Source organism: Natator depressus, chromosome 17 (assembly GCF_965152275.1).
Source record: "Natator depressus isolate rNatDep1 chromosome 17, rNatDep2.hap1, whole genome shotgun sequence".
Taxonomy (NCBI): domain Eukaryota; kingdom Metazoa; phylum Chordata; order Testudines; family Cheloniidae; genus Natator; species Natator depressus.
In genome coordinates this window covers 9,382,114-9,454,202 of record NC_134250.1, presented here as the reverse complement: position 1 = coordinate 9,454,202, position 72,089 = coordinate 9,382,114, and the positions used below count along the sequence as shown (strand labels likewise).

General features: G+C 44.5%; 1 protein-coding gene across 1 annotated transcript; it reads right to left on the bottom strand.

Annotated features, from left to right (window-relative positions):
* Window positions 1–44,539: 44,539 nt before the first annotated feature.
* Window positions 44,540–57,413, bottom strand: WSB1 (WD repeat and SOCS box containing 1). The gene is made up of 9 exons (XM_074974421.1): window positions 57,244–57,413; window positions 54,419–54,587; window positions 53,036–53,304; window positions 51,845–51,976; window positions 51,261–51,361; window positions 48,857–49,029; window positions 47,368–47,481; window positions 46,274–46,381; window positions 44,540–45,609 (listed from the first exon to the last, which is right to left on the bottom strand). Exons 1-9 carry the CDS (start codon window positions 57,281–57,283, stop codon window positions 45,450–45,452), a joined length of 1,266 nt encoding a protein of 421 aa, XP_074830522.1. The 5' UTR covers window positions 57,284–57,413; the 3' UTR covers window positions 44,540–45,449.
* Between the last annotated feature and the right edge of the window lie 14,676 nt (window positions 57,414–72,089).

Sequence of the window (72,089 nt, the reverse complement as noted above, 5' to 3'; positions counted from 1 at the left end):
GCAAGTGGGGTTTGGAGGGCTGAACTGGAGAGAAGGTTAATGCAGTGTGGGACTGAAGGATAGCCATTCCAGAGGCAGGGCAATGCCTCCGCTGGGAGAGGAAGTGAGTCACTGACACAGTTGGTTGCAGGGCAGCATTGTGGGAGTGTGAATGCTCCCCAAACAGGAACTGCAGACAATTGCAGGAAATGAAAAAACTTAAACCTGTCAGGAGACAGTTATTTCATTAGTCATTTAACACGCTCCTGTTCCGGGTGAGCGAGGGCAGCCGCCTCCTTAAAGGAAAATTGATTGGGCGGGGGCATATTTATCTATTTATTGTGCTGCATGTCTTATTTTCTGGATTCCTTCTGCCCCGTGTGTGCATGAATATCATTCACTCTGATTAAAGGTGCAGCCTTTGAACCTTTTCCTGTGTTTCAGTTAACCCATGCATAAAGTGGAGACAAAGGGCCTGAACTCAGTTATGCATGTGTAAATCAGGAGTAACTCCCGTGACGTCACTGGAGTCACGCTGGTGTACGTGAGAGGCCTTTCGAAGGTGCTTGGAGCTAAGTGAAAGTGCTAAGTATTGTTTTTTCCTATACAGAAGGGTTACAGCATGGGCAGCAGCTCCGCAAGCTTCCCCCACATGCTGCGTTGGCCATACCCCTCCAACCCAGCATAAAGAGGCCAGCTTTAGCAATATGCTAATTCTCCACACTTCATGCAAGACAGAACCACCGTCAGACAGCACGAAATGTTGAGCACTACCAACCCTGGCATCGGGGGGAAAGTAACTTAAAGGACTTACCGGCACGCAGGGCCGGGGTCCTGAGCAGGGGGCGTGGCCTCAACCAGAACGGGGCAGGGCCTCAACCGGAAGAGGTGGGGCCTTTAAATCCCCAGGCCCTTTAAAAATCAAGATTTAAAGGGCCTGGAGCTCCAGCTGCGGCAGTGGCGGCTGGGAGCCCTGGGCCCTTTAAATCACTGACGGAGCCCCATGGTAGCGGTAGCTGCGGCAGCCCCAGGCCTCTGGCGGCGATTTAAAGAGCCAGGGGCTCCGGCTGCTGCCCAGGGCCCAGGGCCCTTTTAAATTGCCGGCCTGGGGAAGCAGCCCCCTGTCGGTATGGTCGGCTGTGTACCGGCTCTTGCCGGTACGCCGTACTGGACAATACCAGATTACTTTCACCTCTGCCTGAGGCCTGGTCTACACTAGAAAAGGAGGTCGGCTGAACTATGTTGTCAGGGGTGTGAAAAATCCACATCCCTGAACCATGAAGTTCAGCTGACCTAAGTCCCCGTGTTGGCAGCACGAGTTCAGGAAGGTGGAGTACCTATTCCCATAGGAGAACCCCTCCCCTCACCGTAGGTAGCATTTACACTGAAGCAATGACGCAGCTGTGCCACTGCAGTGTTTTAAGTGTAGACAAGCCCCCAGATGTGAGAGTCTCTGCCTCTGTCTACACTTAAAATGCTACAGCGGCTCTTCAGTGTAGATGTTCACTACAGTGACGGGAGGGGTTCTCGCGCTGCTGATGTTAATCCACCTCCCCGAGAGGTGGTAGCTTGGTCCATGGAAGAATTCTTCCATCGACCTTGTGCTGGCTACACTGGTGAGGTGGAATTAACTACCCCTGAGTGATGCAGTTGGGTCGATCTAACTTTTCAGTGTAGACCAGCTCTCGGATGGCCCTGTTACACCTGAGCCATCTAGTTCCCTTATTGTCTGTATTTTTGCCAAGCAGTTAATTTTATTGTGGTAGCACCTAGAAGTCTCAGTCACGGACTGGGACCCCATTATGCTAGGCGCTGTACAAACACAGAACAAAGGGACAGTCCCTGCCCCAAAGAGCTTACTGAGACAAGACTCCACAGGACACAAAAGATAGGGGGAGCACAATGGAAACAACACTGATCAGCATGTTAAGGAGGTCTCTGAGCACACTAGCTGCACATCTGTTGTCAGCATCTGTTTAGTCCTCAGCATCATTGGTGAGAAGGCAGATGTGGACTGTCCTAGTATGGCCTCCAGCCCCTACCTCAGTTTCCCCTTCCAAGGGACGTCTTGAATAACTCACAAACCCTGTTGTCCATTCATGGCCCTTCTGAGGCCCTGGTTTATTAAATTAACAAACATTCAAAATTAAAGCTCTCAAATCCCGCCGTTCACCCTCTTATATGGCCATGCCCAGGCCTTTCCTGCCTGTTGTCTTATGTCCAAGTCCCAGGTTTCTCTGCTGGAGCCTCTTCTATGCTTTACTCTGGTCTCCCTGAGCATCCCCCCCCGCCCCCACTCTCTGCAGCCTCCTGCTGCTCTTCACAGGGGAATCAACTGATCCTTGCTCAGGTGTGCCTTCTCAGTAACCAGGGCCAGCAGCCCCAGGCCTCTCTCCCTTAAGGGGCAAGCCAGCCTGCCCCATGGACATTAGAAACCAGGCTGTCCTACATAAAACCCTAACTCTTCATGCCAAAGCGAAAGGCTTCATAGCCCCTCACCTTTCCCAGAGCCATCCCATCCCCAGCAATAGCAGAGGTATTAAGGTAAACAGGTGTGGGGCAGTTCCTCTCTTCTTCCACACAATGCAATCACAATCCCTTGAGGTTAGTCATTTTCTCCTCCTGCTGAACTGTTTTTTCAGCTGGCCATTTCATTGGTTTTTGCTCTTATCTATGGACATCCCAGGCCGTAACACGTTCTGTTTTGAAGCCCTTACTTTCATATTTTTCCCTCTTTATTTCCTGTTGTGGAAGCAAACTGATTTTTTTGAAGCCGCTATTTTTAAATTGTTATTTTTTACCCTTCTGCTGCCCTGCATAGCGTGTTCTAAAGAGCAATAGTCCACTTTCCCCAAAGGCTCTGCTGCCAATAAAAACTGACCTTGACGTCCATTATGCATCCTTGCCTTCAGCTCTGGACACAGCTGTCTGCCAAGTCATTTCTGTGGCAGTACAGCCGTTGATGGGAACGGCTCCTTAAGGACAGACATTGTAGGGAGATCAGAGGAAGGGAATTTCTGCCCCGGGTCAGGGTTTTGAAGTCACAGATGGAGGCTTCCTCAATAGCCAGCGGTGAAATGAGTTAATCTCAGATCCATTCCGAGTGGGCAGATGCGTCACTCTACAATCACAGCTGGCACCATTCTCAGAGAGGGGGGCCAGGCTTCCTCTCATACCAGTTCTAGTGCTGTCATTCCACTGGCTTCCTGAGTTACCCTGGATACTCATCTGTGGATTCTTGGGCCCCAGCTGAACAGGGAGACTCTCCCTGACTGGTGGTGGCTGCCTGACAGAGGAAGCTTGTACTACCGCTGTGTCTCCAGGGGTGCAAGTCCGACACCCGCTCACCTACCCTAAATCCAAAGTGGTTACTCTAGGAATCTTTCCCAGTCCTCATGCTTCTGTTCAGGCTCTGTCCCACCTATTCAAATTATCAGTAGAGCCATAGGGACAGCGGAAATGGACAGGTCCTGCCGCCAAGGACAATGGTGAAGTAGGCTTAACTCAGCAAGAGAAAACAAAAAAGAGGGAGGCGTGATGGGAGGACAAATGGCTCCATGTCTAGTTGGCAGCCGGTATCAAGTGGAGTGCCCCAAGGGTCGGTCCTGGGGCCGGTTTTGTTCAATGTCTTCATAAATGATCTGGAGGATGGTGTGGATTGCACCCTCAGCAAGTTTGCAGATGACACTAAACTGGGAGGAGAGGTAGATACACTGGAGGGTAGGGATAGGATACAGAGGGCCCTAGACAAATTAGAGGATTGGGCCAAAAGAAATCTGATGAGGTTCAACAAGGACAAGTGCAGAGTCCTGCACTTAGGACGGAAGAACCCCATGCACAGCTACAGACTAGGGACCGAATGGCTTGGCAGCAGTTCTGCAGAAAAGGACCTGGGGATTACAGTGGACGAGAAGCTGGATATGAGTCAACAGTGTGCCATTGTTGCCAAGAAGGCCAATGGCATTTTGGGATGTATACGTAGGGGCACTGCCAGCAGATCGAGGGACGTGATCGTTCCCCTCTATTCAACATTGGTGAGGCTTCATCTGGAGTACTGTGTCCAGTTTTGGGCCCCACACTACAAGGAGGACGTGGAAAAATTGGAAAACTTCCAGCGAAGGGCAACAAAAATGATTAGGGGACTGGAACACATGACTTATGAGGAGAGGCTGAGGGAACTGGGGATGTTTAGTCTTCAGGAGAGAAGAAAGAGGGGGGATTTGATAGCTGCTTTCAACTACCTGAAAGAGGGCTCCAAAGAGGATGGCTCTAGACTGTTCTCAATGGTAGCTGATGACAGAACGAGGAGTAATGGTCTCAAGTTGCAGTGGGGGAGGTTTAGGTTGGATATTAGGAAAAACTTTTTCACTAGGAGGGTGGTGAAACACTGGAATGCGTTACCTAGGGAGGTGGTGGAATCTCCTTCCTTAGATATTTTTAAGGCCTGGCTTGACAAAGCCCTGGCTGGGATGATTTAGTTGGGGATTGGTCCTGCTTTGAGCAGGGGGTTGGAGTAGATGACCTCCTGAGGTCCATTCCAAACCTTAAAATATTATAAGATTCTATGAACCAGAGACCATGGGCTAAGCAGTTTGGTGATGTTACCGTAATGGGGGCCATACAATTACCAAAGACAGACAGACACATTACTGCAAAAATAAATAAGGGGGAGGCTATCAAAGGCACAAAGCGTACAACCGAGATCTTACTGGCTTTCAATGGGAGGTGGGCGCCTAGCCACCTTCTGTGCCTCTGCAAATCTCCCCTTCCCTATATACTGCATATTCCTGTCCCTTTACTAATTTTAGCCTCCCCGCTCCACTGAAAAGGTTAATGACTGCCCCCGGAATTTCATAGGACTGCAAAAGGCCAGCCAGTGCTCATGTTAGAGTCATTGCACTATTTTTTTCCACCTGAGGCCAGCAGGGCCATAGTTACTATCCACCGCTGGTTTATGCCCCCTTCCAACCTTGCTAAATGGGCTTTTGTTTAAATGTGGGTGGGACATCTGATGCTGTGACTGCTGTTCACGCTTCCCCTTATGCCTGGCATGCCCTTCCTGATCCTGGGCTCCAGGCGTTCATGTTTCTTCTCAAAACCCGCATCCTCAAGGAGGCTCTAGAAGATAAATGATAGGCCTGCTGGCATAAGCCAATGTGGCTCCATCCTCTGAGGATCTGGCCCTGGGTCCATTTATGGATATTGCAGTTAACAATTAAACAAATTGTAACACTTATGCCACCAGTCTCCCATGCGACTCCATCTCACACCCTCCTTCCCCAGCTGTCCTCTCCTGTTGTTCTTGCCTTACCAGGTCCTCATGGTAGCAATTTCATCTTCATCTGTTTTGCCAAGAGCTGTCGCCATGCCAGCTGCCACATAAGAAATAAATAATCATTCTAATAATCCCATAAGGTCCTTGCTGCTGGGTTTATAAGCCTTGCAGCAGTACCGCCTTGTGCTGGTTGCCTATGACATCTCACAAGCAAAGCTAGGCTGGCCTAGCACAGTACTGGAACTGGTGTTCCTTGGTGGCCTCCAAGGGTTGAGGAGATGTGGCACTGGAGATTCAGTAGGTGGTGGTGTTCTCTCTCCCATGGTGTTATGGGTGCCCTATGCTACGAGAGGTCATTAGCCAGATTCTGGTCCCAATTGACTTCACTCTGGATATACATCGGATCAGAATCCTGCCTGTCATCCTTCAGATCAGAGTGAAAAAAAGACCATTCACAGTTGTTGAAGATCTCATGGCATTTTTTGGTAGGAGCAGGGATCTTTACCCCATTGTCCTTGCCAAAGTCCAACCACCTTGTCACTGAGAAATTTTTCAAGTTGTGGTATAACACCCAAGTCCCAGTGTGCTTCACAAGAGTAGCAAAAATTCTATTCCTGGAACTGCGGCTATGAAGTTATTCTGATGGCAGAAATAGATCTGGTGCCGACAACACTAAATAAGTTATGAATCTACCTGTGTGGCCTCCATCATCACAGTATCTCCGCCCCTCAACAATGAATTGTTCCCAGCTCTTGCAGTTTTATTATCAGTCTTGTGATATTTGGTGTTTTACTTTAAAACCCAGCTCCTGGAGGCAGGTGATTGTGCAAGAATCCCAGCTTTCATTTAAAAAACAAAAGTACGTTTCCAGCTTTCATGATTGCAGGGGGAACAAAGCTTGAAATGTGACCAGAAGAGGCTAAAAAACAGACAGCAAATAAAAAGAAACCCATTTTTTTATTTTAAAAATCTTATTATTTTTAAGACAAACTTATGCCATGTTGGGGCTTGACTCATGATTTTTGAACGTGTGGAATTGGCATCGCTGGGTAAGGTAGTACAGCATTATTCCCAGTGCCACAAGTACTCCTTTTCTTTTTGTGAATACAGACTAACACGGCTGTTACTCTGAAACCAATAGAAACTGAGGCACTGAGAAATTAAATGGCTTGTCCAACATGGAAGCAGAGGTGGGAACTTAATCCAACTTTCCATCTGTAATGGATTAGACCCCCACCATCCGGGATGCCACCTGATGTGCTGGGGTCTCACTGAGCCTGTCCGTTCCACCAACCTGGGCTTCCTTACCCTGTCTTTCCTGTGCCAGGTCATCAAGCCTTCTCTAGCGCACACACACACCCACATAAGGCCGTACCCAGCTGCAGACAGACTGAAGTCAACTCTGAGATTCACCCACCACTCACGTGCACACCCCCTTTGGGGAATAAACCTAAAATAATATTGTCTTGCGCTGTATAGAAAAGTCTGCGCCGCGCAAGCTCATAAATGTTGCCCTCTCCCTCAATGTGGAGAGAGATATGCACAGCTTCTTGCCCACCCCACCCACCAGATATGAATTGCACAAACTGGGTTATGTTATAAACAAAAAATAAGTTTATTAAAAGGTAAATTTTAAGTGATAAGGGATAGCAAACAGAACAAAGCACATTACTAAGCAAATAAAACAAAACACGCATACTAAGCTTAAGATCGTAAAGAAACTGGTTCAAGTAGTCATTTCTCACCCTAAATGTTGATTATGAGCAGGTTGCAGGAATTCTTGAAGGTTAGCTACCCCGCTTGCAGCTTAAATCTTCAGGTATCTTATTCACAGACCAGATCCCTTTTCCAGCCTGGGTTCAGTACTCCTCCACTTTCCCTTTGACCTTATTCCTTAGGTGTTTCCAGCAGTCATCCTGGGTGGGGAGTCCATGAAGAGTGACCCAAGATCAACTTACTCCCCAGCCTTAAATAGAATTTACATAAGGTGGAAACCTTTTGTTTCCCAGTCTTGACCTCCCCCTCCTTTTAGTGGAAAATCACTAGAAGTCTGCGTTGGTGTTTAGTATCAGGTGAAATTATCACCTGACCTTGTAGTGTAAAAGCAGCATCCCAGTAAACTTCTCAGGAAGGAATGAGATTAGCATTTTCAAAGTTCTGTTGTTCTCCTTAATGGCTTATCCAGGCTCTTTGCCTACTGTCCGGTGGGCGTTACCCAGGTGAAAACACAGTTGTAACGGTTACATAGTTAATATTCCTAACTCCATATACAGAAATGATGCATGCATACAAATTGGATAATCACATTCAGCAAGTTATAACCTTTCCCATGATCTTTTACAAGACCTATCTTGCATAAAATATATCATAGTTATGCTATATTCATATCAAACATACACTCCATATTTTTTATGGAAATAATGTCCTCTCAGTCTTGTGTCCTAAATATAAGATCTATAGTATGATCTCGGGCAAATGCTCAGTGCAGGGAAAGATGTTATCTGAAAGGTTCAAAGCAGGGACAGTGAACAGCGGAGAACAACAAGATGAGCAGAAATTGCAACAATTCTCCCACTCCTACCCCCCTTCCAATTATTTAACAAAGGGTATGTTTACACTACCCGCTGGAGGCAGGCAGTGATCAATCCAGCGGGGGTCGATTTATCGCGTCTAGTCTAGATGCGATAAATCGATCCCCGAGCGCTCTCCGGTCGACTTCTGTACTCCACCGCCGTGAGAGGCGCAGGCAGAGTCGACAGGGGAGCGGCAGCAATCGACTCACCATAGTGAAGACACCGCGATGAGTAGATCTAAGTACGTCGACTTCAACTACGTTATTCACGTAGCTGAAGTTGCGTAACTTAGATTGATTCCACCCCCACCCCCCACAGTGTAGACCAGGGCAAAATGTTCTCGGTCTGTGAAAGTGGAACAAAATTGTTACAAAGTTGGAAGGTTGTAAATTGGACCTTGTGATGATTTCTGACATCTGGTGGGGGGGGCGCGTGTGTGTGTGTGAGTGTGTGAGAGAGAGAGAGAAAGTGAGCGCATGCATTCATCACCAAAACTTGATTTTAAAAAGTAATTTCTAAATGCCTGCTTGAAGGACAGAATTTCCCCTCTTAGGCCAGAGCCCAGATTGTTCTTTCCCAGAAGTGATTCAAACAAGCGGCTTTGATTGGGGCCCTTCTGTCACATTCCAGCAACAGGGATCTTCCAATAAAGCCATGCTAAACAACAGCGTGATTGTTTGCAGGCCCAGGAAAATATCACTGGCAGATGTCAATTTCTCAGCAACTTTAAGGGAAGACAGTCTGGAGAAATTCCAATGGCCAGAGACTCTCCGGTCACTCTCAGGCCAACATAGTGCTCCCATGACTCACCAGCTGGACAAAGAGCATGTCAGAGACAGAGAGCTGGGTATAATGCATATTTTCTCCTGCCTCCCTCAAATTCCCCTAAACAGCAGGCCACATGGGGCTTATTCAACCCTAGTCTGGGGGAAGGGAGCTCAGAGGGGGCCTATGGAGATGGGAGGGGGTATATCTGGGAAAGAGCTGCAGTCTTACAATAATGGTACACCCGCCAGTGTCTGGGCTGTGATCCCTCCACAGGCAGCAAAATCCCACACAGACTGATGTCAGTCGCTACAGCAAACAAATCATATCTGCAGTTGGACTCAGACGATTGCTGCAAGAATCCCACCTCCAGCCATGGTGACTGATTCAAGAGACAAGCGTAAACAAGCCCTGGAGGTTTTATCACCGCATCTGTCCTATGAGAATTGACAATATTTGCTCACCCTGGGGGTTATATTTTTGGCAGTCTCCCCAGCAACTCCCCCAGCTGTAGACCAAGTGGTGCTCTAGACTTTTTTCCCCCTCTGTCATCATGTGATTTGCTATGTTGGGAGAACTATCTGGGTGCGTAGGATAGAGTGACTGCCTCGGTTTCCATAGAAGAGGATCATTCTATTTTAACCATGTGAGCATGATGGCATATTGCCACCACTAGGGAGCACTGCTGACACAGGCAGGCTTCTGCCCTGCTAGAGGAAATATTTGTCGTGTCTTCACGTGGGGTTGGGTCCAGGATATTAGGGAGAGAAGGGGGGAGAGATAATATCTTTTATCGGACCAACTACACAGAATTTGTCTTCAGGTCTAGAGGAACGCTAGTCTTACAAACAGTTCAGAACAGATCTGCAACCAACCAACTTCTTTTAATTTTTTGCCAGAATACGCGGGGGGGTGGGAAATGCAAAAAACACATTCCCAGCCTCTTGGTGCAGTTAAATGAAGCATGGCAAAGGCAAGCAGTAAAAGCAGAAACCCACTGAAATTACACACGGCATTAGGAATAGTTTTCAGTATTGCCAACCTAAGTGTTCAAAAATCAGGAGTCAGGCCTGCCCCCCAAAAAATCCTAAGAGTGTAACAAGAATACATTTTGAGTCCTTTTAATTTGCTTTCTGGAATTGGAGCCTTTAGGAATCACGTTTTCAAGCTTTTCTTTACAACCATGAAGGCCAGAGACTTTTTTGGGGTAAGGAAAGCTACAAGTCTCCCCAGATCACTTGATTCCAGGATCTGGAGTTTAAAAAACAAAACAAAACACCAAATATGGCCAGATGTGATGAAAAAATAGGGAAGATTAAATCTACCTCAACATGACATCTGCAGCAGCTGGGTAAAAGATCCTGGGTTGTGCTCTCCAGGCAACGCTTTGCCTGGCACGGAGCCTACCACTTTTAGGCAGCCAGGTGCAGGTCCCTGAGTGCCCCATGGCATGCTGGCCATCGGCCAAGGCAAATGAACCCTGTGAGACCAACTGGCCAAGGTATCCCACGTGGGCACTCTGGTAAACCCTTCCCTACCACTGCTGCAGTGTGTACCAACCCTTGTGCCCACGCCAGTTTTGCAGCAAGCACTGAGCCTTCACCGCAGCCGTTTCTACAGCAGTAGACCATTGATTTTGAATAACACAGAGATACAGACACCCCGCCCTCCCAAGCATTGGCAATGTCAACAGGCCAAAGGTCTCTGCCTCTGTTGTGTATGTGACATTGCAGCCAACCAGTTGCAAATCGCTCTGTGTAAGCTCCAGAGCCGGTCTCTCTCACCAAGAGAAGCTGGTCCAATAAGATATTACCTCATCCACCTTGTCTCTCCAGTGAGAGTTTTACTCATGGGGATGATATCCTTACCCATTTCCCATTAGTCCCCTTACTTGCTTCATTTTGCACTCTGTGTAGCTGGATTTTTCATGCATACAATTTTCCTGGCAGGGTCTCACAAGAATATTCCCTAGACAGTAGATCAGATTAACTGTCTGCAACTACCAGTGATGTTAAGGAGGACAGCACAAGGTGTAAGTCAGCAGGAAATCTGGCCCAGGATTAGCAATTAAAAAAACACTAATGCAATAATTTAGTAGATTCCTCTTTGCCTTCAGGAACGCGCGGTCTTTCCTCAGTCCTACGCCTGTCACTTGGGCTTCTTGTACCCACCACCTGGGCTTCATTTTTGTTCACCCTCAGGGTCGATACTTTGCATCCCAAAGCGCCTTTCACCAAAGGATCTCAACGCACTTCACAGACATTAACTAATTTAAATCCATGTGAGAGGCAGTGGGGAGGATGAACAGTTACTCTGAAACCAGCCATTTCATGCTGCCCACCCCTGACATACACCTGCCTCCTCCTGTTTAGCAGGGTGGTCCTGAGGCAACTGGGAGCTCTGGGTGACAGTGCAACTTTAGATAAGAACCCTCTCACCCGTCCTAATTAGCTACCCATTAAGGAAGGGCACCTTAGAACTCTGCTGTGACTGCCAGGCTCCCTCCAGGAAGTCCTGCTTCCTTTGGAGCCCCGCTGCTGATGATTGTACAGTCTGGGGGTGATTTATCAGCTGGCCCTGCGCGGATCCTTCATTTGGAAGATGAAAAGTGCTACACTGGTAACAGAACAGCTGTGAGTGGCGGTGAGACGTTCGCAGGGTGCCTCGTTACCCCACTCCCCCGCCTCCAGCGAGAGGAAGATTTGCTTGTGCTTAACTGGATGTCAGCTCCCTGACACCACCAGCCACCCAAACATTCTCCTCAGGGCTTGGTCAGCCCTTACTTTGCCATGCAGGTTGAACCCCAGCTGCCAACCCCCCTCTGAAAGCAGTCCCCTGTAGTATCCAGCCATCACTGGACACTCAGAAGTGACCAGCTCAGCTGTCCCCAAAGGAACAGTGTACACACAGCTTGACTGGGATCAGGTCCTTTATAACAGAGCTATATGCACTGAGATACGTACAGTGAAACAACCATCAATTTAGTATCCGAGATTAAGATCTAGGAGACATTGAGGAAGGACAGAAAGCGGAAACAGAAATGGTTATATGTAAAACAAAAAGTATAACAGACTTCTTATAGACAACACTTAACTTTAACAGGCTAACCATTGGTCTAACAGCACGCATCTCACCCAAAGCTTTCTTGCAGCGTTTCCAACCAGGACAGGTTGGGATCCCATTTTCATGACTGTAATTGTGCTGCCCAATTACTTCCTCTAATGCAGGATACCAGGGTGCTGTCCCTGTCCCCCTCTTATAGGCCAGTAAACCTCAGAAATACACCCTCCACAAAATGCTTTTTCCCTTTCTGCTGCGGTTTTCTTCTTGTTAAGGCCTGGTCTCCACTAGGAGGTCGGTCAGTCTATGTTGCTCAAGGGTGTGAAAAATCCACACCCCTGCGCGAGGCAGTTAAATTGACCTAAGCCCCAGTACAGTCAATAGGAGAATTCTCCCCTTGACCTAGCTACCGCCTCTCAGGGAGGTGGAGTCCCTACACCAAACAGGAGAACCCCTCCCATTAGCGTAGGCAGTGTCTTCGCTGAAAGCACTACAGCAGTGCGGCATTTTAATGGTAGACAAGCCCTTAATCTCAGTCCTCCCTCTGCATTTGGCTCAGGCTGGTAATTGTGAATCAGACAATACTCAATTTACATTTCAGCGGATTGATAAGCAGCCCTGGCAGGAAACCAGTTTTTTCCCCTCTGCTGGGGAGTAACACCTTGATACAAACAATAAGGACATACTTTCAGTATACAGACATAACCTTTTAAAGATGATCAGTGCATTCATTTCACAACAATACTGATGACCAGCATGATCCTGGCTTTAATCTGAGATCTGACACGGCATGCTTTATAGATAAAATACCATGAAAGCAAGGTGTTAGATGTAATGAGTTGGTCAGGCCTGGTAGGGATTGCTGTTATAGAACCATGTACCTTTGGCAGTTAGCACTGAGGGGTTTGTAGGGGCTCAGCAGCTCACTGCATTGGGATGGCAGCGCCAGGATTTCATTTTTCTGCGTGGGTGGTTGTCTAGTTCTGGTGTTGCCACTGCACTTGTAAGTCCTAAAAGCCACGACCACTCTTCTCCATCTGAATGACAGCAACAAAAGGCACATGTGGGATACACACACACAGGAAGAAGATCCAGTGTTGAAGAGGGAAATGAAACCCTGGCAGCTGGCTTTCTGGACGGAGGGGAGAAAACGGACGTGCTTTCAGAACAAGATGGGGGCAGCACAAGCAGATGAGGAGTGGCTTTATCGTTAATGGAGAGAGTAAGAGTCCCCTTGCACTGCTCAATAGTTATACATTATTATTGGCTGTATACAGGAACATCGAGAGGCCTTAACTGAGATCAGGGCTTCATTTTGCTAAGCACTGTACAAACAACCTCTTTCCCAAAGAGCTAACGGTCTATATGGATGAAGGGTGACAGTGGAAAGAAAAGTAAAGTGACTTCACAAGGTCACATCAAGTCCGTAGCGGAGCTAGGAACAGAACCTAGCTTCCCCTGGCTCCCAGCCCAGTGTCCAGTCCACTTGCTCAGATTGCTTCTCAACATCACAGAAGTGTTAGAAAAACTCCGTCAGCTAATGTTTGTGAATGGGGGTAGATTGCTTTGAATTTATGACTGGGTAATTTTGTGACTCAAAGGGTAATGAAGCTACATAGTTTGCTTGTATATAAACACACACCCCCCACGCAGGTATTTTAGTCTTGTGACATGCCACATGAAGATCAAAGTTCTCACCAGACTAAACACTCTCCTGCTACTCTTATCTTTAGTAGACTTGGATTTGTTATTTTTCACTTCACAAAACTGTGATGAAGCAACATTTCCTTTGAGTTCATTAACCTAATTGCCTTCTATGACGAGATAACTGGCTCTGTGGATGAGGGGAAAGCAGTGGACGTCTTATTCCTTGACTTTAGCAAAGCTTTTGATATGGACTCCCACAGTATTTTTGCCAGCAGGTTAAAGAAGTATGGGCTGGATGAATGAACTATAAGGTGGATAGAAAGCTGGCTAGATCATTGGGCTTAACGGGTAGTGATTAGTGTCTCCATGTCTAGTTGGCAGCCAGTATCAAGCGGAGTGCCCCAAGTGTCGGTCCTGGGGCTGGTTTTGTTCAATGTCTTCATTAATGATCTGGAGCATGGCGTGGACTGCACCCTCAGCAAGTTTGCAGATGACACTAAACTGGAAGGAGTGGTAGATACGCTGGAGGTTAGGGATAAGATACAGAGGGACCTAGACAAATTAGAGGATTGAGACAAAAGAAATCTGATGAGGTTCAACAAGGACAAGTGCAGAGTCCTGCACTTAGGACGCAAGAATCCCATGCACCGCTACAGACTAGGGACTGAGTGGGTAGGCAGCAGTTCTGCAGAAAAGGACCTAGGGGTTACAGTGGACAAGAAGCTGGATATGAGTCAACAGTGTGCCGTTGTTGCCAAGAAGGCTAACAGCATTTTGGGCTGTATAAGTAGGAGCATTGCCAGCAGATCGAGGGTTGTGAATGACCATTCTCCTCTCTTCGACATTGGCGAGGCCTCATCTGGAGTACCGTGTCCAGTTTTGGGCCCCACACTACAAGAAGGATGTGAAAAAATTGGAGAGAGTCCAGCAGTGGGCAACAAAAATGATTAGGGGGCTGGAGCACATGACTTATGAGAAGAGACTGACGGAACTGCGATTATTTAGTCTGCAGAAGAGAAGAATGAGGGGGCATTTGATAGGTGCTTTCAACTACCTGAAAAGGGTTCCAGAGAGGATGGATCTAGACTGTTCTCAGCGGTAGCAGATGACAGAACAAGGAGTAATGGTCTCAAGTTGCAGTGGGGGAGGTTTAGGTTGAATATTAGGAAAAACTTTTTCACTAGGAGGGTGGTCAAGCACTGGAATGGGTTACCTAGGGAGGTGGTGGAATCACCTTCCTTAGAGGTTTTTAAGGTCAGGCTTGACGAAGTCCTGGCTGGGATGATTTAGTTGGGGATTGGTCCTGCTTTGAGCAGGGGGTTGGACTAGATGACCTCCTGAGATCCCTTCCAACCCTGATATTCTAGGATTCTATTCTGCCAAAGAGCTAGTGACATGCATCCTTTTAGTGGTACCATCAAAATATGCACGGCAGGCTTGTCTAGATGGGGAAGTTACATCAGTATCAGGCAAGGTGTGAATTTGTACCAATGTAGTTTTACCCGTATAACTTCTCCGACCCACGTGTGGAATTGCTATTCTAGCCTGAGAGTGCCCTCTTTGGGTTTGGCTTTGGAAGCAGTTAAGCTAAACTAAAAAAAAGCCACTCGTTCAGGAATAAGAGCGTCCAGATGGGAGGTAGTGGTTTAACTATATAACTAGGAGAATCTCCCATGTAGACAAGCCCTAAGGCCATGGTCCAGCAGAGCACATAGCTTCAATAGGACAAGTCACAGGTTCAAAGTTAGTCTGGACCAAGGCCTTACAGTCTGATCCAAAACTTATTAAAGTCAATGAAAGTCTTTCTATTAGGGTTGGATCAGGCCCTGATTGCTGCAACCTTTGTCCCGTTAGGCCAGGGGTATGAAGAGATGTGAACCCTGACAAACAGAGCTATGCTGGGAGAAGACCCTAGTGTAGACACAGCTATACCAGCAAAACTCTGGGGCCTCGAGGGGTTATCATATTGCAGATAACAATAACATTTATATAAAAAGCAGCAGAAAGAGACCCATACATCCAAACAGAGCAGTAGGGGACAGCATGTTTTGTTTTGCTTTGCAGTTCACCTTCAAAGGGATTTGTTTTCCTGCCTCGTCTGAGTCTGTCCTTGAGTCCTTTTTCCAGCATATTTGCTGAATTAACACTTGGTGGTTTATCTGTTCGGGTTCTGACACTTATGGACTAGATGAAAAGGAAGGGGAAACTTTTGTTTGGCCACTTGACCATTTCTCCAAGGAGAGGAGCCTCATCTGCGGTGAACTTTTGATCTGGATAATAAAACCACACTCTTAGTGAGTGAGTGCTTTTAAATAAAAGAATATCTATCCAAGCAGATTTTTCAACCCTTTGGTTTCCAGGAGATTGTTAGATGCAGAAATAACTCAAGGAAGATTCTACTTTGCATACCAACAACTCTGTTCAGCTGAGCATTGTGGGTTCAGCAGACAATCTGGGAAGGTTATGGATGGGTGGAAGATCAGAGACAGAATCGGGGCTCTGTCAAGGATGTTTTTCTTTAAATAATCTTTTGAGTATCTTTCCTTCACTGTTGTTTCTTATATGCCCTCCTTGAAAGCATGAGCTTGTATCGTTATCTAGAGAGTGCCTGACTCTTCTATAGGCCCTGATCCATCATTGCTCTGCACCTTGTGTCATTTTTCACACCAGTGCACAGCGAGCGGAAAGCACTATTCTTTATGATGAATCAAGCCCACCGTGTTTACGGGCATGAGTATGTGCATTCACTTCCGCAGGACTGAGGCTCTGTCTACACTACAGCGTATGTCAGCAAAAACTTACGTCGCTCAGGGGTGTGAATATTCTCCCGCCGACATAGCTTATGCTGCTTGCGGAGGTGTTTTTTTATTCCGACGGGAGAGACCCACTGTGTCTACCCTATGGTCTCTTTGTGGGTGCAGCTATACCATTACACTATACCATCCAAGTGCTCCTGGTGTGGATACAGCTTAGCTTGGCAGAACTGTGCTTTTATTGGCATTACTTATCCCCACCTCCATGTGAGATAAACGATACCAACAAAACCGCAGCTTTGCCAATAAAGCTGTGACTCATAAGGGACTTTCCCAGCACAGAGAGGTTGTTCAGGGATCACACCTCTTGACACCCCGATCAGCACAGCCATGCTGGCAGAGGTTCCTATCATAGACCTGACTTTAGCCCTGGTAACAGGTACTGCATGGAATTTTCAGAAGAGGGCTGAACCCACAAATGGAGGTGGATTTTCAACATGAGCACAGCAGTGCATTGGGTGCATGGTGCATTGCTGAGCTCCTTTGAAATTCTGGCCTGAATCATCACATGGTGGGGGCTGAGCTCCTCTGAAAATCCTTTCAGTTATTTTGGTGCACAAATGGGAGCTGAGCTTGTTAGGAAATCTGTCCTGAAAGTATTTTTGGGACCTGGCCCTTATTTCCCCTTCCATTTTAAGTGCACAGTGGTTTTTTCACTGAAGGACTGCTAGGCTACTGGGAATTACACGTTTGCTTTGCAACCTGCAGACCGCAGAAATGGAACTCTTAGAAAACAGCTCAAAGAGTGTCTGCTTAAAACTAACAGCGCATTCATAACTCACTCTCTTATTCTTTCTTGGCAGTTACAGAAGTTTCTAAGCACTGGCAATGCACTATGGAGGCCCTACAAATTCTCCTTGGCACCTCTTGACCCCATAAGTGCCTGGGTGATTTTTAGGAACCTAATTTGCTATCACTACGCAGTGGTTCTCAGCCTTTCCAGACTACAGTACTTCTTTCAGGAGTCTGATTTGTCTTGAGTACCCCCAAAGTTTCAGGTCACTTAAAATCTACTTGCTTACAAAATCAGGCATAAAAATACGAAGGTGTCACAGCACACCGCTACTGAAAAATTGCTGACTCTTGTTTTTACCATATACTGTAATTATAAACCAGATCAATTCGAATATAAATATTGTACCTACTTTCAGTGTATAGTACATAGAGCTGTATAAACAAGTCATTGTCTGTATGAAATTTTAGTTTCTACTGACTTTGCTAGTGCTTTTTCTGTAGCCTGTTGTAAAACTAGGCAAATACCTAGATGTGTTAACGTACCCCCTGGCAGAACTTTACATACTGTAGCACAGTGGTTCTCAACTGGGGGTACGCAAATTCAGCAGGCCGGCTCAATGCCACAGTGCAATTAAACACTGAACTTCCTTGATTGTCGGTTAAAACTGGAACCATACTGTAACTAACGGATACGTGGTTGTGAATTTCCTCTTTTGTTTTAGATAACGTTGGGTTTAAAAAAAAAAGCAAAAAAAAGCAGAGGAGAGACCTTTTCTGTGGAGCTAACTGTGACACTTAAATACACTGAGTGCCGTGGTCTTTGTAAACATAGACCCTGATCTTTCAAACACTTGCACATTTACGTTACTCACACAAAATCAGTGGAAGTACTAGCATAGACAATTAAGTATATGTCTAGGTGTTTGCAGGAGCAAGGCCATAGTAGTCACTCAAAAGATACATTGATTGTAGGCCCTTTTCAGAATGTGGGATCTTTGATCCAATGTACCTGTAACTGCTTTTTTCAAGCACTTACACTCCTGCAGCTCAGAGATTTTGCCACACAGAGATCGAATGTGTATTTCTCACAAGTCACTATTCAAAGGGAAAGCCCATGCAATTCCTTCTCAAAGGAAGTGTTGGCAATTATTTTTAGTGTTCTTAAAGCCCCAGTTTGTAGAGTCATGTGATTATATTAGACTCTTGGCTTTCATTCAGAGAGTTTCTAACCCTCGCAGTTGTAGAGAAAAAGCTTGAAAACATGAACTGTAAGGGTTGACAATAGGGAGTCATTGCACGTGCTGTCTTAGGGACAGATCCTCAACTTGTCATATTTGGAACTGTGACAATTTATACCATTTACACCAGCTGAGGGTCTGTCCCCAGCATCTTTCCAGTTTAGATCTTGAAAATACCCTTATTGCTCTTTCTCTGCAAACAGCCTGTTGATGGAGGGTTTTTAATAGCACAGCCAGTCTAGTGTTTGCAGAAACACAGGCTGATATGAGTAATCGGCTGGCTTTCATCCCCCCCTCCCATGGTCTTTTTATTAGTTTAGTAACAATAAAAACTCACATCCAAACCAGTGTTTTGGGGAATGTGTACAATCCCTCAATGGGCTCCCTTGCTGGAACCTTGCCTAGTAAATTTTAGGAACAAAATTCTCTCTCTGCAAAGGTCAGTTTTCATAAGGCCTTGATAATGGGAACCTTGACAGGCTGTTAATTGTAGCAGTGTTACTGGGCTGGGAGACAGAGCCAGAGGGCTAGAGCAGATCTCCTCTTTGCCTGCTCTAGGCTCTGTGCTTTGCTTGTAGCCTTAGGGCCAAACTAATTATTCCCTACATCCTCTTTCTGCTTACTCCACCAGCTGTAAAGCTGCTGCAACCAGCCTCCTCCCAGGGAATTCTGATGAAGTGAGCTGTAGCTCACGAAAGCTTATGCTCACATAAATTTGTTAGTCTCTAAGGTGCCACAAGTCCTCCTTTTCTTTTTGGGGATACAGACTGCTACTCTGAAACCAAAGTAGAGTGTTCCCCACGCTGGTGCAGAGCTGGTGTAGCCAGATGTATTCCATCCCATTGCAGGAGCCCCTAGGAAAGGGAGCATTTTAGGGAAATGGGAAGTGGTCAGAGATGCCTTGTGGTCCTGCATTCCTGACTGCCACAACAGTCCTTAGGGGCCATAGGCAGGTAGGTGCAATTTAGAGCAGCTTTCAGGCAAAACTCGTCCCTGTTGGCCCAGAATAGGGGAGGCTTAAAGGCTGCAAAAAAAAAAAAAAAAAACCCACAAACACCTTTCCCACCAATGTTGGAGCCCCAAAGCTGAGCCCTAGGGCAGGAATGAACTGGTAACGGAGGTTTTCGCAAACACTAAAGAATTGTTGGGCTTCACAACAGCCCTGTGGAATTGTCAGTCACCGGGCGATGCTCTGGAACTACTCCATACGAAGCCAGTCAGGACTCTGGGGGAGCCTCCTCTCTCTGAGCAGACTGTCTCCAGGGCAAGAAGTTTACGCAGCTTCGACCTTCCTGGGTCTGACCTCAGAGCATTCAGCATCCCCTTCCACATCATGCGCTTCCCACAGCGAGTCCGCACAGGCGGGGCTCCTGGGGAAGCCAGTGGGTCCTGCACCCCAATTCTGCAGTCAGACGTGACTCTCAGCCAGCCAGTAAAACAGAAGGTTTATTAGATGACAGGAACACGGTCTAAACAGAGCTTGTAGGTACAGAGAACAGGACCCCTCAGTCAGGTCTGTCTTGGGGGGCAGGGAGGCCAGAGCTCCATCTGGGCCTCCCTCCATTTCCCCAGCCAGCTCTAAGCTGAAACTCTCCCAGCCCTCCTCTCGCCTTTGTCTCTTTCCCAGGAGGGAAAGATCCTCCCTGGAGGTCACCTGATCTCTTTGTTCTCCAACCCCTTCAGTTGGCACCTTTGTAGAGGAGGGGCCCAGGCCACCAGTTGCCAGGAGACAGGGTGTCGTCCATTCTCTGTGCAGACACCATCACACTGGTCCTCTAGGGCTCTGCAACAATCACACACCCTTATCCCCCAACCTAGATACTTAAGAGCTGCATAGGGGAAACTGAGGCACCCACACAGCATTCAGAGGAAACATTAAGAACATTCCCACTTCGTCACAGGGGTAAAGAACTATTATTTCTTGAGTTTTTCAGCTGGGGAATCCAAGAGGTTAATTCTGTGGTAGAGCCAGAAATAGAATCCAGATCTCATAATTCCTAGTCCTGTGCTATAACCACAAGACCTTCCTTCTCTAGCTTTAGATGAGCTCCAGAAAATGCTTTAAAAAAACCACTACTCCAAGTTAGCTAACTCCTTCAGAATTGTGTCTGCAGTCATTTTTCATAAAATCCCATAACACAGAAAGGTCTTGATTTCATAGTTCACCCATACATTGGTAATTGTGTATTGTGTTTTTAAAGCATGTAGGAATTTAATCAGCACTCAAAACAAAGGCTGGGTGTTGATTCAATTGCAAAGTCCTGGGAAGGGCCGGGGAAGATTGCCTGATTTTCAAACACAGCCTCCATTTTTCCTTTGTGCAACTTTGCACACACATAAATTGCACCCATCAGTTTGTGTCTGCAAATCCTTCAGGTTTTTTATCCTGGCAGCTCACTGCCGGTGGAGAATTGCAGTATTGCTAACACCAAGCATTTAAACATTACACGTCAGGCTCTCCAAAAATCATGACTTTTTTAAAAGATAACTCTTTGTGATCTTTTTATTTGCCTTCTTTGCGCCTTTGGAGTGCACTGAGATCATATTTTCAAGCTTTTCTCCGCAACTATGAGGTCTACAAACGACAAGCTGAGATTCTCACCTAATCACCTGTCTCCAGGAGATGGGGCTTTAAGAAACTCACCAAATACTGCATTTTCCATCTCTCCCAGGAATAATTGCCAATGAGATGTCAAAAATAATAAAAATAAAACAAATAAAAAGCCCAAACAAAAAAATGATGATCCAAGAGAAAGGTAAATGTGAGCCATCTGGACCAGACCATGTCTGCAAGATACTTGCTTTCTGGGGGGTCTCCATTGGTGATAGGGCTAGGATGGAAGCCTTTCAATGTTGAGCACCCAAAGTTTAGCATCTAAAACCAATTAAGTTCTGAGCTCCTGGAGCACTCATGGATTTCAACTCTCTGCTTTTACTGCTCCCTGTTTTGTGCTGCTTAAAAAAAAGACAATTTATAATAGTTTTCAATATATCCCCATTACAAGGGAGAAAGGGGAAAGCCGGTGTCCCTTTTATCCAATCACATCAGCCACACGGAGGCAGGTGGTGTAAAAGAAGCCTCTAGGCTAGCTCATTGTCACCAGGGGAGCAGCAGTGGCTATGGGCCATGCCGAATAACCCCTGGCTTGACGTGGTTTCTATCACGTCCAGCGTTTACAGTTTGGTTCAATGACTCAGCACCTCCGCTATACAAATGGTTCCAGCACCCCTGCTGGCTAGAGAGAAGGAAGATTTGCCCCACCCAGTCTTCACAGCTCCTGGTTTTGGGCCTCAAAAGAACAATGGTCTGGGTGGTCCTAACCCTTCCCTCTCCCAGACACTGACTGCTCCCTGAGCTCATCTTCCTCTCCCCAAGTAGCTGTTTCAGTTGCTTCCCTTGACACATGAAACACTAGCTACTTCCTCTGGCCTTAAATGACTAGTACCCCATTACAAGTGCCCATTGGACAAGGAGTTCTTTTGAAAACCTGGCCATTAATTATACCCTGCTTCTTGTTACACCTGTGGGAAGATGTTAAACTCACTGGGCTTGCATATGTGTAACTCAGTAGGTTTTGTCATACACACATTGAGCAACTCCATGCTTTGTGACTGCATGGCTTTTCACTTAGATTAAGGGAAACGAAAAAAAGAAGAACGAACAAAAGTCAATTCCTCATGAGAGAGCACGGAGTGTAGGTGTCTGCATAACATGCTGCATCTGAACTGACCACAAACTGGCAGCTCTCTTGGCAGCTCTCTAGAAATATGAAAACACAACACACAGAAAATAAAGTCATAGCAATCTTATAGCCACATATGCCACACAACCACAGGCAGAATTGTCTTAAGTACTCTTTCCCCCCCCCCCATATAAGGAATGAGGAATTGATAGGCAGCAGGAATTATAACAGAAAGGGACTGAAGTACTGAGTGGTGTCAGTTACAGAAACTGGGCTTAAGAGAGAGGCTGCTAGCTTTCCAGACTTCCAACTGTGTGTGCACGGGCAGGAGAGGGGGGAGCTTCCTTGCAAGCCAGCTTTATTGCCATGTTAAAGATCAGTTTAACAATGCTCTAAAACCCCCCTCCTTTGAAGAATACAGAATGCAGTGGGTTGTCTTGATCAAAGCTTGATCTGGGGTTATTTTGGCATCAGCTGCTTTTCACTTCACACGGTCAGACTTGTGTGTAGAAAAGGTCTGGACTGGTGGCTGACAACAGGGGAAGCCCTGACCAGTTCATGCTGGCAAAGGACATGGAAGGGAGGATTTGAGTGCAAACTCTAGCATACAGCTGGTTTCAGAAAGGAAAGGAAAGGAGTACTTGTGGCACCTTAGAGACTAACCAATTTATTTGAGCATAAGCTTTCGTGAGCTACAGCTCACTTCATCGGATGCATACTGCGGAAAGTGTAGAAGATCTTATTATATACACAAAGCATGAAAAAATACCTCCTCCCACCCCACTCTCCTGCTGGTAATAGCTTATCTAAAGTGATCACTCTCCTTACATTGTGTATGATAATCAAGGTGGGCCATTTCCAGCACAAATCCAGGGTTTAACAAGAACGTCTGGGGGGGGGGGTAGGAAAAAACAAGGGGAAATAGGCTTAGTCATTATGCAAGGTAGCCTATCCTGAAGGATGACCCAACACTCTCACAAATCTTGGGAGACAGGCCAGTCCTTGCCTACAGACAGCCCCCCAACCTGAAGCAAATACTCACCAGCAACCACATACCACACAACAGAACCACTAACCCAGGAACCTATCCTTGAAACAAAGCCCGTTGCCAACTGTGCCCACATATCTATTCAGGGGACACCATCACAGGGCCTAATAACATCAGCCACACTATCAGAGGCTCATTCACCTGCACATCCACCAATGTGATATATGCCATCATGTGCCAGCAATGCCCCTCTGCCATGTACATTGGTCAAACTGGACAGTCTCTACGTAAAAGAGTAAATGGACATAAATCAGATGTCAAGAATTATAACATTCATAAACCAGTCGGAGAACACTTCAATCTCTCTGGTCACGCGATTACAGACATGAAAGTCGCTATTTTACAACAAGACTTCAAATCCAGACTCCAGCGAGAAACTGCTGAATTGGAATTCATTTGCAAATTGGATACAATTAACTTAGGCTTGAATAGAGACTGGGAGTGGCTTAGTCATTATGCAAGGTAGCCTATTTCCCCTTGTTTTTTCCTACCCCCCCTCCCCCAGACGTTCTTGTTAAACCCTGGATTTGTGCTGGAAATGGTCCACCTTGATTATCATACACGATGTAAGGAGAGTGGTCACTTTAGATAAGCTATTACCAGCAGGAGAGTGGGGTGGGAGGTGGTATTTTTTCATGCTTTATGTGTATATAATAAGATCTTCTACACTTTCCACAGTATGCATCCGATGAAGTGAGCTGTAGCTCACGAAAGCTTATGCTCAAATAAATTGGTTCGTCTCTAAGGTGCCACAAGTCCTCCTTTTCTTTTTGTGAATACAGACTAACACGGCTGTTACTCTGAAAGCTGGTTCCAGGGCACTGATATTTACACTTGCACTCTAAATACTAGAGCCAGACCTGAACCAGAATGTGCAGAGCCAGATCTGCCCTTCCCCAGAGCTGGTGGAAACCGGGCCCTGGGGTTCTGGTTCAGGTCCTGCTCTGCAATGGCTTTCTAGCACCTTTCATCGGTGTTTTATAAACACTAATTCAGACTCACAATAGCCCGAGGAGACTAGGGATATAAAAGGATGATTTAATACACTGCTAAAATTCAGCCACCTCAGATATGGAGCAAGTACACCGAAGCACTACACAACAGGGAGGGAAGAATACCATATCCAAGGGAAACTACAGGGCACCATGTGAGGTCAAAGTTAGGTGGGGGTTAGCTCACTGTGTTAGCTAGCCCCCACCCAACCTCTTTTCCTAGTGTAAGAGACTCTTAATGAGTACTCTCTCTTACACACACCTAGAACTCAGCCATCAGAAACAAAAGCTGATGCACCATCTTTCTCATTATCACCTTGCCACAGGTGAGGGCAATCTGGACCTTTGACCCCTCTCGCTGACTGTCCATGGCACTGTCCCTGCACCTTCCCCTCTCTGGGGTGGAAACCCGCTGGGTGTGATTCTCCCACGCTGTAGACTGGCACCCCAGAGTGCAGCCCCATGGTCAGCCACCGTTGATTGCTTGGCAGGTCTGACTGTATTTGGCTGCTCTACAAATCCTCCCTCTGGGCACAGGGACCAGCAGGTGAATGCAGCGACCCAAACCTGCCTTTTCAAAACAAAGGCCTGTTTAATCTCCTTGGTAGCACCACAGCAGAACTAAAGCAAAGCAGTCTGAAGACAGCACCTAGGCTACACCTATAACTGCCTTACCTAAAGCCTAGGTAGGTCCAATTTAGACAAACGCCCTCCATCTCTGAGCCTGGGGTTCAGTTTGCTTCCCCACAGTCCCTGTGTCTCTCCGCCCTGTGCTCCAGGGGCTCAGATGTTAGGCATTCCCAAACTCCTTGTTTCAGTTTCCTGCCTGGATTCGCCCTGAACCAAGCCAGCATTAAACTTCAAAGGAATTGGCACTTATATTGTCCTTTTAAGTAAAGTGAATGATGCATTCTGAAGTTTATGGTCTCCTTTCCTGTGCAAGACAGCTCCTTCTGGAATTAACCCTTCACAATCACACAGCCAACAACACAGAAACAATCCAATAAGCAGATGAAATAGAAAATAGTCCTACAACATACAGGCATCTCTCCCGTCCTTCAAACTCCTAATTCCACATCAACTTCTGAAACAAATACAGGACCCTATAATCTCTTAAATTCAACAAGTTGCCCAAGCTGTAACCTCGCTGATAAATAAGAGTATCGTTACAGTGCCTTCAACAAGGTCACTGATTACTTATCTAAAGTACACACTAGCTTTATCAATTCCAATATACCAGTTTGTGAGTCAGAGGAGAACAACTGCCTTGGTGGGTCTATTGGAGTTCAGATTGTGTGCTGTGCGGTCCTGCTCCTACAGGGTAAATTCACCCCATGCAGACAGCAAACAGGAGGGCTATGCTCCATTTAATCCCACTTGCCTTCTTTCAGAAGAGGCTTTCATAGGTATTTATGCTCTGAAATGGATCACTTCCCCCTTCCTTATAGCTTTTCCAGGCTGAGATTCCCTCCTGCAGCACCAGACTCTTCTGTAACCTATTTATTTGGGAAGGGAAGGTCCTAATTCTGTAAATGAAAGGAGGGCATCAGATGGATGCAACTGTTCAGAAATGTGATTCAGACCATTGGAGGAAAAGTCTTTCCCCCCCAGGCTCCTAGAATATATAGAAATAAGTCACCAATATCACCGCTCGGCCATGTGACCTGGCCTGCCCCCTGCCAAAAATAGTTCAACAAAGTGTCCAGACATCATCCCTTGACTATAAATAATGCTTTTTCAGTAGGTCCTGACCTCAGAGTATTTCCAGAGGATCAGGATCTTGCCTCTGGCTGGATTTCTTATTCTCTCTAAATAGCACCTTGCCTATCATAGAAGCAGAAGGGACTATCTTGCTTCGGTGTATATAAATAAACCCCACCTCACCTGATTGCCTGTAGGTTTTGAGTACACCCCACTTCATGGAATGTCACTGCGACTGCAGCAGATCAAGTGTGTGAATACAAACAAAAGTCCCTTGGACCTGCTAGAAAGACATCTAGTGCCGGATCCTTAGCTGGCCTAAGTCCACCTAGTAAATGTGAATCTATGGCATTTACATGGTGTAAATCTTCCCTGTGGCTCCTAGTCATTCATAGTGGCTGAATGAGAAAGAAAAATTCCAACTGAAAGGGATCCTTTGCCATGTCTGCAGGGCAGTGGATTTAATTTGGGAGAAAGCGAAGAGGGGAGGGAAATAGAGTCTCCCTCCCTTCCCCACTGCAGGTACATTTGAAGCGTTTGGTCTCAGTCTCCTCTTATGCAGGCATTGGCTGGATGACGTAGATCAGCATGTTCTGCTGCAACCCTATACTGCCTGCCAAAAACATTCCACTAACCCAGCTAAGGGCGTGTTTAAAATCTGAGCCTGGCCATTCCTGCTAGGAGGTTTGCTACAGTTTGTTCTTTATTTTTCTCCCTGACATGGTTGGCTGGTACAATTTAACTAGAGCCAGAAGAGGGGAATTGATACCAGGGTGGGAGAGCCATAAACACATATAGCCACAGCCAATCAGCGTCTAGAGGCCACAAAACGGGGGAAACGCCTCTCCACACTCTTCAGTTCTGTGCTCCGCTACAGTAAGATCACCAGTAGGAGGATCAAAGGGTTGCAGCACTCCCTACTCTCTCACAGAGCTATCATCCTACCCCTCCCTCCTACTTCCCCTTCCAGCCAGCACCCTGCTCTGCCATTCTGCATGGCCAGCTTGCAGGAATAGCTCCTCCCATGGCCTGTCTGGCACTGCTGCTGAATACATATTCACAGTCCCCCAGCCTGCCCAGTCCCCTCACTGTGCTGTTCCCCTACTTGTATAAAACAGCTCATGGTCTCTGAATCACTGTGCTGTAGATCTGGGCCTTACAGACCCACTGGTTAATAAAGCCCTGACCATGAGTAGATTAAGATTTTCAAAAGCGCCTCGGTCCCATTTTCAAAAGTGACTTAGGCCCAGATTTTTCAAGGTAGGTAGGCATTGCTGCGCTCAGCATCGTCATGCATAACGGAGGTAGGAGCCTAGGCCTCACCTTCAAAAGGGATTTAGGCACTTAGGAGACTTCGGCTCCTCTATCAGTTAGGCATCGCAACCCTGAGCGCAGCAACTCATTAAACACCTTTATAAAGCTGGGCTTTGATGACGAGGAGGCTAAGTCCCAGTGAAAGTCAATGGAATGTAGATGCCAAATGCTAAAGTTTGCAAAAGCACCCAAGTGATTTAGGCTCCTAAATCCTTGGGGCTCAGGCGCCTACGATTCAAGCTGTTTTTACAAATTTTAGCCATAGTCTAAGGAAGAATCGTTATCCTTCTCGTGTAGCCAGATCCTTCATGGTAGCTTCCTGCGGAGGAGGAAAGATTGAGTTAATCAGAATAGCAGTTTCCAGTAATAACCCCCTGGAGATGGGCCCAAGCCATAAAGTTCAGACCCGAACTGCCCCAGGATGTTCGGATGAAGGGGTTTGGTTCAGCCCCATCTCCATAATATTTTGCCCTTTTCACTCAATGTTCAATGCGTTGTATTTATCCTTAAACAGCTGTTGCAGAAATAGCAATATTTCTACTTGCCGGACACCCTCAGAGACCTGGGTATGTCTGGCACAGGCCAGATTATTTTTGGTGGGCTCAACACAGAGCTCACTTGTCCTTGTCAGCGTTCACACAATTGAACCTCAGAACGGAAAAAACCCTGGACGATGTTGTGGGTGTGTCAGCTACAAATCTCGCCTGGTGGTTGCATAATAACAGGGTAAGGCTTGTAAAACCCAGCATCTGCAGGATTAGGAAGGTTGGCCAGCACGAGGCAGCCTGTGTGCTGACTCTAAAATTATCCCTGGTGTTCTGGAGAGAGGATTAAAAAAAACAAAAAACTGTAAACAACCACCCTCAGAAGAGCCAGAGAAAGCTACGTTAGATTCCACTGGTGTGTTTCACATCAGGAACACTGGGACATCATGTACAGAGAAGAGGAAAAAACAGGACCGGTGAAGGGTGGAGGAGTGACATATGTTTCTTCCTCAGGCTTGGTCTACCACACCCTGACTGACATTGCTATGCCAACCTAACCCCCAGCGTAGCTGCAGCTATGTTGACGGAACAATGTTTCTATCGAGGTTAGCTACATCATTGTGGAGGTGGTGTTCCTACACCGATGAACAAGCCCCTTCCATCAGTGCAGGCTGCTTCTACACTACAAAGCCCTGACGTAGCTATGCTGGTATAGTCTCCACAGTGTAGAACCGGCTCAGCCTCCAATGAATTGCACTCTTTAGTTAGCATTGCCAGAGAGGATCTTTAAATAGGACCCTGCACATGAGATCCTTAAGCTCAGGTCTAATGCAGGGATTGGTGTCATGAGCATGCAGAGATGGGCACTGCACTTTTCAGATAGACTCGTGCAGTAGTGTGCTTTGGTTTGCATGTGTTTAAGTTATGTGGCCAAAGGCCGGACTCACACATGCACATTGCATATTAACCTACATAAGAGGAACCTGTAAACATATTGGACAAGCCCAACTGTAGGCTTTGAATGTCACATCTGAAAAGCATGGACCTTTAAATGCCCACACTTCTCTCTGCAGCCAAGAAAGTAACTGGGATTCTCTAGAACTGCCCCTCAGTAGAAGACCAGTATCTAAAAATGGGATACTTCGGTTATGGAGAAATGGTTAAAATGTTGGAAACGTTGTTTATTTGTATTGCATTTGCACCTATGAGCCCCGGTCATGGACAAACAGAACAAAATCACGGTCCCTGCCCCATATTGCTTAAACAACAAGGTATGCAGACACCAAGTAGCCTTGTTATGGATTTGTTGAAAAGGAAGGATTAAAAAAATCCCAGCAGGTTAGGTTAATAACATTTCTCACACTGAATTTAATTTTGGAGATGTAGCATAAGGCTAATAAGGCCATTGGATGACCAAATCTAGTTGTCCTTACCCAGTGCTACCAACCATCCTTGTATTCCCCTATCTTTTCATGGCATCCAAATCTCTATTTACATTGTAGGTGTTATGTTCACTGAATGCACATGCAGAAGTTAGATAAAAACAAAATACTCTCAGTAAATGGTTGCAATGTATCACTACTTTTATGCTTAAAATCCAGAAAGATAACAGTAATCAGAGACAAAACAGGCTGCTCCCCAAGGCACAACTCACTCCACTTTGTTCCAGGTTGGCTCTTCCAGGCTGAATCTGTCTGATGGCACATTTCCCTACAGAGTCCCCCGGCCTGCCAATAGGACCAGGAACCTCTCTCCTCCTCCCTTAAAGTGATAGTCTGCAATTCCAACAGTCCTCAGTACACCACAGTAGACTGTGGTGGTCTGTTTTGTTCTATGCCTAGCACAATGGGGCTTGACTTGGTACCACTGAAATATAAAATAATAATAGCTAGAGATGGGCCTGCTTAGGAGAGATGGATCCAGAGCTGCACCGAGCTTTCACACTGTTTGGGGAATTTTGATATCTAGAGCTCTGGGCTCAAGGCCCCTCTCTAGTAGAGCACACCTATGTGTCAGGACGATCCCATTAGGCAAGATGGAACTGCCGGAATGGAACAGATCAATGGTCCATCTAGTCTGGTATCTTGCCTCTAGCAATGGCTTAAGAGTCACGGATGATTCAGAGGAAGCCTTTGAAGCATAGGAAGCCCTTGTAATATTTTGTCCAGCAAGTGCAATTACAGTGTCGGTCATTGTTATTCTTATTAAGATTTACTCCTTTAAAATAAAAAAACTACTTATTACTCAATAATAATCTGTGGCAGTGAGCGCCGAAGGTTAATGATACCCTTTTTGCAACGGTACTTCCTTATATCCATTTTAAAAAGTGTCTTATAATTTTACTACTGAGCATCCTGGAATGGGATGGGAAGAATAGGAGCACCTGATTGGCTTTTCTTGAAGCTTTAGTTTAGCTCAGGGGTGCCCAACCTACCGCCCATGGACGATACACGACCCACCAGAGCATGTCTTAAGGCCCGCTTCAACACAATATACTAACAGCTGATTCATTAGCATTTTGCCACCATGTTTAAATCATTTTAGTTTACACAACTGTGTAAATAGACAAAACTGTACATAGAAACAACCTAATACACACAAAATAAGCTGAACTTAAAATATAAGTCAATACAGGTGACTTAACCTTATTAAAATACATAAACTCTATTTGGCCCACACAAGGTGCTGCTTAGGTTTGTGTGGCCCTCCTGAGTAATAAGGTTGGGCACCACAGGTTTAGATAGAAGCCTAGGAACCAGTTGGCCTAACAGGGCTGCAAAAAAAAGAAAAAAGAAAAAGTCATCTCTTCTGTAAACACTTCTGAATCCTTCTCACGCCATCCGATGTCACTTAGACTAGAGCATGAAAAAGGCTTCACCATCCCGGTCTATCATGCTGAGTGATTTCCAGAATGGCTACCTTGTTGTGTCTCTCTAACTTCATATTTTTAGGAGGCTAGGTTCTTGGCCTATCACTCCAGCCCAGCCTGGAAAACGTAGCGGAGTACACTCACCACAGGTATACCCCTCACAGCCAGGCATGGCGTACAGCTCGGGCCTCACCTAGCCGCCCATTCCAACCGCTGTTCCGGCCCGAGAGCAGGCTTTAGTCTCGTGATTCAGCCCTCTGGCCGGGTCACTTTAAATCTCTCCCCTTCCAGGACATCAGCATCCTACAAGGAGAGCGTCCCACACAACACTAGTCATCAATATGGTATCTTCCTCCCTTCCAGGGCTCCTCTCCCATCCCATCCTTCTGTCAGAGTTGCGGCCCCAAGGCTTCTCCCTGGGGACTTTAGTTTTAACCAAATACATAAGAAAAACAAAAAAGACACCAAAAGCAGCTTCTGCCCCTTCCCCAGGCATGAACTTTAAATCCACCCTCACCAGCTTGCTGTTCTTCTGCAGAATGTTAACTCCCAGGGGTTACCTCCCTGAAGACTTGCTCTTCTCTGGTTCCTCCATGCCTGTCTACCCCTAAGGCCATCTGCCTGTGGGCTGGTTTTCTCTCAGACCGCTTCAAGAGTCTCCTTCACCCCTGCTACCCTCTCCCATCACGGCTAGCATGTAAACTTCCTCCTAAAGCTTCTGTACTAAGCAGAGAGGGACAACAGAATTCTTCCCCTCTGGGTGGCCTCTCTTTATAGAAACTCCCTAGCTCTTCCTCCAGCTGGGACTCATCTTTAATTGGGCCTGGCCCACCCTGTAGGAGCAATTAGGTGTGATAATTGGCTTCTCAGGCCCACATTAACCCTTTCACCACCAATATGGGGTGGACTCCCCATCACAGGGCCCACTGGGCTGCTTTTAGCTCGGTCCCTGGCCAGAGTGGATGGCCCTACCAAAAACTCCTACTGGTCTAACTCACAGGGTCATTGGAACACACAAGCCTTCCTGCCGCATTGAGGTGCAGCACCAGGAAAGGCGTGTCATCACTTACATGTGTGCAAAGTGCTACCGGGTCAGAATGATGGTGTTTGACACCCACTGTGCACGGGTGTAAATGACCACACATGGTGCACAATAGTGGAGAGTCGATCCCATTGACTGCAGCCCTTTGAATCAAGAGAGACTGCACTGCAGACATGAGAACAGAATGAGGCTATTGACTTTAAGGAGACTGGAGGGTGTTCAACACCTGGCAGGATCTTGTCCCATTTGTAGAACATAGATAAGTTCATCCCAGTTCTGTAGGAGAAGATGATTTCACCGTCCCACCACTTCACCCTGCTACTGCATTTGTTTTCTTATGACCCAGAATTCATAGCAATACCATGTGCCGGATCCTCAGCTGATGTCAATCAGCATAGTTCCAGAAATGATGATGATTTACACCCACTAAGGATCTGACCCATGGACTCCACCCTACCATAGCCCTCTCCATCCAGATATGTTCTTTAGGTAGGCTCTGCAATCAATTACATATTATTGTCACATGGAGGGGTCTTCTCTCTCGGGAACCCCTTGCTCAAATAATCCACTTTTGGACCAGTGACCCTACCCTGGACTCTGATGAGGACAGCGAACTTCACAATAGTCTGGGTGCACATGTGGATTTTAGGGCTCTTAGAAAAATCAGCTGTTTAACAGTCTCATCCTGAGGGCTTGTCTACAGCAGGGGCTGTCAACCTTTCCAGACTCCTGTACCCCTTTCAGGAGTCTGATTTCTCTTGCATACCTTCAGGGTTCACCTTGCTTAAAAACTACTTGTTTACAAAATCAGACCTAAAAATCCAAAAGTGTCACAACACACTATTACTGAAAAATGGCTGACTTTCTCATTTTTACAATATAATTATAAAATCGATTGGAATATAAATATTGTACTTACATTTCAATGTATAGTATGTAGAGCAGTGTGAACAAGTCATTGTGTGAAATTTGGGTTTGGACTGACTTGGCTCGTGCTTCTTATGTAGCCTGTTGTAAAACTCGGCAACCGTCTCGCTGTACCCCCGGAAGACCTCTGCATACCCACAGGGGGGTACCCCTGGTTGAGAACCACTGGTCTATAGCACAGACTTACAGCCGTATAGCTAGAGCACTGCAGCTGTGCCACTGTGGCACCACAGTGTAGACACTTGCGACAGCGCTGGAGGGGTAGTGAATCTACCCCTTCAAGAGGCGGTAGCTAGGTGGGCGGAAGAATTCTTCCATCAGGCAAGTAGTGTCTGTACTGGGGCTGGGATCAGCTGAACTACGTATGTCAGGATGTGAATTTTTCTCCCCCCTGAGTGACAGCTCGGTTGACCTACGTTGTAGATGTAGACCAGGCCTTAACGATACTAGTGCCCACCCCAATTAAATAGCATTATTTTCTGTTCTTTCATGAGCTAACCTGAGTTTCCCTAGGTAGCTGATGACCCGGAACCACACTGATTGTCTCCTTCCCCCCGGGTTTCCGAAATGCCTTTTTGCACGGCAGTTCTTTCCCAACACTGGGCATTATTTCTAAATCACCCCTCTCTTTGCTTTGAGGTTTCTTGTGCAAGCTTAATAAGAGTCAATTAAGTAACTGGTTGCTTCGGAGAGTTATGTAATGTTGTGCAGTTCTAAATTAAAGGCATTAAGGAGCAGTATATAAGGGAGGTATAAGAACTGCACTCAGAACCTTTATGTAACAAGGTGATGTAATCACTGGACTGTAATCAATGTTTGTTTTCTCTGCTGTGGAATTAGAGCTGTGGAACTCAGCAGAAGACATGGGTAACATCCTGGACCCAGTTTCACCACTGACGTCAATGGGGCCCTTGTTTTAGGTCAAGAGAGGCAGTGTTTCAATTTGGGCCCCTGAGTTATCATAACACGGAATACTTATACGGCAGCTTTCATCCATAAATCTTGAAGTGCTTTCCAGAGCTGGATAAGCATGTATTATAAACCTCTTTTTAGACACACAGAAACTGAGGCACAAAGGTTAAGTGACTTGTCCAAGGTCATACAGCAAGTCAGAGGCAGAGTACGGAGTAAAATCCAGGTCTTCTGATTCTCAGGGTCAGATCCTGGTCAGTGTTGCAGCAGCTTTGCATCAGTTTGCCAGCACAAAGCATCCATGAAGCTGATGGAGCCAGGAGCAGGAGTATTCTGTCTTTTCTTCTGTGTACAGCGCCTAGCACAAGGGTCCAAGACTGGGGCTCCTATCCTCTATGTACTTCCCTGTGGAAGAGATTGGAATCCCCAGGTGGAAAAGGCTGGCCAAATCACTGCACTATAGGCAGAGGAAGCCCTTCACCCACCACTATCAGGCACTTTGAGTTGCAGGGGAGAAGGCAGAAGTGAAATATGGTCATGCTTTCTCACAAGGCATAGAAGATAAAATGGGTCAAATTCTTCCCTGGCATAACTCCATTATCCGTTAGCCAGCTTCTCTCTCTTCACATACTGCAGAATTCACAGGTTCTTTTCTTAGCATTCCCCACTCACCTTCCTCTGTATAGTAGCATCATTCACTTTTTCCTTCTGTCTGTTGCCTCCCAACCCTCTTACCAACCTTCTTACCTCTTATTGTCTACTTGCTGGTGGTTCTCATTTATTCAGCTCTCTCTCTCTCTTGTTCTGATGTCACTTTGTCATTGCTGCTCCCTTCAGGAAACATTGCCAGCAATTGTCTCATCTCTTTGGCCTGTTAACTCTCTCCACTGCCCCTGACTAAACAATGCTTGCACCAGCTGGGTAATGCATGTCAATGTACAGTAGAACCTCAGAGTGACGAACGCCTCGGGAATGAAGGTTGTTCATAACTCTGAAATGTTTGTAACTCTGAACAAAACATTATGGCTGTTTTTACAAAAGTTTACAACTGAACATCGACTTAATACAGCTTTGAAACTTTACTATGCGGAAGAAAAATGCTGTTTTCCCTTTATTTTTTTAGTAGTTTACGTTTAACACAGTACTGTATTTGCTTTCTTTTTTTTTTTTTTTTTTGGTCTCTGCTGTTGCCTGATTGCGTCCTCCCGGTTCCAGATGGGGTGTATGGTTGACTGGTCAGTTCATAACTCTGCTGTTCGTAACTCTGAGGTTCTACTGTACTGCAGGTTTGCTTCCACTTCCTGGTTCCTTTCCTCCTAGCTCCTGTCAATTGTAATGTCTTTCTTTAGTCTAATACGTGGAGCAATCCTCATCCAAGGATCCCAAAGTGCTTTACAAAACATTAATTAGAATCTCAAAGTGCTTTACAAATATTAATTAAGCATCACAACAACAATACCATAAGGGCTATAGCTGCATTTACTTGCCACTCATAATATTGTTTTGGTAGAGCAGGAAAGAGGATGACTCAGTACCTCTGGGCAGCCACAACAAAGGATTAAAGCAGTGAAAACTCTTACTCCAGAAACAAGCTTGTCTGTCTCACCAACAAAAATTGGCCCAATAAAAGCTATTACCTCACCCACCTTGTCCTTGTCTCTCTAATGTCCTAGGACTGACACAGCTACAACACCACGCTTTTACTCCTGACATCTTGTTAGGAACCCGGCTCAAGAAGCACAACATAATAATGGAAAGAGCTGGTTGGGAAATGCTAAATATTTCCCCCACAAAAATTCAACAGAAACTCTTTTTCATTGAAAAACTGATTTTTTTATTACAATTACTATTATTCATTTTTGCATTGCAAAAACACCCGCCAGAAAATCTGGAAAAAACTGAAAATTTTCATTGAGGAAAAAGACATTTTTTGTTACATATTTTTCAAACGAAAAATGTTGACCTGCTCTCAGCAATTGTATTTGAATCGAATGACTTATGGATAATGCTACATAGTCTTATATGCCAACAAATGACACTCCTTATATTAACTGTCTACATACACACATGTATAGGGTGACCAGATGTCCCAATTTTATAGGGACAGTCCCGATTTTTGGGTCTTTTTCTTATATAGGCTCCTATTACCCCCCACCCCCGTCCCAATTTTTCACATTTGCTGTCTGGTCATGCTACACATCTAGCACTTTTATATAGAACTCAAGGGCATGAATTAGATGGCTGTTCTGATGGCAAAAGCACTGGAAGTAAAGCAACCTCTTCCATTTTTAGATCTTTAACCCGCATTAAATTTGTTAAATATAGATCATTCAGGAAAGAACCTGGTGTCCATTCAAAACCCGACGACAATTGCTCTGCACTAGACATTGTCCCTCCCTTCCCCTGCAGCAGGACAAAGTCATGAACTCCAGAAACGTATGTGTTTGGCAACAGATTTCCTACAATCCCACCAGCTGGAATCCAGGAAATATACAAGGCCCACAAGGATCCTTGACATAAAGACTTTGATCTTTGTGTACTGTGCAGCAAGCAGAAGCATATAGCCAAGGCTCCGTAGTCTACAACTGACACATGATAGAGTCTGGAACTAGAGAGGTTTCTTTTTTTCTTTCATGGGTTTATTCCAGGAATTCCTAGTTGGCTCCAAGCAGGGAAGCCAGCTAAGATCAAATGTTTGTAATTTGAGAGGCAATGTTAATATCATCTCCAGGAAGTTTCAACAGTAATACATTGAGGCCGCAAAAGAGGAACAGCGATGTTGTTTGCAAACTTGGAAACTCTCTATTATTAACTATTACCTATTTGTCTCACAGCAGCGCCTAGCCAACCCAATTGAAATTTGGGCCTCTTTGTACAAGGAGACCCCCAAACACCTATTGTACAAACACGTCCTCAGGGGAAGAGCCCTGCCCCAAAGAGCTTACAGTGTAAACAGATAAAACAGAGTTATCATCCCTGTTTTACACACTAGGGAGTGAGAGATTCGGAACCTGATTTTCAGACATAGGAAGCAGCCGCATTGAAGTGAAAGGTAGCTGAGGTCGCTCAGAACCTTTGGAAATCAGCCCCAAATGATTTGGCCAAAACCACGGACGAAGGCTTTGGAAGGGCCGGGATTAAATGCTGGTTGCCTGATTGCGAGTCAGTCACCTTAAACACATGACCATCCGTCCTCTCTAGCCCAGCTAAAGAACAGATAATGGGGGAAACGGTAAATTCTTGGAGAACTGGGGCCTGATTCTGAGAGGTGGGGAGGCTCAGCTCCTTTCCAGATCAGACCCTGGGATGATTTTTTCAGACTCTGCCAACCTAACTGCTTTGGGACGGACGGCTCTATAAACGTCCCGGAATCAGTACAGCCATGACCGGAGTGCAGTTAATGCTGAAGTGAAACAGCAGCCCACAGCATGTAGGAAAGGGAGAAGATTATATCCAGTGAAATTGTAGGATGAATTTAAGTAGGCAGAATGGAATTACCCCGGTTGGAATTGAGCCAGAGTATTAGGGTTATATTAGCACTTTACTCTTGTGAAAAGTGCCAGAGGACCACGAGTTGTTACAAAAGGAAAGTACCTTGTTTTAACGTATCATCTAAATGTTGTTTCCTCCAGTTAGACAGGATCACAAATTGTAGATGAACTCACGATCAAATTTAATAGTTTCAAATTCTTCCCCCCCCCCGCCCATTACCCTCATCCCCCAGAAAAAGACGGATCTGTTGACCTCATACTCCCAGCTTACCTGGTGCATGTTTTCCATGTCTTTTTTATTTTCCTTCCCCTACATTGTCACAGCCTGGTTAATCTTTGCCTATTTTCTTTTGTTGCAATAAATGGTTTGTGAGAGATATTGGCCATGTGATGGTCCACAGAGGACAGGAGTCACCAGATCCACTTTGTGGAGAGCCACCTGGGTAGGGTGAGTGGATGTCCTGATTTTATAAGGACAGTTCTGATATTCTGGGTTTTATCTTATATAGGCACCTATTCCCCCATCCTGATTTTTCACACTTGCTATCCTATGATCCCAGTTCTTGGGTTCAGTGGCCAATGCTATGCGCACTTAGGAAAACAAAGGTGCTGTTTGTATCCAGTAAGAGCTTTTCTTTGGAGGCTATGATTCAGAAGGGTGAGAGCCTGAAAATCCCAGCAAAAAGTACATCAGTCCACAACTAACTTCCAGACTCGCTAATAATGCTGAAATAACCTGGGTTGTTTTCACAAACACTCCCCGCAGCCCATGTTGTTAATGGCCTTGGCCTTTTCTCCAGATGTATGTTGTTTCCAGGCCTTTCCCTTGGATGTAGAACAATAATTCTCTTCAAAAAACTCGGCACAGCTGCTAAGTGTGAACTTTCCAAGTGGCTACCAAACATCCTTGTCTGTCTTTTTAACCCTGACTTTTACAGTTATGTCAGCAGGAACATTTATATTTTCTCTAGGGCAGTGTCTACAGTACACTACGAGCAGGGGGGTGACTCCCCTGCTCATGGACACATAGTGCTCATTTACACATTGCTCTCATCAAGTTAGTGCGAGTCTGAATAGCAGGGCAGCTGTGGTAGCCCTGGTAGCAGCAGCAGGGGACGGCTGAGCCACACCAAGCACGTACCCTTCAGGTGCAGGTGGGCTTGGACTTGGCACAGCTGCGCCATGTCTCAGTGCCACCGCAGCGTCACTGCTGTTTATACTCACACTAGCTTGCTGAGAGCCAGGATGTGTGCATATGAGCAGGGGAATCACACCCCCTCATTCGCGGTGTAGACATACTGAGAGGGTGACCAATGTGAAGCCCATGTGCCAAATATAGTCCATGGGATCTATAAACTGGCCAGTAGAGATGACAGAACCCAGCATGCAATGCTCCATCTTGTTCTGAGTGACTTGGCTCTCACATTTACCAGGCCCTAAATGTCACGCTCCATAGAGCATTGATCCGGCCCCTTTGGATCAAGACAGAAAACTCCATGCCTGCATATATTTTCCACCTTTGTTTTAAAGTTGGGATTGAATGCAGTTAGCTCTTTTTCACACAAATTTGGAGCAGCATGCTTGCAAGCTGCCAATGTATCTTATATGGGCAATGCTTGAGAGTCCCTGTTCTAATTGTAAATATGCTTAGGCCAGTCAGAGGGAAGGCATATTGGCCCAGTTCTACATGGGCATTTAGCTACTTAACTCTCATTGAAATCAATGGAAGTTAGGCACCTAAATAACTTTGAAGATCTGGTCTATCTCAGTGTAATTCTGTCACTCCAGAGTATTATTATGGCAGGAATTGCCAGATGCTGCTGTTACACATAGTCTTACAAGTTCTTTTTCTTGGTGTGCAAGCAAGTTTTCAGTCCTTGAAGAAATTCTGTATTGTTGTTAATTTTGTTATGCAGTAGTCCTGGGAGAGAAGCTATGGCAGATAGCAGGAAGTTTGCTCTCTGCTTTATTCTCGATAGTTGGAGGCAATTCTTGGAACAGGGTAGCTTCCTGGGAACTGGACATTGGTGTTTGGGTTGAGATTTCAAGAGGGAATTGCCTCTGCGCTATTTGTGACCATCTCAGCGTCATGACTAGTGTGAATGTACTACTGCTCAGGAAAGGGGCAACAGTATAGATGGGAAAGTTACCGAATGGTGGGGATATTCACAAACAACTTTCTCGTGCTGAGGCCTGCTAGACTATGGTAAGTAGTAATTTCCTCTTCATTCTCATACAATGTTTGTACTTAATCCAAGACAGCAGAAGTAGGTACTGGGCACCAACAAAAACTCAGTTAATATTCTCCTGCATCATTTTCCAGTGAACCTGAGTTGTTGCAATACTAATACTGATAATAAACAAATACATTGTACTCTTATGGCGTCTTCCATCCAAGGATACCAGAGCCCTTTACCAACACTAACAACGTCCCTAGGAAGTGGGTAAATGGTATAATCCTACTCCATTTTACAGGGTGGTTAAAGCTGACTGGAACAGGCGAGGGAGCAATCACACCACCAGCCAAAGAGGAGGGGAAGCTGCGAAGGAGCACTGCTTACTCCAGCTAAGGTGTGGAGGGTGGGATCTCCCCTTGACTTTTAACAGAGAATGGTGCCCAGAGAGGGGCAGTGACTTGCTCAAGGTCATCCAGCAGGTCAGCAGAAGTGCCAGGAATAGAACCCCAACTCCCGGCTCTTTGTCAAATGCTTCACCCTCCAACTTTATCCATCTTCAGCTCCGTCTACTGACTGGGCTGGGATGGCTTGGCAGAAGATGGCTACTTTGTACAGAAAAACAGTAAATCAACTGTAACGGCTTTGTAAAGTCGCAGCAGACAGGGACCACCCCACAAAGGGAGCTGTCCGGAGGCATGTCTCCACCCCAGCATCAGCTTGTTGGAATGACCCAAGCTTGCTGAGTCAGGTAGGCTTTTACTCTCCCATTACCCAGCAGCCCACAGATTCATAAGGGTCAATCTTCACGAGATGTTTCCAACTCGTAGTTAGTTAACAGAAAGGAGATCACAGTAGTAATGCCTCAAGCATGCCTCAACTAAAACTAGGGTTTTTGTGTGCTAGGTTCTATATATGCACAGAGTAAAAGACAGTTTCGTCCTCAAAGAGCTTTCCGTCTAAATAGACAAGCGGGAGGTGAAGTGATTTGCACACACCGCAGGTCACTGACAGAGCCAGGAAGAGAATGCTGGGCTCCAACCACCTAGTTCAGTGCCTGCTCACTAAACCACACTTACTTCCCCTATGTTGTGGTAAAGTTTGGTGTGACAAAGACAGGGATTGGAAGGAAATTTATCAGGAGGGGAAGGGGCAGACTGCTGTATGCACTATTGCACCCATAGGGGAGTCTTCTAAAATCAGTGGCAGCTAATCTGGCCTGTGCTCTAGAGTAACCACCCATACCCATGTGTGGACTCTAGATCCTACACTGTCTGTGCCAAGCTGGTCAGAGGAAGACAACATGAGAACCACTTTAGGCTGCTCATGTTTATATAAAAATGAAAAGGCTTGAAATGCTTACTGCTGCTGCAGTTCTGTGCGTCTCCCTAATCTGAGCCTCACTGCAGACTTCCTCAATTCTCCAGAGTCCTTATATTCCTAAATGAAAGATTTGGCCCTAAAGGAGGCATTTGTACTTGGTCAAAGGAGAGTGGTTTGGCTGTTCTGGAGCAAACACCAGCAGTTTCACAACAGGCAGAAAACTTTTCCCTTTCTTCAGAGGGAAAAGGAAGACCACAAAACCTAGGCTCTCTGACCTTGCTCTGGGGAAAGATTAGGTACATCAACCCTGCGGGTTTTGAAGGAGACAGATATAAAAGCCAAGTATCAGAACCCAGAGTAGTTTCGTAACAGGCATAATTTATCCGGGTGGGAAGTGGCGTCCTCCTTCTGAATTTGTTATTTGCCTCTTTAAGACAAGGGGGTTGATGTGTGCCTTTTAAATACATGATATGGACTGTGACAAACTAACTATACTCAGCTACAGTCAAGCCTCTTCAGTCCTTGCTGCTCTCAGGCTAGCGTAAACTGGTTTGAACTGCTTTTCAGTTACACAGCATCACTCCAAGAGAACAAAAATTTCAAGATCATAAATTTTTAGAGTTTGCCAAACTTGGCTCAAATTACAGACATTAAGGCAGCTTCCAAGCCTGTAAATGTTACTTCATGAAATACTACACCTCTAAGGCATGATTCGGATCTCTCTTAAACACTGTTGCAAATTAGAACCAACTCCATGTGACTATGTGTAAAATTGGTGAAAGATCAGAATCAGGCAAAGGGCTACTATTCTGACCTGGTAGCACTTCGCATTGATGTAAACAACTGCATAAAGAGAATCAGGCACAAGGCTGAAGCAAGCTAGAGATAAAGCCCAAATCCTAAAAACGTACAGTGAAGTTCCATCTTTGTTCCCTCTAGCTACAAAAGCATGAAAACATCAGACATCTTGGGACAACATAATACGCAAGACACAACATTCTGACTGACAGTGCGTGGCATTGTTAAATCAAAGCAGATGTCATTAGTGCACACTCCCAATTAATTGGTGATGGTGCCAGAATAATTGTGCTATATTTTCTGTAAAATAATGTAAAATAAAATGGTCCCTGCTTCCTAAATGAGACACAAGAAATCATCACTTTGATCTTTTATACTTTCAGTTACACGTGAAGTAATCCCAATTTTACAATATTTGGGCATGCTTTGTGAGCAGAACGAATTTCTTCCCCCCCCCATCTCAGTCTAATTATACTAATTGCTTAATGAAACTGAATGGTGTGGCTAGTTAATGAACTCTTGCTGGAAGATAAATGCCAAGGCGCTTGAACACAAGTCAAGGCTAAGCAAGCCATTTTCGAAGCAGGAAATTCATTTCATTACCAAGTTAATTGCCCTTCCTATTGCATTTATGTTTCCTATATCGAGTTATTTTTAAAAATACACAGAAGACAGGGCTACTGCCACTATAAGATCTCTAAAGGGATTTAAATTAACATGACTAGGGGTTGCATCCCTGAAGAAAATATTGTTTTAATCTTGGAGTCTATATACACATTCTGCTTTGTCACTATAGTTATTTAGGTGAATATAGTGCTAGTAAACACCACGGTTATAATTCCAGAGATTTGAGCCCTCTAGTCATTCACAGAATACAGCATGAGCAGTGGCTGAGTAATGCCTAGTTCACCCTGCTGAATTAACGATATCAATATAGTTAAGCCTAGGGTGACCAGACAACAAGTGTGAAAAATCGGGACAGGGAGTGGGGGATAATAAGAGCCGAAATACAGGGCCGGCTCTAGGTTTTTTGCCACCCCAAGCTCAGAGAGCGCAATTGCCCAAGCGAAAACAAAAAACAAAAAACAAAAAACGATGGCTGGAATGCCACCCCTGGAATTGTGCTGCCCCAACCACGTACTTGCTTTGCTGGTGCCGAGAGCCAGTCCTGCCTATATAAGACACAAAAATCAGGACTCTCTCTATAAAATCGGGGCATCTGGTCACCCTAGTTAAGCCAGTCAAGCCCTCCTGATGTAGATGCTATCAGTATAAAAGTACAGTATAGCTTATGCTGGTTCCTCAACTTTTATATTAGGTTGGGACTTTTACCAGTACAGCTATGCTAATATATTGCTATGCTGGCAAAATCTTATAGCGTAGACCTACCCTAAACTTGCCCCTTTAGCAACAAGCGTGAGATCAGGGAGCAAGTCTAGGAGCAGGAGGTTCAGTCTCCTTGGGGGCTGCTGGTTTGCTATCTTCCCTGGTGAGAACAGTAAGCAGGGAATCTGTGCCAAATGCCATGTATCTACTTAGCTATTAGAAACTGGACAGAGATGAACAACTCAATTTACATAGACCATAGGAGCAGCTACCAGGTGATAACACTGGTAGGTTACAAAAGACCTAAGTCACATCTTTCCTGGAGAAAGGCTCTGTACCTTAAATGTCTTCAGCAACCCCAGTCACCTGTCATTTGAATTTTGGCACAAGACCCGATGCTATAGGCCCCCTACTTTGTATTGTTTGCTTTAGATTAATTGAAATTGCAGTAAACAAAACAAAAATGCAGGTGGAGTAGAGCAACAGATGCTCACTGTATTACTGTTCAGAAAGCTGCTGCTGTTTCAGAGTCGACTTATTCGGTACAATTAAGTCCCGCTGACAGGTATTTTACTCTCGTATGACTGGTTGACCAATTTTGTTTGGCACCATGATGTTAATGGAATTGTGTACTGCTCCATCGAACGAGCATAACTGTCTCCATCTAAATAGTTACATCATTTAAGTTAGTTTTTAAAATGTAAGAATAACCTGGTAGACCTTGACTGGCAAATTTGACATAGTAGCACTTATAGGACCAAAAAAACCCCAAATCACCAACCCCAAACATTTCAACTACATTAAGATTGTTTGATTTTTTTTTTTTTTTTTAAATTGTGGTACCTAAAAAAGTCTCAGAGTAGCAGCCGTGTCAGTCTGTATCCGCAAAAAGAAAAGGAGGACTTGTGGCACCTTAGAGACTAACCAATTTATTTGAGCATAAGCTTTCGTGAGCTACAGCTCACTTCATCGGATATTTCTCTGACTTTGGAATTCAGAACATATTGGGATTGGAAGATTATGAGTACATAAAACAATAGGCTCCGATACCTTCTGAGTTAAGGCCTTTTCTAGTTGGATTTCTTCAAATCCTCTAAAACGGTTTTGAGTGGCATGCAAAAGTATGGGACTTGAACTAGGACACAAGCCGAATAGGTCATCAGACTGTGTGACAGCACAGTTCTCAGTAGCTGGCTGGCTGAGTGCCGATAGGTTTGTAGTAGATATGTTAATTTGACTAAGGCAGGGCTTCTCAAATTTTTTTTTCTAGGTCCTCCCTTTGAAAGTATTTCAGACTGATGACACCCCCCCACCCCCCAAAAAGTGATAGCGAATTACCATACTTATTCATACGAGCACACTCATGATGTTGCCACCCTTACTTCTGCGCTGCGGCTGGCGGCATTCTGCCTTCAGAGCTGGGTGGCTGGAGGGCAGCAGCTACTGTACCTCTCCTCCACATGGCAATATTTTTTGTGATCTCATAACTCCCTACAACAGCCTCGTGACACCCCCCGCCACCTCTTTTGGGCCAGGATCCGTGTTTGAAAAACACTGGATGAAAGTGATCAGGCCTAGAGGTTACCTTTAAAAAAAAAAAGCATATTCAACCAATTCCTTTGAAAATCCAGCGAGCTAGTAAAATTTACCTTTTCCTATACATTTGGACCATTTTTGCTGTTTTCTACTAGTTGCCTCTATCACCCATCCATGTAGGTAAATGGCTTACAATAGGTCAGTTCCCTAAATCCCATTACAGAAGATACAGAGACTAGAACTGCAAACACTTATATTCAGTACAGATGTCTTGTAATCAATCTGTTCTTCCTTAAATTGCCATTAGCTGGAAGTTAACACCCCAGTACAGTAATTGTGCAATAATTGAGCAATTCTGCTACTCTGTCCATAAGTAACTTTAATCCTATCATTTACAGACCACTGTTACTAGTAGAGTTTATTCCAGCCCCCAAGCCACCCCTATGCCAGTAAAAGCACCAGTATAACGGCATCTACACTAGGACCTTTTGTCAGCACAGCTATGCCAACAAAGTATGGTGTACACATGTCCTAAGAGTATCTTTCATACCTTTGGAAGGACTTTTGAGAAACTTCAATACTTTCAGATATACTGACATGTGGTTTAACACTACCAACCCTCTTTCATTATATGCACTGTACTATGCCCTGAGGGTTTAGAGTATTATCACAATATAGTTTAACAGATTTCCACTAAAACTACTTAATTATTTTCATAACCAACACCTCCTTACATACAAAAAAGGCACCAGACATCATGGTTTCAGAAAAGTGAGGTTTTTGTACAAGTCTTTAATAAAAAAACAAAAAATATATATATATATATAATCAGGCATTTTATGCAATGCATACATTCTTTATATCTGCTAGGTACAGATAAATAACAGAAGGCAGAAGCAAACATTTTGCTTATCTTTGGCAGTTAACCAATATCACCCCCTCAAGAGATATTATAGGGTCACAGAATAATACAAGTCTGTAAACTTCACATATTACAGACAATATACCAGGCAACAATACAGTAGTTAGATTTCAGAAATTTAAAGGGTATTTTTCTTAATCACAACCCAGAGTTTAAATTTAATCTTTGTTGTTGCAAAAATTAAGGCCTGCTTTAGATGACAAACATGTTTGCTAATTGAAGTGATGTTCTGGACTTATATTCTATCTAATCCATCCCTCACTCACTCAACTTACTTCTCTTAACCACACATCAGCACTAATGAAAACTAAGCTGTATCTCCCCACAAAATAAACAATTTTGTATCTGTGGATCAGCATCCTGAACCCCAACTAATGTATGTACGTACAAAGCAGTTAAGCTTCTTTAAATCAATATTTGTCTAACTCAGTGTCCCAGAATAATAGCTATCCTTCTGCTTTACAGCACTGATGGCTCTACAGAAACAATATATACACGATATACACTGACTCAGAAAAGCAATTTAAAAGGTCCACTGATAACACATAGCTGCTTACACATCTACATATGTACATGTTTTCACAGTTAGATTTTAGAAAATTGTCTTGAGAACTTCAGAAATACTTCTACTGTATTTTTCTATAAATATTAAAAACTCCATTGTCAAAATGCAGGACAATTTTTTTAGATGTACCAAATTTAAATAGATCTTGAAAACTTGTAGACTTTGAAGCTTGAAGGTTGTAAAAATGTACCAGTAATTTTACCATTTTCAGCAGACTGGTCACATGCAAGGGATTTGGGGTTTTTTGGATTTTTTTTTAAGTCAGGTAGGAAAGAAACTCCACCACTTTTGAAGGGACAGGCAGGTTCCTGACTTGGCTAGTAGGCATCACTCTTCTAATCACCATGCGACACAAGTGTTGAAGACTGGACACATGTTTTGGAGTTGCCCAGAAGTACACGCTTCCATCATGCGTTCTGCACACAAACACACAAAAGTCAATTATTCCACAGAATTACTTTCAGAATTGCACATCCTTATACTTCGATAGTTGGGAGAAGGCCAGAGAAATCCTCTCCTCTAAACTACTTGTTCTCTAACTCTAGATGTTAGATAGCATAGTTGAGATTGCATGCTCTGCTCCTGGGATTTTGGGCTGGGGCTGAAAAAGCACTCAGCAGATCTCACTCAGGTCTCTCTCAAGCTATGGTGGCAGCAGACACTGAGCTGCTCAGACTATACATAGCAGTGCACTATGCTAGGGAATTCAAGGGGCCTGTGCAGGGCTGCCTAGTGCAGTACTTGCACAAGGAGAATTCTACCCTGGATGGCTAAAGGGCTTTCACAGCACTTGCACTGTGCCGTTGTAGTGTATATGGGTCAGACCCACATTTGTGGCTTGCTTGATCATTCCCTAAATACTAAAGAGAAATAAAGCGAGACTATGCTTGTTAAACTCTTGGTGGTGCTGAACTCAAGGCTTGCTTGACTAAGCTTTGATCCCTCCTTCAAACAATCAAAAGCAACAAAATGACATTTAGAAATGAGGAAGCTAGAACTGTTAGTTAACATTTGCAAAGTCCTTTGAGGATGAATAATACTGCATAAGCGTTAAGTATGATTTATTAGCTGTATACTTGCCCAGCAGCTAGAACACTGCCATCAGTAGAAAAGGCACAGCAAAGCCCATTGTTCAAAGGTGCAACCTGCACAGGATAGTCTTCTTCAATACTCCAGAACCTCACCATTCTGGAAGGAAAAAAAGTCAGCTGTTAAAGGCACAGTAACCAATTTCTTTAATGCAGTACAATAATTTATGAAGTGTTAACCTGAAAAAGAAAAATATATTTATGTATTTATAATGTACTGTCTTCACCTGCAGTCATGTAGTCCAGTGGTTTTCAACCTTTCATTTGCAGACCTCTAAAAAATTTCAAATGGAGGCGCAGACTCCTTTGGAAATCTTGAACAGTCTGCAGATCCCCAGGGGTCCATGGACCACAGGTTGAAAGCCACTGATATAGTCAAATATAACTTTATATTTGTGCATCACAGATACCAATTCTAAAGAAATATAAAGTAAGTGACTATCGTTTGAAGAGTTTGCAATAGACACTCCAGACTAAGTAACAGCATGCAAAAAAAATTAAGTTGCTGCAGCCAAATGATCTGAAAGAGTAGACTGAGTCTCAAAACTTTAGCAGTTGTTATTTCTGCTAGGAGTTATTTCATTTTAGCAAGCTACCAAAACAAGGTAAAGTGTTTTCTTGTCTTCGACAGGATGCCTTTCCTATCTTCAAAATCTTCTATTTTAAAAACTGTGTCAGTCGTCATTAACAAAACCATACACAAGTACAAAAGTAAAACAGGATGACCCAAGTAACCATACTGGTTCATTTTTTCTTGAAAAAACGTCATTCAACCAGACACAGAAGCACACTATTTCAATGATTTATTGAAATCAAGCCAAATAGAGGTCCTTTATTTCTCCACCCTTTTACAGATATCTTTGTATATTTATAATGCTACTTAAGTCATCTACCCTGTACGCCATCTCTTGTTTATTTTATATGGCTATGGGAGAGAGTTTTACAACAGACCATCATTCAGACAGCAAGGCATTGGTACAAGCAGTCAGTCAGTTCTCAGTTTAAAAAAGTAAGTTGTGCGTAGTACAAGGAATTTTTAATTACTGGGAAGAAGCAAGAGTCTGACAACTCTTTCCTCATACTTACTTATCATCAGCAAGGCTTGCAATATGCAGTCCATCATAACTAAATGACACAGATCTCACCCATCTGTCATTCGCTCCCCCAGCAAATATTGGAGTCGGAGCAGGAAACAGATGCCTGTAGACAGACAGGCTCAGTTAACAGCATAACCACTGGAAACTATGTAGGAGTTTCTGTTAGCCATGATCCATGATAAACCTCAAGAGATTTTTTTTTTTTTACATTTGTCTCTGTAGTATGAATTAAGAGATACTGCTGCAGAGCTCTACAAAGGACACCACAATATTAGTTATATACTGAAGACACTTCCACTAGTAGGCTTTAAAGCACCAAAGTCTTGAATTATGCATTTTCAATTACAGAGGAAGTACTCTCCCAGAACTGAGTTTCGAGCTAATTGTTCATCTCAAAAATAATCTTTCACATTTTAAACAGGGGAATTTAATAACTACGAGATAGAGCAGTTTTCTCCCAGGGACTAAAATCTTACTGTTTGGTGCCAATATGGTACTTCTCTCACCTTCTACTGTCCAAAGCCGAGTTTTTTTCTCATTTACTAGTCAAGCAAACCAAGTAAGAATCACGGAACTGGGAGGGACCTCAAGAGTTCATCTAGTCCACTCCCCTGCATTCTCTTTCCAATTAACGGGCATACCTTAGATTTTTATAAGATCTTGAACCATTTTAGCAATTCTGATAGTAAAGATTAACCGGTTACGATTTGTGTATGTTAAACACATAATTCTTTGTATATTGAATACTCCCAGAATCCGTGCTGTATTAGCCAAAGTGTGTCTGGATTCTAAGGCCTCAGTGTCTGTTCTTAAACTGAACTGAGTGTGTGACCAATGCTAAGCAACTTAATCAAGTAGTGGGCTCTATCTAATTATTCCCTGCTCCTCTCAGTTCGTAAGAGTCCAGGTGTCCAGGAAGGGACCCTTCTCAACTAATGAAGGATGTCTACAGAAGTACATTATAATAAACAAGACAGGGTAATTGATAAGGGGTGCTTATGATCCAATTACATTCTGTGACTGATAAAGGTATTTATTATTGCAGATGTTTTCTGTGATGAATGAAATAACCCACTGAAAGATATTTTTAACTTATTAGGAATTGCTGGTTGCCACAGCTGTCAGTAATAATGACTGGATTTGAAATCTGTGTCTCACATCCTATAACTAACTTCCCCAAAACTCTTCCCTTCTAGATGTGAATTGAAATATGCTGTCACCACTTCTCCAGTTACAGAGAGCTGGAACCTATGTTTCCTTCCAGTATAGTGCTATATTAAAGTATTGCCTGATTGTCTTAAATAAATAAAACTTTAACCGAGTTAGTTATTTGACATCGTATCTTATTAAATCCAAGCATGCAACAATTCCATAACTTTGTCACTCCTTGCATTTTCATTAGGTATAAACTGTGGTCAGATCCTTTTGTAAATTCCAGGAGGGAACTAAAAATGAACACATTTAAATACTCTGCTTACCCAAATTCCATTAGAATAACTCCAATATGGGGATCCCAGACATAAACTCGAGTATCATAAGATGCAGTAGCCAGTAAAGCTCCATCAGGGGAAAACTCACAAGCTACAACATCATTGTGATGTCCTTCTAGTTTACGAATCATGGAGTACTTATCCATATCCCAAAGAAAAACCTGAAATTAGAAAAGCTAATGTTATAGCTTTTGCTCAGATACCCAGTGCAGCATTTACATTTCTTAACTGTCTGCTAGTTTTACTTAGGATTATATTAAATCAAGCATTATAAATTACTACAATTAAGAAATATGCTCGTGTCATACTCTGATTAAAATCAGTTTTTAAAAATATTAAAGCAGACATGCAAATTCTAACTTAAGTTTGTTAAATGTTATTTAAAAAATAAACCAAAATATAAGAAAGGCAATGCAATTTAACCATGTAGTTTTACTGAAATCCATGTATTACGAAACTATTTTATTAAAATATACAGAAATAAATAGGGTTAAGCACTACAGTCCCCTCTTTTCAGTAACTACCAAAATTTTAAGAAATATACAGACAGAAAAAGTAAGGTTAACATATTGTTACTCCAGTGGCATCCCCTTTGAGTTTAAGATCACTTGTTTACAATACGCTTGGATCACCAACTTCAGCCTAGGAAGAGAAACAGATACTGCAAGCAAAGAGAATTTTCACAGCCAAAAGAAATGTCTTTGGCAACATAACAAGGAAGTCTAACCACATTATTAAAAAAAGTTTATGCATCTTAAGTTTAATCATATCAACAAATAAACATTTGAGTATTGTGATTTACCCAGCTTACTGTAAATCTTACTACAGAAATTGGTAAAGTATGAGTATAATTCTAATTTGGGGGGATTTTACATACAGTTCTACATCATATAAAACTGCACTGAAGACTGTGCAGAATATCTTAATATGAAGGCTCTACTATGTTTTGATGTAATGTTACAGAAAATAGGCTAACAATTTATGGGTACAAAACTATATATTAAATCTGTCCCTGTAAGTGCTCTTTAGGTCTCCCCTACCCCCCCCCCCCCCCCGCCCCGTACAATTTTACTTGCAGATAAAATGCAAACAACTTAAGTTTAACCAAAGAAAATAGTATTAGTGCCTCACACACTTTACTAAAATGAAACCATTTTTAAGTCAGTCAGAAGTATCATGTTGACCAGTTTCACTAGTAAGACCCCAACATTCCATAAAACTGGAAAATAAAATTTAAGTTTTAGGAGTCAATGGGTTTCACTGCTGTGAAAATTAAAAAAATAAAAAGAAAGAAAGAAAAAAGCAGAAAGTGGACATCAACCAGCACCTGCGTACGTACAGTACACCTTGCAGTCGAATGCAAGGTTACTTCGTCCTATGGTAAAGTTCGCCCCCAGCCTGGTAGCCAGAGATGCCACTCTTTCTGCCCAGCTAACACCATTGTGCGCCTGTGTGAGTGGTGCCAGCTTAACCTCAATCACACCAATATTGCTGCCACCACCTGTGACAGGGAAAGCAAGAAGCTTATGGAAAACACACAGCCTAAAAATATCAATGAATACATCCACATCTGTTCTATTTTAAAGGACTAAACTGTTCTCTATCAAATCTGAACTGTTAATTTACCAAACTCTTTTTTTTTTTAAATATAAAATGCATTCTAACAATTATCCTAGCTACTAGTCTTCAATGTTCACATTAATTATGGTTTTGCTAATCAATTAACTTTAGTATACTATTCATAGAAACTATATACTAGTCTTTTCCCTTTTCTCTATTTTACACTCAGATTTTCAGTGCCAAGAAGAGCAGTTTATTGTAAAACGTGCTTTACCTGCACTGCTTTCAGTTCTCTAGCAGGACATTAGAATACAGATGGAAACAGAACCAATATGCTGTTCTTCATTCTAGATGTTTTAGACATATGAGTGCTAGTTGTATTTGAGAATATGTAGAAACATTTTTGTTCAGTAGAAGAGACCATGACCAGCTCAGACTTTGAAAAGTCCTTTTAATTGAGCAGGAAATAGAAAGGATAAAATCAACAGCAAGATAATTTGATGAAAACATTAGCCTAGATCTTCCATTCTTAACACTACACGTTTTACTTTCCTTGGTTTTTATTTTATGAACAGATGCAGATGTGCAAGCTACTTCAAAGGATGCTTAAAGTTTCTTCAACTAAAAGCAGTGCAAGTTCTCAGTTCATAAATCAGCATATGAAGGCATCTTAGGTAGTTTACTTCAATTTCTTTCATGCAACTTCTTGCATCATCATAAAAACATTAGAAGTTCATGACACCGAGCACAAGCTTTATTTGTTACTTAGATTTAAAGTGATTATATGCACAATTCAAGTATAAACTTAGGAACAAGAAACTCTGACACATACTGCTTTACTGGCTCCAACGGAACACAGAATGGAAGAGTCTGGAGAAAAAGCACAGCCATACACCCAATTCTGGTGCCCTCTTAATACCTTCATCATATTTCCTGCAAAGGAAAAAATGGCAAAACTAGGAGTATTAGTTCCAGATTAGTAACCCCCAGGAATAGTCCAAATCCAGTTTTATTTAACATTTTATGCAAGAGATTTTTTGAAAGAGACACAGTACTGTTGTTCCAAACTACTATTTTGTTTTAAAGAGACTCTGGCTGTATAAAAGTTACCTGCCATATTGAAATGGCCTCAGAACTCTGTACCTTGACCAGCACGGTCAGCACACATACCACTGTAAAGGGCTGCTGAACCTCAAATACATGCTCCTTGCCGAGGGGTAAATATAGTCTGCACTATATGGGATGAAGATTAAATGATTACTAGAAGGGGGCTGAGGTCAATAAAGATTTAAAAATCCAAAATATACATTGATATTACTGCTGACAACTCAGAAAGATTACTCTATGCTCTCCCAACAGGTGAATTTTCAAAAAAAAAAAAAAACCCACACACCACCAAATAAAACAAAACTGTACCATCATCTTTCAGGTCCCACACTCTCAGCGTTTTGTCTCTCGATGCAGATACTAATATCAGGCTGCCATCTGGGGCAAAAGTTAAATCTCTGACCACTTCAGTATGGTCCATCAGGTTAAGGAGGAGTTTTCCTGTTGCACAAGAACGATACCAATTAAGAGAAAGTGCATAGCAGTTCTTTTACTCAAATTAAATGCCCACAAACAAAGCTTAAAGATAAAATTCCTTCCTCCTTGTCTACTTTTGGAGACTGGCTAGAGCACAGATATATCTAAAATATGCAAACAAATTAATCTTGTATACATACTTCATAGTGATAAGATGTATTTAATCTTTCAACTCTGACTAGGTCTGGAAAAGCTAAACTTCTAAAATCTATACACTAACAAGATTAAATGTCTGAGAACTAATCTAAGTGAATTACCTTTTAACTTTAGATGAATGCATGGTTTTCTTCTTAACTTCAAATAGAAAGTTTTTCCAATAGCAACTTCCCTAATATTTATTAAGTAATGTCATTGCTCAGTGACCAGGAGTTAGTTGTGGCCCTATATAATGGTAATTACAAGTTAGATTGCAGGATCCCCTTCTCCCTTGCAGCTTCAAAGGTTAGGACTGTCAGCCTATCTTAACCAAATTAGTATTGCTTATAAAAAAAAGTGGGGAAAACAATTATTTCCAAAAAACCTTCCCCATAACCAAAGTACTAAAGGAAACTCTTCCCTACCTGGAATGCTGTGTTTTGCTTTAAAAAAAAAAATTCAAGAGCCTCAAGTCAAGCACATACTCACACACTTTTATGGACCGAGGACTAAACTAGTATTTCTTTCCCTATGCTGCCCCATTCTCCGCCACACTCAAATGACACTTCTAAAGTCCATTTCAGGTGAGATTTCACAAAGCAATAACAAGACAGTGGTGGTTTGGTATGTAACCTGCCATCTTAGCCCGGAGACGCTGAAGCGCAAACTAAACCACTTCTCTTTTCAACACCATTTCTTTTGTACAATTGTAGTTGCAACAGTCCCTTCTATTTTTAGGCCTAAGTTAGTTCACTTTAACTGCACTTTTCAAATTAGCATTCATAAACCAACAGATTTAGAATCTAGTTATTCTAGTTTATGATAGAGCTACAATGCTGCATTGTTAAATGACAATGGCAAGACATACATTTGAACAAGCTCCTGTACCTGTGTATACATCCCATATTTTGATGCGCCCATTGTTCAAGCCAGTTGCAAGCAGAAGCTGATCTTGCCCAAATTTGAACCGATGCCATTCTATATTCACACAGCGACTCTGTTTTCCAGGCACTGAAGACCCAAAAGCAAGACTCCAGACTATATCACCACAGTCTATTATATGCTCACAAGGCTTATTTTTTTGACCACCATCACTGTTCTGTCTTGACAGTCTTGTATTGACTGAATTTGCAACATTCTTTGTGCCATGCAACAAGCTGTAAAACAAGTCAGAATTTTAGAAAGAATAAGCTTTACTCTATAAACATAATTAACTGAGTATTCTATTTCAATAAATCTATGGGCAGTCATAATGCACATATTGCCACTGTATCTAAAATTAACACCTTCACTTAAGATTTTAAAATGACTGTCCCTTGTTCCTCAGTTGTGAAGGTGGTTTTCAGATATGGCAAACTTCTCATTATAGCAATAAATTTGAGTTGCCTAATTCTGCCTCTGTACGGAGCAGTTAGCTTCTTTAACCCTTCATGAAAGAACATTTTAAATGCTATACTTAAACTGAAAATTTTAGTGAGAATCTGAATTTATATTACAGTTAAGTATTTGAATTGTTTTTTATATAAAAGATGGGGCAGGAAGGGATCCCTTCTGTTCTGCTACAACTCACCAATACGCCCTTCAAAACACATTTAATTAGAAAAATCCTAGTAAGAGATAAGCCTGCACACTAGACTTAATAAACTGAGCACAGTGCAGAGAAAATGTATTTGCTATACAGGGATATGCAGCTGTCAATCACAAAGATGTAATTTACCAACTTCCAGGTGGACTTAAAAGTGACCTGCAAATGAAACAAAAATGTGCTTTTTTTTTTTTATGATGTGCTGAAAAAATGCTGACAATATTCTGCTTGTTTTTTAAGCTTAGAGATGTCAAGAATATAAGGTCATGTTTCCTGATGTTGTTGGAGAAGCAAAGAACTGGATTGGGAGTTCTCAGTCCTCAACTGAAGAGGTAGGCTATCTGAATCTTTTAAAAGAGCTTCTCTCTGAGTGTTTCAGGAAGTTGATCTAGTGTTAAAAAGTACACGTTTAAAATCACTTCCTCTCTCATTGCACAAGTCTGTCTTTCACTTGTGGTATCACTAGTTCTCGCTTTGTCCATACAATCCTCCTATTTATATAAAAATCAAGACAATGTATAGATTAAAAACCCAAATAACCCAATCTCTCATTTATACATCTTAAAGAAGCAAAAACAGCACACCATCATGTTTATTTATTTGCAGGTCACCGCATATTTCTTTTACAAAATGAAGAAACAGGAGAAAGTGAATTTGATATCAAACAGCACAATTTTTAATCTTACAAGTTATTAAAGCATTTAGTCCAGGGAACAAGCTTTACTATGCGATGTCCTTGTGACCACGCAAAGTAAGATCCATCAGGTGCAAAGGCAACAGTCCAGTTTTCACGTCCACACTTCTTATCAAAAGGAGATGTTGGGGCTAAGAGTTCTCCTATAGGACGTGATCTTGCTAAAAAAACAAAAAGGAAATCCCATTTAAAATGTGAACAAGAGATTCAGCATATTTTAAACTTATTACCAACAATGTAGAGATTTCTGCTGATATTTTGGCTTTAAATCAGACACAAGTTAAACTAATTTTTGGCTAGAAAAATGGCTGTGTCACAATAAATTCATTTAAAGTCTTCCTTAGTAGCGACTGCAAAAACTTCAGGTCATAAAACAGCAGAAATGTACTTAAATAACCAACAGGAAAACCACATCTCAAGCTAATATGAACCCAGCTGAAATCTCATTTATGAGTCTAAAAGAAAAGGAGTACTTGTGGCACCTTAGAGACTAACCAATTTATTTGAGCATAAGCTTTCGTGAGCTACAGCTCACTTCATCAGATGCATACAAAAGCTTATGCTCAAATAAATTGGTTAGTCTCTAAGGTGCCACAAATACTCCTTTTCTTTTTGCGAATACAGACTAACACGGCTGTTACTCTGAAACCTGTCATTTATGAGTCTGTTGAAACTATTATTTAAACTACTTTAACCTCCAGCATTACAGATAGCACCAAAATTTGCCTCTCTGCAATTCAAGCAAATATTTTCAGTAGAGCTGAATAGAAAATTTACTTGGTGAAATTTTTAATTTAACATTAAGTGTGTGCAAAGTCAGTTACATTATGTCTCATCAGCCCACAAACAAAACACTGATGTATTGTCAGGCAACAGAGAGAGATTTTTATACCAAATTTTCTACTCATTTCTAGTGAGTATAACAGAAGAACCTAGCATCAGGCAATCAGAAGAATAAAAATATTTTTATTCTTATTTACTCAACTCGAACAAAGAATATCTTCTCGCTCCAATTTAAGTGGAGGGGCAGTTTTATTGTCCTCATTACACCAGCCAGATTTAAGAGGACAAAATGATGCTTATCAAGTCCATTTTTACAAATGCAAATTTAAAAGGAAGGGGTAGAAAAATATCACACATGGTTATGATGAAATTTTTAAAATGTTTATTAAACATGCAAGTATTTGTTATGGATTGGATTTACAAAGTTCCTACTTCAATATCAATTGCTGCTCCAGCTTGTGCCTTCCTAATATGAATGGAAGGAATAGTGCAACAGCCCTGCCCTTCATGACGGGATAACCGCCCCAGGCTGGTTTCTCACGTGCTGTCTGTATTCATACAGGAGGGAGGGGTTTCTGTGAGTACATGAGAAACCCAACACATGCAATGGCAGCTACTGACCCGTTCCCAAAAAAGAAATCAACATTGGTAACAGTGAAAATATATACTGATACATTGTTTTGTGGCTTAAAAAGGAACTATTTTAAAAAAATCACCAGTAGAAAGTGTCCAAAATAGCTAAACAAAGTATCTCAAATATTATCCTTTTTTTTCCATTAGAAATCCCTTGCTATCCTTATCTGCAGGTTTTGTTGGGATTTTTTTTGTATTACCAAAAATAAACCTTCACATAAAATGTGCACTATTATATATACGCCGCAATTTTTTTTTTTTTTACCAAGTGACTGAAATACATAGCTTCAACAAAAAGAACCATGTTTTCAGACAAACAATCCATTTTTTTACTTAATACGTTGACTGAAATCTGTATTTCTATGATTTCACACAACTACCAGCCAACTCTTATTTCAAACCTGAAAAGGCAAGGACAAAGACTTTGCCAATCAAGACTGCCGCATCAAGTTAAATGGAGGAGTTGACATGCATGGTCTGAAAAAGTCCTCTGTAGCTACGTGTCCCTCCCCCTGCCATGGAGTACATACTGTATCTCTCTCCCCTCCACCCTAAGGCATCTCAAGATGCTCCATAATGTGGTCAAAACCTTTGCCCCCATGGGCACTGGCTGGACCATCCCAAAACAGCAACCACATTATAGATTCTAAGGAGGCTGACAGCTTTTATTTTTTGCAACCACATAGCTGGAAGCCTATAGTACCCTCATACCTTATTAATAGTCAACACTGCCTGGGTTCCTCCTTGGTATCCACACCCCATCTCACCATCCACTCTCAAACTCCTGGCAAGGCCCCTCTCACCACCCAACAACATTTCACCCCAGTGGGATCCAGGATGCTTGTATGCCCCCCAATCTCTCCAGAGATTCCCCCCTCACTAAAACAACAAGGAGTCTTTATGGCACCTTAGAGGCTACCACATTTATTTGGGCATAAGCTTTCGTGGGCTAAAACCCACTTCATCAGATGTGGGTTTTAGCCCATGGAAGCTTATGCCCAAATAAATTTGTTAGTCTCTAAGGTGCCAGAAGGACTCCTCCTTGTTTTTGCTGATACAGACTAACATGGCTACCCCTCTGAAACCTGTCCCTCCATCCCCACATGTGACCACACTCCCCCCCAACCCCATCCCCACCTCCCCACCTGTGGCCACACTCCCCCCCAACCCCATTCCCACCTCCCCACCTGTGGCCACACTCTACTCAACCCAACCCCCCCAGCCCACCTCCCCAGGACCCCCTCATACCCACTTCTCCCACCCCCACAGGACCCCCCACCCCCGGGAGTATCTCCCCCCCATACCCACCTCCCCGTCTGTACCCCACCCCGCCCATTCCCCCCTTCGCAGTCCTCCCGTCCCGACCCGCAAACGCGACCTTCCCTCCACCCCGGCTCTCACCGATGAGCTTCTCGTTGACATTCGGGGGAAAGCTGGCCATCTACGGAGCCGCCCTTCGGACCGGCTCTGACACAGATCGGGGCGCTACGGGACTGACCGACCGCACAAACGACCACCGCTGCGCTAGGCAGGACCGACACTAAGACAAAATGGCCGCCGCGTCCGGGGATGTGGTGTAGGGGCGGGGCCAGGGTCTGCAGGCCACGCCCCATCCAGGGGGCGGAGCCACGAGCGCCGTGGCGCACCCCCCTCAATCCCCGCCTCGCTGCTGTGAGGCAGCTCCACCTCAGGGAGTACGGGGCGGCCGCGGTCCTGGTTGAAACCATTTAACCATTCCACGGGGGGAGACGCGTCCTGTATAGGAGTACGGGGCAGAGCCACAGCTTGGGCAGAACCAGGGGGTTGGAGTTGAGGGCAGGATGAGGTGCCAGGTTTGTGCTAGAACCAAGGGGCAGGACCAGGGCTTGGACCAGGAACAGAACTAGGCACAGAACCAAAGTTTGGACAAGCTGACACGAAAATAAGCCCTGGCTAGGGCAGGAACCATGGCCAGACTGTAAACCTTCCAGGACAGGGACTGTGTTTTCTTAGGGTTATGTACAGCACCTGATACAAGGGGGAACTGATCCTTATTGGGGCTGCTTGTAATGCAAATACAAAATTATAGTTCATGATAGGACTGGTGCTAGGAACATTTGAACGAGGAACAATCAAATAAAATCTGAGAAATGTGGTCTTGCAAGCCATCTTGTTTAAATGGCCCCAAACTATTCTCTGAAATTGGGCTTGTGTTTTGCACCTGTAAATTTGTTTTCCATGCAAGCAGCCTTTTTTGCCTGCAAGTCGGGAAGTTAGACAAGCAGTCCCTGGAGGAATAGATTTCAAGGACTAAATTTTCACAAAAGCTTCTGGAATTGAACATTGTTTTCCTCGTTTAAATGGACATTGGAAAGAGGTCCCACTTAGGGACAAAAGCCCAGGGTAGGGTAAACAGGCAGAGGCCTTCTCTCAAGGTGCATTCCGCCAATGAGATCTTTTTTCCCCTGATGGTGAAATACTATCTTGTGTTTCATTGGTTGAGTGAGATGTGCTTTTTATCCTACCGGAGAATCAAAGGGGTAGAGTTTCAATGGAACCAGACAAAACTAGAATCATCTCTTGCTTTTCAATTAAACTCAGCCAAATTAGTCTTTAATTTATAAATTCAGTTATTACCTTTCTTCACTCTTTTTTCTCCCTTGCTGTCCTTTCTTATACATTCCCTTTGTATACCTCTTTCTTTTTATACCTCTTTCTGTCTGGCTAACTTTTTGTCAGTTTTGCTGTCCCTCCTTTCTCTGGTTTGCTTGAGGGAGAGCAATAGCTGGAATAATGTGTCCCTTTTTAATAGCTCTCAAGAGCAGTACTGATGGTTCACAAGATGCCTTCCGTCTTGCACTATTTACTGTCTTTGCCATTAAGTGACTCTAATCTAATGCTCTTTCCCTAATGTAATTTATATTCCTAAACTGTTTTGTTAAATCTCAGCTCATATTTTAGTTCTAATCCTTTGTGACTGCACTGCAATCAGATGATTCCAGACACCCTCCCAATGTATTGTTACAGTATACTGATTCTTTTTTCCATTACTTCCAGGTCATCACCCTAAGATTCAGTTCCCCCACACTCTTTCTGTCGAGCCGTGTCTACCCTATACATAGAACCATGTTGGGACCCAGATTCTACAAAAATCAACCGTTTCGGGGAACCTGATTATGACAGGTATGTTCCTTGACATCATTAAAACATGGTTCACTCTTGCAGTGCAGATGGGACCGAACTATCTTGCAGTCTAGCAAGGACCCAGCCTTGCTTGTAGTATGACTCCTGGACACAGTTTGTTCCCGTTTACACCTCTCAGTCAACCAAAGTCATATTGAAGGGGAGGGGTGTGTGACAATGCTTTGACCAGGTCTAGCGTGTTTTGTTTTGCAGTATAGGTGGAATCTTGTCTGACATGAATACAGCTAACGACTTCAGTGCAACCCTCTGAGCAGCATTTTTCTTACCACAGGCATGTTGGCTCACCCACGTTCACCGCGCTGCACGATGATGCTTGTATGAGGGCAATCTTGAAAAATGTGGGTAGCTATCCCTTGCTGCATCAGCTCAGAGTCCGAAAGGCAGAGAAATGTGGGTGCTTTTCATTAAAGATGTCCTCCTTCAAAAAGACCCAGGGAACTGCCGCATTGGCTAAACCGGTTACACAGATTTGGTTAAGCAATTCTGCATCTACACAGTAGACAAACCCTGTTAGAACCCACCTGCAGCCTGTCACGCACATTACAGCTGTTATCTAATCAGGGTAGAAATGTCTGTACCATGAGTTCATCTTGTTGTGGGCAAACATGAATCATGTGTGAAGTCAGCCATGTTACAAAGTGCCTTCAAAATAAGCTTATCTGTTGAGTCAATGGTTCTAAACCCCATTGTGTTATGGTATCCATTTATGACACAGTTACCTTTCCACATGATTCAGTCTTACAGGTTAGGTGAGATTGAACTGTAGTGCAGCCTTGCTAATGCCCAGTGCTGTAGCGTGCTTCAGAAACACTTTTAAAGCAGTTAAGTCCTATTTGTGCTGCAAGACTGAACCATGTTTTAACTGTGTCAAGAGACTTATGCTTTGTAACCGATCCCCCCAAAACAGCAGAATTCACAGTGGACATAAAAACCTCTCTCTCATGCATCCTAACTGGTAGCCTGGAAACCCTAACTATGATATTATGTCAGCCAATATGCTTTCTATCGCTATTTCAATGAAGACATAGTGAGCTTGTGTTCATAAATTGGATAGCATCTATATGGGATAAGAGGAGACATGCTCTTTAGATGCCTAAATATCCTAAGGGCAGCAGTAACATTCCTACCTGGATGAGTGGGATGGGTGTTGTCTCCATTATTTTTTTAACTTTTCCAGCCAGATTATGAAATCTTTGATGTCTATGAAATTGCAAGGCAATATCTAAACAAAAAGTGGCTTTAATCTTTTGTGACTGTGTTGTGGAATCCATGGCTATAGGATTTTAACAGGGGCCCTTGATTTCATATTTCCCAACCATTGATATTATGTAAGTCTTCAGCCTTTCCTTGCCCTGCTTTATAATCTAATGTGCAGTCTGGGGAAATGGTAAAATTTTGAGCCAGAATTTATAGTTAAGCTCAGTGGGACTTGTTTATATCCTGTGTGGGGAGAAATGGACCACAGGGTTACATCTCACTCTTCCTGACATAAGAACATAAGAACAGCCATACGGGTCAGACCAACGGTCTATCTAGCTCAGTATCCTGTCTTCCGACAGTGGCCAATGCCAGGTGCCTCAGAGGGAATGAACACAACAGGTAATCACCAAGTGATCCATCCCCTGTCGCCCATTCCCAGCTTCTGGCAAACAGAGGCTAGGGACACCATCCCTGTCCATCCTGGCTAATAGCCACTGATAGACCTATCCTCCACGAACTTACCTAGCTCTTTTTTGAACCCTGTTATAGTCTTGGCCTTCACAACATCCTCTGGCAAGGAATTCCACAGGTTGACTGTGCATTGTGTGAAAAAATACTTCCTTTTGTTTGTTTTAAACCTGCTGCCTATTAATTTCATTTGGTGGCCCCTAGTTCTTGTGTTATGAGAAGGAGTAAATGACACTTCCTTATTTACTTTCTCCACACCGGTCATGATTTTATAGACCTCTATCATATCCCCCTCTTAGTCGTCTCTTTTCCAAGCTGAAAAGTCCCAGTCTTATTAATCTCGCCTCACATGGCAGCCGTTCCATACCCCTAATCATTTTTGTTGCCCTTCCTTAATCATCCATCCATTCCCCTCTCTGTCCCTTCCTCCTCCTTTTTCCCCCTGTCTCTCTCCTTCTGTATCTCCAAACTCTCTCCCTCTCTTCTAAAGGCTGCATGGACCCTTCCTTTGGCCTCTGTTCACTTTAGCAACCATTTGGACCCTCATCTCACGCTACTCACCAGGGCTGTCAATCATTTTAGTTTCTTCACTAGGTTCTCCTTCTTCCTAAATCTCTGCTCCCCGTCCTGATTTTGCCATGATTTATCCTAACACCGCCAGTGTCACATGTTACACTTCCATGTAGATGCTGCTTCTCCAATGGGGAGAGATTCCTGATGTCCTCAGGTAGCACTTTTAGAAGTGCCAGCATAGCTGAACCTCACCATTCATCTCTGAGCCTTCTTGGCCCTGCTGAACATGGAAAGAAACTACATTCATCGGACAAAGTACCTTTCAGAGTTTCTATTACATTGAGTCAATTGTGCCAAAACTTGCTCCAACACATTCTCTCGTACTTAAAGATGCAACAAACAGAGGCTACCCTGACAGCTCAAAGGGCACCATTAAATTCTGCTGGAAAGAAGTTTGTGCAGCAAGGTTTTCAAAGAGCTCAGATTAAATAATACTTTTCCATAGTGTCTTGTATTTGAGGACCTCAGAATACTGTAAGTATTATTATCCCTATTTTACAGATGAGGAAAGTGGGGCAGAGCTTCAGGGCTTGTCTATCTGGGGAAACTGATCGACACAGCTACAACAGAATAATTATTCCACTGTAGCTAAACCAGAATAGCTCCCTGTGTGGACATTCTATTCCAGAATAAAATTACCTTTAATCTGGAATAGTATCCACATAGGGGAGTTATACTGGCATAGCTAAATTATACTGGAATAGCCATTGCGGAATAGTTATTCTGCGATAGCTATGCTGGAAAATTTCCACCATGTACACAAGACCTAAATTACTTTACTAAGGCCTGATCTACACTAAAAAGTTAGGTCAACCCAGCAACGTCACTCAAGAATGTGAAAGATCCACACCCCCGAGCAGCCAAGTTAAGACGACCTGACCCCGAGTCGAGACAGTGTTAGATCAACGGAAACTTCCATTGGCCTAGCTTCCCCCTATTGGGGAGGTGGATTAACTATGCTGCTTGAAGTGTAGACAAACCCTAATATTAGTGCGCTGGCAAAGGCAGGAAAAGAAGAAGGGGCTTCGACTCCCTGCCCTGTGGTCCGACCACTAGACATGATACTTTACGAGCAGCACAAAGTCTGGGTCATTTAAGTCTCTTCATGCTGTTTGGAGATGGAAAAGCCCTGAACATCTATCCTCACTTAACCACTTAATTTTTCCCAAATGTCAGGGGTATTTGTACTGCTGGTAAATAACATGAAGTGTCACTGGAGTTACTCATAAGCTATGAATGTTTGAACTGGGCCATCACGTAGCTGAGATTACTCACTTTGGAAGACTGCTGAGGATTTGCATGCCCCTACACAGCCAGAAGAAGGCTGCTGACTGTGTTTGCTTACCTTGTGGGGCTGTTAAATGAAGGCAAAAAGAGGAAACAAGTAACACAGTTTTGGCAGTGTTATCGAGCCTGTGGGTTTCCTGCTATTCTTGTGTAGGATTTTTAAGAGAAGTGATATTCTTCTCAAGTTCTTTTATTATATCCATATGTATCCCCCCACCAGCTGATGTGTCCCCCCCCCCCCCATAGGATTCTCCTTTTCGTTAGATTCACAGATTTTAAGGTCAGCAGAGACTAATAGATAAACTAGTCTGACCTCCTTTATAACTTAGGCCAGAGAATTTCATCCAGTTACTTGTGTACTAAGACCAATCACTTGTGTTTGACTAAAGCAGATCTTCCAGAAAGGCATCCAGTCTTCATACGAAAACTTCAAGAGATGGAGAATCCACCACTTCCCTTCTTCAAATCCCTGCCATGGTTACTTTCCTTGGCTTACAATGAGCTACGCTGGACTCTCTTCAGAGATGACTGTCACTGTTCCTTTGCCGATTAGGCAGGGTCAGGGATGGACTAGGCAGGGTGGAAGCAGCTTGCATGCCCCGTACAGTCACATGTTGCACGAGCCTACGAGGCTGGCTGTGCAATGGCTCAGGGTGATTTATGCTTTTTCCATTATCTTTCCTTTCAGACACAGCTGCCAACTCTGCGTAGTGTTGTTCAGCTTGAAAGTTAATGAGCTCAGTGCCATATTCCCCTGTCAGCCTCTGTCAAGAAGTTACGGGTTGCAGTGAACTATCACAAATGAAAAGGGAGTTTACATTTGATGCAGGCGGGCAGCCAATGTTACTTTCTAAGGTCCAGCCTGCGTGGCTCTTTCTGATGCCATTAAAGCACCAGCTTCTATTTATTTAATTTTCTTACTTACTGACCCACTGAATCTGGGCACGTCTCATTTCTGTTTCTTCCTTTGGACTTTTAGAGTCCAAAGTTGGGTTGATTTAGATTTCTCGTAACTGTCCTTGCTGACGTTTTCATGGCTCACTCAATGAATTATTAGACCGAACTTGGCAAGCAAAGGCTAGGGGATCTTAAGGGCCTTGATGGGATCCTGCTGCTTCCATAGAGATTGGTTCAGCTTCAAAAAGGGAGGAGAAAAAGCTGGACAGACTGCTAGGAGGAGGGTAAAGCAGTGCTCACCAGCTCAGAAGATATGGCCTATGGGCTGGATTGCATCCTCACTGGTGCAGGGAGTTGCAACTAATTCTTCTCTCCATCATTAAAGCCTCCTGTATCATGGTGGTGGTAGTGCAGATTTACCCCTAGAGGAGGGCAGGTGGTGTTTCTTCTGCTGCCCTGCCCAGGGAGGGCAGGTGTGAGTCCCACCATAACTGCCCTAAGAGGCACACTGGTGGAGGGTGCACCAAGGATGAGATGTAGCAGCCACTCTGGGCATGCCACCTCCCTGGTCAGTATTGCCCACCGCCTAGCTGTCTGCAGGCCCTTCAGCGGGGTGGTGGTTGTTGGCCACCTTGCGTTACTATAGCCTTCTGTTGGCAGACATCCATCGCTGAGAACCATGCATTCTCGTGCATGAACCAGCAGTGCATCTATCTCATGGCCTCTTCTGTTAATCCTGGTTGTTTGGCTGCCTAGATGGACCCTAGAGGAAAAGGACACAGCATGCTGCAGAATTTGGCTCAGTAATAATTGTCATATGTATAGCCCTGTGCTATAGGTAGGCAGGGTGCTATGTCCCTGCCCCCAAAGAGCTTACAATCTATAGACCAAACACAACAAGTGATAACCAAGAGGGAATGCAGAGCACAGGTCATGCCAGTGAGATCCAGGTGGCTGATCTGTGCAGCTGTACACATGGCTTGGTGGTATGGCTTTATTAAAAAACAATATGTACTCTGGTGGCGACTGCTGGCAGATCCAACCTGGCTATCTCCTCTGTTTCTGTTGCTGCTGGAAGTGAAGGCCATGTGGAGGAGAAGGAGCGGGGGGAAAGGTATCCTGGATCAACTCCTGCTGGTCCACTGCGGGCAGGGAATGGGAGGAAAGGAATAGCAGGTCCAGAGGAAAAGTGGTGATACTCAATATTTACCCACAACCGCAGCATAACTGGATGGTTTCTACTAAAATGACCAGCAATGGAATAGACCAGGGGTGGCCAACCTGTGGCTCCGGAGCCACATGCGGCTCTTCAGAAGTTAATATGCGGCTCCTTGTATAGGCACCGACGCTGGGGCTGGAGCTACAGGCGCCAGCTTTCCGATGTGCCGGGGGGTGCTCACTGCTCAACTCCTGGCTCTGCCACAGACCCTACCCCCACTCCACCCCTTCCCACCCCTGAGCCTGCTGTGCCCTCTCTTCTCCCCCCTCATCTCCAGAGCCTCCTGCACGCCACGAAACAGGTGATCGGGAGGTGTGGGGAGGGAGCAGGAGGCGCTGCTGATTGGTGGGGCTGCCGGGGGCGGGAAGCACTGGGAGCCGGAGGGGAGCTGATGGAGGGGCTGCTGACATATTACTGTGGCTCTTTGGCAACATACATTGGTAAATTCTGGCTCCTTCTTAGGCTCAGGTTGGCCACCCCTGGAATGGATAGCGTTAAAATCACAATGGTTCATCATTAGGTTTCAGAGTGAAAATCACCATTTCCACAGTAATGGGTCAATTCACAGTTCTCTTAGTGCCTGATTTTCAGCACAGTTTCAAGACAACCTCCCTTTTTACCCCCTGCAGTTTTGTGAAAGTGTTTGATTGCATTTGAATGGCTGGATTGCACGTATGCAGCAGCAGCCTGTTAAACATCTGATCACATACACCGTTGGAGCAAAGCTACACCCACAGTTATTTTTGTCCATAAGCCACAGAGGGAGAGCCAGATTTAATGAAAGTTCAGATTCCGGAGAAAACTGATGTCAGAAGCAAGGAAAGGCTGAGATAATGTACTAGCCGGTGCCAGCTCCGTCCAGTTCTCTCCCCACTCCCCCGCATTCAGGCCTAGAACGGTTGGAAGGCAGAAAAGTACGTTATCGAATATGCAATTCATGCTTTGAAAGCCCTATGTCCCAAATCTACAATCTCTAGTACTTATTAATGCCAGAAATTGTGAAAGATCAACAGCCCTTTCCCTTGGACACTGACTTAAATATTTAAAGTTTCCTCTTGTGGCCCTGGGCCTCCATGGGGGGGGTCTTTGTTCAGCCATCTCCCCAGTCCAAATAATGAACAGCAGTCTAGTGAATGGAAGGGGTAGGGCAGCACGCTTCACTGTAATGCCTTGCCACACTACTGGCCATTTAAAAATCATTACATGAATGGCACGCATATAATTTGGCTGCAGATGCTGCCTCCTCCCTACCCCCTGTTCAAGTGGCCAGACAGAGCTCTAAGTTGCAGAACTGATACAAACGTTGCGGAGTAAACTGTGATCTGGAGTCAGTACACGCAGCTCCTATTGAAGTCCATGGGCGTTGCACCCACTTGCAGGAGGTCTGAATTCAGCTCCTCACATTTAATGATGTAAGGGCTGATTGTGCTAGTATTAAGGCAAAGGCAAAGGCCTGTATTGGGGTATTGCAGGGTATTTAACATCCCATTCTATTTAGACTGTTATACTGCGCCCATCAGTGTGGTCTATGAGCTCTAGCAGGGGCCAGTCTCTACACCCAGGTGAGTAAGGATTGCCACAGTAGCCAGATCTTTACCTGGTTAAAGGGGGAGAAGGTTCTTTGTGCCCTACACACACACACAAGGCCCAGCCACGCTCCAGCTCTTCATCAAGGGGAAGAATCTAATGGAGGGGGCAAGATTATGTACAGGGGTTGAGCGAGCATCATGAAGAGGGAAGGTTTGAGACTTCCCAGAAGGAACAAGGCTGAGATTTTGAAAGGTGTTAAGGAAGATAGGTGTTAGTACCCATGGAATTTCAATGGCAGTCGGATGCCTATCTCCCTTCAGCACGTAGTTAGAGAGTTCCTGCCCTGAAGAGTTTGCCATCTAAACAGACCAGAGAGACAAAGGATGGGAGGAGAAACAGAGAGATGAAGTGACTTGTCCAAGGTCACACAGTAGGTCAGTGGCAGAGCCAGAAATAGACTCTGTCTCCTGACTCCCAGACTGAAGCCCAGTCCACTAGATCATACTGCCTCCCCAGCACTTCTTACTAGTGATTTCCTTTCCCTCCTACTGTACCTATAGATTATCCACCTCTAGCTGAAAACGTGGGCAGTTTTCCATGGCCGTTAGTAACTTTGTTTGTGTCTGAGACTTAAGGGGTTAATCTGAAAAGGACGGATGAAATAGCGTCCATGTGCTGTGGAAAAATTACATAGTTGGAATACTGAGAGAGAAACTGGGTTCATGTTTCTCTTACATTCTTTTGGTTTCTCAGAAGTTTTATCATTTTGGGGCCATTTCTTCGGGGTGTAATAAGAGGAACTTGCAGATTGTGGTAAATTAATTGTTTTAATTATGAGTTTTTAGTGACTGCACTAGAATAAGGGAAGGTGCTGGTTTGGGCTTAATTTTTTAGGCTTATAGGCTTTCCTTCATTGCAAGCTAACCATGGGCCTTGTACCTTGTGGGAGTCCACTTCCAGACACAGCAGCAGTGCTATATTTACCCACAGAAGTGAGAGAGCTATCATTCTAGATGGCAGATGGTCATGCTGGGAAATCTGGACTTGAACTGTTCAATTAGATGGTAGTAAAAAGATATTCACATAGCAGAAAGGCCATGTCAGCATCCTGGAAAATTAGGTTGACCTAGGAACCTGAAAGCTCTTGTGGGATAGTGCAGAGCTTTCTATTCCTCCTGATGGTCGAGTGGAGAAAGATCAGAACAACCTGCTCTAGGAGGCCAGAGCGTTCCCTACCTTTGTGAGATGCCAATTCTGCTGCTAACTGCAGGACTTAGTGCTTTTCTACACTAAATCAGTTTTATTTGCAGTATGCTTTGGTTCTGGGTTTGTCACTGTGGCGTTGATAAGAATGAGCTGTTGTTGAGTGTCCCATTAGACTGTTCTGGACAGAGCTCAGCGAAATTTTTTGAACAGTTTGTTCCCCAAAATATGCAGTTTTGGTTGACCTGAAACTATTTGCAGATTTGACCCGAATTTGCAGAATAGTTGCATCCAGAAAATGGGTTGTGTTTGTTTTTTTCGTTTTTTTTGGGGGGGGTGGTGTTCGATTCATTAAACAGGGAGAGGAGGAGCTGCTGCTGCTGCTGACCTCATAACTTTTAGCTCAATGATTAGGGCACTCACTGAGGATGTAGGAAAACTAAGTTCAATTCCCTCCTCTGTCTGGAGCAGAGGTGTGCGTTGAACATGGGTTCTCCATGTCTCAGGAGCGGACCCCTAACCGTTGGGCCGGGGCAGCTCTTCCCTGCTGAAGCTGTTCCACTTTGCATAAGGGATTTAACTATTAATTGGAGCAGGTATTACATCCCAGGTGAGTGCCCTGGGCTATCAGCTAGTCAGATGGGCCTCTCTCAATCACTCCTGTTGAAGCAATTCCACTTTGTATAAAACATTTGAATAATCATTGGGCCGGAGAGTGAGTGAGAATGACTCTACAGCCTGGTGGTTAGGGTCTCTTACTAATGTGTGAAACTTAGACAATGAATGACTATTTGCTTTATTTTGAAGCCTTGGCATGGCTGTCATAGGCAGTGGGCCTGGGAAAACCTACATGGGTGATCATGTCCCTTTATGTGTGTTCATTGAGGGGTCAGGAGACCTAGGTTCTCTTTCTGGCACGATCCGACTTTCTGATTGGCCTTGTCAAGTGACATCTTCCTGCACCTCTGTTTCTCCACCTGTAAAATAGGGGATGATAAAACCTACCTTTCAGGGTGGTTGTGAGGCTGAACTCATTAATCTTTGTAAACCACTTTGAGATCCTGCTAGAGAAGGGCAAAGTATTCCCACTTCTGCTGTGTGACCATGGGCAAGTCTCTTCATCTTCCTGTCACTCTGTTTACGCTGTAAACTCTTTGGCAGAGGAACTGTCTTTCCCTGTGTTTTTATTGTGCCTGGTAAAATCGGACCTCCTTTGAGTTGGGGCCTCTAAGTTCTATCACAATACAAATATAAAATAATAATGAGAATGGCTGGACAGCTCTAAGGAATGGCAGAATCACACCATTATTTATGATTAGCAATACCTTCAGTAGCCCAAAATATGACTGCATGTGTTAGGGGAGACCACACAGCCCAGGAACAATTCCTGCAGCACACAAAATAGGCTGGGTCCCCACCCTGAATAATCGCAAATGTTACAAACATCTGTCTTAATGCTGTTACCCTGCATGTTGTTAAGCGGTCCAGAATTTCTCTACATGACACACCAATGCTGTGTGGTGTTCTTCGGTATGTAGTCGTCCTGCACACACTCTTAAAGGGCCTGCACATGGGAGGGGCGAAAAGCCCAGATCCTGTTGATTTAAATGGGAATTCTGGGCCTCCAAGCTCCTAGGGGATGTCCTTTAAGACCCTGCAGGATCAGGCACGCCGTCTGTGATGTTTCCATGTGATTGAAAGTGACATTCTTTTTCACTCTGGAATAAAAATGTTACCTAGCTGCTGTATATTCCATTGAATAGAGAGAAGTTTTTGTTGGATTAAATCCTTTTGCTATGCTCTATAAGTATACTCCATTACAATGGTGCACTAAATCTCTCAGTACCACCATCGTGAAAACTTTTGATTCTAATTGATTTCATTAAAGTCAGAGAGGAAGCATGGTCTTGTGGTTAAAGCATGGGACCTCAAGTCAGGAGAGCTGGGTTTTTGTTTTAGTTCTCCCCCAGCCTTCCTGAGTGAATTTCAATAAATCACTTAATCCCATCTCTGAAACAGCATTAATAAAAACCGACCTTAAATTATTAATACTTGCAAAGTGCTTTGAGACAGTCAGCAGCTAAGTGCTAGAGAGGGACAAAATATTAAAATTAAACATTGGATCATACTGTGGGCCAATTTCTCCTTTATCCTGCACCTTGTGGAGTCATTTACACCTGTGCAAAGTGGGTGTGAAATGCTCCCTGGACAGAATGGTGTAAGTGATTACACAAGGCATGGAGCAAGTTAAAATCAGGCCCTGTGACTTTATTGCAACATGTGACATGAGTGTAGGGATGAGAAACAGGCTCCTTTGTCCATCACTTTGTATAATTTGATTAAATATAGAAATGATCCAGGGCCCAAAGGCTCTCAGATTTGATGGGGTTTTCCTTTGAGGTTCCAGCCTCAGCCCACCTCTTGCTGAATGCAAGTAGAAGAAAGAAGGTTTCGGTAAAGGCCCCCTGCTACTCTTCCATCTCCTCCCACTGCAGAGCAGTGAAGGCAGGCAGCTAAGAAGCATTTGGAGAGATTATGCCTCTTGGCCCCAGTCCCTCTGCCAGCACAGCTGCAGATTGGAGGCAAATGTATCTTAGCTTGTGTTTGGCTGTTCAGTTTTAACAGATTTAATAATTTTATTAAGATGATGCTGAAGTAAAAAGAAAACAGTACAGAGTTTAAGCATAGAAGTTTCTGGGGGCCCCTCCCTATTTGTTTGTTTTGCAAACCAGCTTCCTTTCCCCCACAAAGATGCCAGACATCTCATTTGTCTGTCATCTTCAGGGAGCCAAGGTCTGACTAATCAGCCAGATCAATCAGCACTCCGGCTGCAGTGCCTTCCAGTGGAGACAGAGCCGCCTTGTGAGCGCGTTTATTTAAGTATGATACGGTTGGACATTCTGGCCAAGCCTCATTAGGATGAGAATCCAGGGCTGAGGGCCAGATCGTGCAAGGCACCGAGGACCATGTTCATAGCTCCTTTGTGCCCCCTGTACAGTCTGTATAAAAACTAGGCCTTATTGGAAATCCTGGGAGGTAGGCGGGCACAAGCCTGCCCACATCTAAAGGCCCCTCCCGCAGCCATGTGGGAGGGACCTCTGGACCTGGGAACCAACTGAAAATGGGGGACAACTAACGATTAACAGGGTCAGGAGTGAAGGTCACAGATTCAAAACTAGGGATCCAGAGGGGGACACCAAGCAGAGAACCCCGACAGCGCTGACTGCTCCCCAAAGCTGTCTAGGGAGCCATCGGACGCCGCCCAGAGGAACTCTGCCTGGATGCGTGAGACCACGGAGGAGCGGAGACAGGCCCCACAGTCGCAGAGCACCCCCTCGTCCAGCATCCTTTTCCTGGTGTTGAAGATGGCCGCTTTGGCCAGGGCCAGGAGGAGGTTGACGAGGGGGTCTCGCGACTTGGTGGGTCCGCAGACAGGGTGTGCAAATATAAACAGGTGTGGGGAAAAGTGCAGCCAGAACCTTAACAGGAGGTTCTGGAGGAGCCGGAATAGGGGCTGCAACCTGGCACCTTTGAGATAGGCGTGCGCCAGGTTCTCCCTCACATCGCAAAGGGGGCAGGCATCGGGGATGGGGGTGAACTGCACCAGGTACACGCCCGTGCTCACATCTCCATGGAGGAGCCACCAACCGATATTCCTGGCGGGCCATGGGACCACGGTGGAATAGATACTGGCCCACCGGGCATTCTCACCCTCCACAGGTGGTAAGTAGTCCTGCCATTTGGTATCAGGGTGGGACACGAGGGTGAGGAAGTGAAACATGTGGAGCATGAGTGTGTATAGTCGTTTCCTTGGCGTGGGCTGGAAGCGAACTGGCTGCAGGGCATGCAGCCGGCTCGGATTGTGGAAGGGAGGGGGCCGAGAGGGCTCTCAGGACAGGGGCCCAATGAAAAGATCCAGAGTGCCTGGGGTGAGGGGTGGGCAGTGAGCACCCTTTTCTGCTCAAGGAAAACCCGAGAGATGGGCGATAAGGCTGCTCCCACCTCATGGACTACACGCACGATGGTCAGGATGGTGGAGAGCCCCAAGCGCCGACTGAGCACTTGGGGATCTACCCAGTCCCCCCGTCGTAGTCCAGGTGGTCTCTGATTCTGGTGGTTTTTGCCAGGACCACCCTCTGGTGCACCGTGGGGGACTCCGCCACCTGCATACATAGGTTGGGGTTGTGTAGCAGGGGCTCTGCGAGAAGGTATGCCCCCTTGGTGGCCATAAAGGACCTGGTCGCTCAAAAGAGCTTCCAGGTCTGGAGGAGGTCCTGGTAGAAGACCAGCAGCTCTGAGAGGTCTTGCGGAAGACCCCCTCGGGTGGAGAAAAAAGAGCTGCCAGTCGTATCGGAGGCGCGGAGGAAGGTGTGCGCTAACGTGCTCCAAGCTGGACTACCTGCACCCTAAAGGAGTCTCTGCAGGGCCTGGAGGTTGAAGACATGGACCTAGCGGTGAAGGCAGACCAGGCCCTGTCCTCCCTCCTCCAGGGGAAGACTCAAGACCCCTGCAGAGACCCTGGCCAGAAGAACTCCAGAGCTACTCTCTGGAGCTGGGCCAGGATCCCCAGGGCCTGGCTCATGGTGTTGAACCGGTGCCAGAGCATTGACAGGACTAGCTGGTTCACCACCAGCGCCCTCCCGCTCAGGGAGAGGCACCAGGAGAGTCCTGTCCATCTCCGCAGCTG

What these genes read in the sequence shown, in the direction of transcription:
- WSB1 (XM_074974421.1), bottom strand. Translation starts at nt 57,283, where the DNA reads ATGGCCAGCTTTCCCCCGAATGTCAACGAGAAGCTCATCG. An exon ending in GTGGGACCTGAAAGATGATG is followed by an intron (nt 51,362 to 51,844) that starts GTACAGTTTTGT and finishes TTTCCTTTGCAG; the next exon opens with GAAATATGATGAAGGTATTA. An exon ending in GGCAGTGTTCTAGCTGCTGG is followed by an intron (nt 45,610 to 46,273) that starts GCAAGTATACAG and finishes GTTTGTGTGCAG; the next exon opens with AACGCATGATGGAAGCGTGT.